The 72,089-nt window shown below is 32.5% G+C and overlaps 3 protein-coding genes and 2 long non-coding RNA genes across 6 annotated transcripts in view; 4 read left to right on the top strand and 1 right to left on the bottom strand.

Moving 5' to 3' along the window:
• LOC114267488 (Heavy metal transport/detoxification superfamily protein) overlaps positions 1-4,389 on the top strand; it is a 4,914-nt gene extending 525 nt beyond the window's left edge. The window contains exons 1-3 of the mRNA XM_028208519.2: positions 1-611; positions 1,581-1,656; positions 3,933-4,389. The exon at positions 1-611 is cut by the window's left edge and continues 525 nt beyond it. Of these exons, the coding sequence (XP_028064320.1) occupies positions 411-611; positions 1,581-1,656; positions 3,933-4,066 (411 nt within the window). The 5' untranslated portion in view covers positions 1-410 and the 3' untranslated portion in view covers positions 4,067-4,389. The remainder of the gene's footprint in view (positions 612-1,580; positions 1,657-3,932) is intronic.
• A 2,939-nt stretch (positions 4,390-7,328) lies between these two features.
• Positions 7,329-11,040, top strand: LOC114267440 (uncharacterized). The gene is made up of 2 exons (XR_014330431.1): positions 7,329-7,766; positions 10,856-11,040. It is a non-coding gene; the product is annotated as an uncharacterized LOC114267440 (long non-coding RNA).
• A 9,084-nt stretch (positions 11,041-20,124) lies between these two features.
• Positions 20,125-22,231, bottom strand: LOC145789091 (uncharacterized). Its single transcript, XR_014330430.1, has 4 exons — positions 21,948-22,231; positions 21,029-21,070; positions 20,630-20,684; positions 20,125-20,314 (listed from the first exon to the last, which is right to left on the bottom strand). It is a non-coding gene; the product is annotated as an uncharacterized LOC145789091 (long non-coding RNA).
• Positions 22,232-52,143: 29,912 nt separating this feature from the next.
• On the top strand, positions 52,144-67,330 carry VRN5 (Fibronectin type III domain-containing protein). Of its 2 annotated transcripts, XM_082870332.1 has the most exons (7): positions 52,293-52,368; positions 57,532-57,591; positions 57,697-57,815; positions 57,950-57,994; positions 60,192-60,815; positions 62,012-62,322; positions 65,706-67,330. In XM_082870332.1, exons 5-7 carry the CDS (start codon positions 60,358-60,360, stop codon positions 66,854-66,856), a joined length of 1,920 nt encoding a protein of 639 aa, XP_082726458.1. In that variant the 5' UTR covers positions 52,293-52,368; positions 57,532-57,591; positions 57,697-57,815; positions 57,950-57,994; positions 60,192-60,357; the 3' UTR covers positions 66,857-67,330. The 2 variants fall into 2 exon arrangements, with proteins under 2 accessions (XP_028064280.2, XP_082726458.1); XM_028208479.2 differs by lacking the exons at positions 57,532-57,591; positions 57,697-57,815; positions 57,950-57,994 and having other exon boundaries at positions 52,144-52,368.
• A 1,872-nt stretch (positions 67,331-69,202) lies between these two features.
• LOC145791839 (uncharacterized) lies at positions 69,203-71,505 on the top strand. Its single transcript, XM_082872286.1, has 4 exons — positions 69,203-69,401; positions 70,063-70,275; positions 70,461-70,693; positions 71,134-71,505. The coding sequence occupies exons 1-4, from the start codon at positions 69,203-69,205 to the stop codon at positions 71,503-71,505; spliced, it is 1,017 nt and encodes a 338-aa protein (XP_082728412.1).
• The last annotated feature ends 584 nt before the right edge of the window (positions 71,506-72,089 follow it).

Raw genomic sequence — 72,089 nt, 5'->3', positions numbered from 1 at the left:
AACAAAATTTTCCTCTCTCCTGCCCTCCTCTAAATCTCACAATCAAGAAAAGGAAAATTACACACAGTGAAATTTGAACTCAAACGTCACGATAAAAGAATACCATTTTGTGTCATTGTTTTCGTTCACCCACCCAACCAACCAAATCTCACACCACTTGATCCCCTCTAGAAAAATGGGTCTTAGATTCTTTCTTCCACAATAGTTTCTTGGGTGTTGTGTTAAAACTTTTGCTTCCCCAATGAAAAATTGACCTTTAACTTGTCATTTCATACTAGGAATTGGTTTCTAGATATGGGTTTTCTTTTTATCAATCATATGGGGAAGAAGTGGCTTTTCATGTGAGGGTTCTAACTCAAATTTTTTATACATAGACTCTGATATTTTGGGTAAGAAGTTTGGGGTGTGATATGGGGAAACTCAGTCTTGGGAGGGTGTTGGATTGCCTTTGTCTTTCTTCTAACTCAAGCTCTTGTTTCTGCATCAATTCTTCGGAAAACAAAGATGAGTTTGAGAGAAAGCCATTGGTTGCAAGTGAAGGTGGCAATTTGGTGAAACTGAAGGATGTTCTTGAAGAGCCCCAGACACTTGCTTTCCAATTGAAGCCCAAGGTGAGTTGCTTCAATGTATACTCACTTTGTTGTTTTTATAATTTTTTTATGTAACAGTATGTTTGGCTATTGAGAAATTTTGTGTCTACTGAAATGGTAAACAAAATTTTGAAACTTACATTCTTGTCACCTATCATTGTAAAAGAAGAAATGAAAGAAAATCTCTCCATATTGAAAGAATCCGAAGCCTAAACAAGATTTCTGAATAGACTTTGGATTATCTATCCCACGAATGCTATGTCCACTTGTTCTAATTTATGTACAATCACTTGATCATATTTAGAGATTCTCACATAATATAATGATTGTGAGTGAATTGAGATTGAAAAGTAAAATTTTTGTAACATGAGTTGTTTTTAAGCCTATTTGGTAATATTTTGATTTTCTATTTTTGGTCCACTAAAAAATAAGATGAGTCGTTTGGGAACAAGTTTTTTTAGTAATTTCTTGACTTTTTGACTAAAATATGATGTAAAAAAAACTTGTATGTTTAAGATGACTTTTTAATTTTTTACGAAAAGATGTGCAAAAGTAGAGAGAAAATGAAATATTTGAATTTTTGTTATAAGTTGTTGGTTTTTTTATTTTTTTAGTGACTTTTAGACTAAAAAGTGATATTGTCAAACGAGGCATAAGACTATTTGGATTTTTATTTTTATTTTTTTCAATTTACAAAAAAACATGAAACTAGGGAAACTTGTTTGGTATTGTTTCCGGATTTTTTTTTTTCAAAAATTACCCACTTTTTAGGAAATATCAAAATGTTATTGTTGAATTAAAAAAAAAAAACTATTTTCAGACAAAAATAAAAAATGAGGGATGTATAAATCTGATTTTTGGAAATCAACCAACTCATAATCAAATAAGCTTTTAAATCTGATTGTTGATTTGGAATGAGTATGTTGATTTCCAACATTAGTGGAATAAAAAAAAACTCATTTAATTTGTGTTTGATGACTAATAATGTAGATGGTGGTGCTAAGGGTGTCAATGCACTGCAATGGTTGTGCAAGAAAAGTTGAGAAACACATCTCAAAGATGGAAGGTATGCTAAATATAAGCATTTCTAGTTTCAGAATATTACCGACTGAGCTCTTAAATTAGCATTCATCACAAAAATGACATATTTTTCTTTGGCTTTGACTTGTCTCCAGTTAAAAGCTAAACTAGATCATACAATTAAGGTCTCTGACCGGAAAGAATCATTAAACGAAAGACTCTTATCGGTAAGATTTTATAAAAATATGGTCCAATTGAATTTTTTCAAAAAGTCTTATCAGTAAGAGTTTTCCGTTTAAAAATTCTTCTCAATTAAAATCTTCTGTTTAATGATTCTATCCAGTCAAAAATTTCAACTGTCTGACCTAGTTAAAATCTCAACTAGAGACAAGTCATTCCATTTTTGTTTCCACGGCTTCATTGTGTATGTGTATGAATTAACTACATAAAACATGCTGTCGATATGAGAATTCTAGGGCTGAGCAAGGAATCCGTGAAATCCGTAATCCGATCCAGTCCAGTCCAATCCGATAGGTTTGGATTGGTTTTTTGAATCCGTAGTTCGGTTCTGGATTGAAAAATTAAAAATCCGTAGTACACGGATTGGTTCCGGATTGAACACCACGGTTCCGGATTGGAACCGATCCGGACCGTATACAAATGGTATATATTTTTATTATACATCCTCCCCCATAGTATCTTTTCTTATTCTATATAAAATCTAAACTCAAACCTAAAACCGTATAATATCTTCTTTTATTACTTTTATTTGTTAATTTTTAGTTTTAATTTGTAATGGTCTAAATACTTATGGTGAAACCAGTTTTCTTATGGTTGTTTAAATTCTAGCACAATATGTCACTATTATAGAAATAGATGTTGCTATTGTGGAACTAATATAGCGCTATGTTTATGAAATTAAAGTGTTATATATATTTTTTTGTTATTTAATTATGTGAATCCGTGGTCCTAAATCGATCCAATCCGTATTTAAACGGATTGGTTCGGATTGGTTCCATGATTTAAACGGATTGGATTGGTTCCAATTTTTCAGGAACCGTAGATAACGGATTGGTCTTGGTTTTATCCCAATCCGGTCCAATCCGAACCATGCTCACCCCTTGAGAATTCATGGCAAAAGAAAAATAATTGAATGTCAAAGTTCAATCTATTGAGTTGATTCTATTAATCCAGTGGATTTTGTTTCTTGTGGATGTGAATGCACATAATTTTTTTTTTTGTTTTTCTTCTTTTATTTCAACATTTACATATATACGTTATTAAATCATGCAAAATATTCATAATGCTCGCGCATTATTAAACCATACATTATTAAACCATTGTAAAAAGTCACATGGACACCCATTTGAGTAGTCAAAGTAATTTTTTATAAATTTATTCGTATTTATATTTTCTTATTCACTTTTAACACTATAAATTTGTATCCTACCCTAACTTAACCTAAAGGAAATACGAAGAAAATTTAAATACAATTACTTGAGCCAAGTTAGACTTCGTTTGGAAAGTCCAACTTGGGGCTTTTATGGTTATTTTAGTCACAAAAAATAAAATAGACTTTTTAATCCAATAAAACAAAATATCACATCCAACTCATAATCATTACATTTTTTCTCTCACAAAAAGTTAAAAAAGCCAAAACACATTCCCAAACCAGACTTTTTAGCCTCATACTAAAATAGTCAAAAAAAACCAAAGAGTCAAAAAGCCAACCCACTTCCCAAACGAACCCTTAATATATTTTAAGTTTCTCTTCTCTTCAGTTGACAGAATAATTCAATCTAAAATATGTAAAGACATAATAATAATAATAATAATCTAAACTTATTAGGTTATGTGGGCGAACTTAAAGTTTAAATTTCTTTTAGGGCTAAACTTGAAATGATTATATTAGACCCAATGTCAAATCTGGTTAAGCTTAAGGTGATAGATATTAGATATGTTGTTACTAGTATGCAAGTTTGAATGGTTGTTTGTTCATCCTAAAATAAACCATCGAAGGACTCTATGTCCACTGAAAAAATTGACATTTTGACAACATAAATTTACCAAAAATATCTTTGGAAATGCTATTATAATCACAACCATTGAATTTCCCCTGATAACATTATTCTTTAGGCTCAACTCTCTAATTAATTAAAGAAATATCCAACTCCAATTTCAATATAGAAATTGTATTGACCCAAAAAAAATTGTCCCAAATTTTTACGTTTGTGTGATAAAAATTGAATTTTATAATATATGATCAAGTATAGAACGAATCTGAGATTATTTTTATGACTAATATTTGTGTGTGTATCACAGGGGTGACATCGTACGAGATAGACCTGGAAACCAAAATGGTAGTAGTAATAGGAGACATTGTTCCATACGAAGTGTTGGAGAGTGTTTCTAAAATCAAGACTGCAGAGCTCTGGACACCTCCCTCCTCCCAATGAGAATTGACAAGCAAAGCAACCAATCCAATCCCAACAAAAATGTCCCAAAAAGAAATATAAAATACACTTACATTTCATATTTTCTCACCATCACCATAGTCTATTATAACCAGTATTGTGTACATCAAAAAGGAGAATTACATCCCTATCCAAGTTTTCTGGTGTTTACAGATCAAATTGTCATTTTATGACTAGCCTTCTTGGTAATGGCTCCTACTTTTATATGAGTTGTGTATATATGTTTTGAAAAGTTGGTAAAAAGTTAATTTTTAACTTTTTACTAAGTTTTTTAGCTTTTGGAAAGTGATTTGGAAAGTTAAAAAGCTGATTTTTTGCTTTTTAGTTTAACATTTATTTATGGTGTCAAATTAAATTAAAATGATCAAAATACCCTTACCCAAAATAAGAATTTTATTTTTTTATTTTTTTCATAGGCCCTAGTTTGTAATTTTACACCTGCGTTTTTAGCACTCGCCAAACCAATTTTCGCATTTTTGGCACTTGCGTTTTTGGACATTTTATCTAAAAACATGACTTTTTGCTATGTTCCCAAAATGACACATACACTATAATCTAAGCATCAAGTACTGTGTTGTCGAAATTAATATCTTAGACCCAGTAATAATAATATGATAGTCGTCATGGAGTGGATGTCGGATTTCGAATTCCATTTGACTATCAAAGCAATATGTGTGTTGTCCTCAGTTTGTGCCCAGAAAACAATATGCAGTTTTGTACTTTTCTCCTAGGAAAAGTTACAATTTTTTGTGATATAGGTTATGAATTTTTTTTGTAATAAAAGTTATGAATCATAAAATTATAATATGCGCTTAAAAATTATTTGTTGTTAAAGTTATACTTTTTGTGAGAAGCAAAAAATTATATTCTTTGTCAAGATACTTTTTGTGACAAAAGGTAGCTCGTTTGGGAATTAATTACTTTAGTTAATTTTTTAATTTTTTACGAAAAGATATACAAAAAAGTAATAAAAGCAATGTGATAACATGGTTTGGCCTTTTGACTATTTTAACCAACAAGCCATATGCCAAATACACTTTGTTGTGATAAAGACTTTTTGTATAAGGTGCATACCAATGCACACACTAGCATTTCTCACATATAATTGTATTTGAATTATGAATTTGAATGTGAATTTAGAAAAAACAATGGAGAAAAAAATTACTTATAGTGGAAAGAATCTCAGAACATATAAATATCGGGATATAATCCAATTATTAAAAATTATTGAGATACAATGATAAAAAAATTACCAAAAAAAATAAAAATAGAAGATTTTATGTGCTTTTACACTTCCACCATAACATAGGATTTGATCGTTGCATCCCATTAGAATTTACGTTGTTGCAATTGAAGACTCCATTTTGTTTGTTAGATTAAATTAGATGAGATTATTAGTAAAACAGAATTGAAAATGTAAGATAAATTATATTTGTTTGTGTATACTATGGTGATATTAATTGATTATGTGAATTTATGTAAAATTCTTCAATATATAAAATGATAGTTTTATTATTTTTGTAAAGTGAGAGTGTAATGGTTACTTTGGTGGGATGACATTAGTTGATTTAGATTAAATTTATGAATTTATATAAAAACCCTTAACATGTAAAATATAAATTTATATTTTTGTAAAGTGTAATGGTGACGTTGTATTACTTATAAATTAATGAAGTTTTCTTGATATATTTTTGTTGATGAACTTACCATGTTTGGTGTATTTTATGAAGCTATTTAGTTTTTTATATTAAAAATATGTATTAGAGTATTTGGTATTATTTATAATTTATGAGATATAGTAATAATTTAAATAAATTTTTAGAAAATAATCATTAAAAAATAGTGAATTTTAGATTGTAATCTTTTATCTAGTACCAAAATGAAATTTTGTTGAGCAGATCAACATGTTTGGCTAACAAGTTAGTTACAAGGCTAACTAACTACCACATACTATACTGTTCACCAATCTCCTTCACCTACCCCCAATTAGAGAAGTTATTAGTTGGTTTTGAGACTTCGCTATATGATGTTCCAATGATATTATGATTTGTGAAGAAAGTAGAGCTTACAAATTTATATTGGGTAATTGAATAATATGAAAATATATGATAAATTGTGACCAGTGAGAAGTTTGGTCACGTGATACCCTTAAACAAATCGATAATTTTCTATAACACAATCAATTCGTAATCAAATCTTTTTCTCTCTCTCTCTCAAAGTCAACTTCATCATGCACAAAAATGAGAAAATATCATGTTATCTCTCAAATTATTATGTGAAAATTAATAAGGCACTTAGGGTGTGTTTGGTTTGTGTTTGTGGAGTAGTTTTTTAAATAAAATGTACGAAAACTTGTTTGGTTTACTTTTTTTTAGAAATAGTTTTGGAAAATTATTTTAGGAGAGAGAGTTTTAAAAAAAATGATTGATTTAATATGTATTTTACTCTGTCTCATTTTAATTTGATACTTCAAATTTTTAAAATTTGATGAATTTACCCTCTTCATCTAATTTCGTCTACAATCAAATAAAATGTGTTAATGTGGTACCAAATTTTATTTGGAACTTTATTTTACCTTCCAAATTATACTTTAAAAATCAATTAACCCTTCAAATATTAAAAAATAATTTAAATATTTAATTAATAATTTTTATCTGGAAAAAAAAGAAGAAGAAAAGAGTATTAATCATGTTGAGTATTCTTTAAACAACAATTGCTAATTTTTGTGTTAAATTGTCATTCAATTGATGATACGACCGAATACGTAATCTCAATTTTTTAGTCAAATTTCGACATATTCATTTTTATCGTTCAATATAAATTTGTAAATTTGTTTCATAATAAATGCGGTCTAAATTTTTACCCACTCTATTTTGAAATTACTATTAATCAATTAATTATATTAAAATTAATTTAAAAAATAAACTAATTATAATCACACACAAGTAGCCATAAATTTTTTAGCTCAATTAGTTTTTTTGAGATTTAAAGAGACAAATCTAAATAGGAATTTTTATATTTTTTTCAATTATTTTTTGCAAAGTATATTATTTAAATTTTAATTTTTTATAATTGACATAAAAAATATTTATTAAAATTTAATTTTTTTATAATTAACATAAAAAATATTTATTAAATATTTAAATTTAAATTTTTATATATTTAAAGACTAATTAATTTTTAAAATATAATTGGAAGAGTAAAGTAAAATTTTAAATAAAATTTAGTGTGACACAACCAAATTAGGCACAGAAAGTAAATTAATAAAATTTCAAAAAATTTAGTTCACCAACAATGGCAAACCCTCTCTTCATCATCCTCGTCTCTACCCCTTTCCTCTCCAAACCATAACCCTAACCCTAAACCCTAACGCATCATCATCAGCACCACCGCTCACCGCCCGCAGAGAGCTCACCAACTATGGCTTCCCCACCACCGTCCTCACCTACTCCCTCAACCACTCCTCCGGCCACTTCTCCCTCCCGGCAACTACCTCGCTACCTACTCCAAGCTAATCACAGGCAAAATCGTGTTAGGGCTTTCTTCAAATGTTGGTCCATCACCGGAATCAAATCCGACGGTGAGGATTTGGTGTTTGAGGTCGGTTTGGTCACTGTTAAATATCCTTCCAACAACTTCGACGGCAGTCCCGAGTGCGAGGGCAAGCGATTGGCTTCTTAAGGTACGAATGTGTTCGCAAGGTTCGATTTTTCTGATCCAATTTATATATATGATGTACATTTCTATATTGATGAATGTTTATCTGTATAAGTAGTGTTTTACTTTGATGTGTTAATTTATCCGATAGTTGGGCCATGTTCTTCTAGTTGTTAGTTCTTGTGAATTTCAGAAGAGACAATTAGTGAGGGAAATGAAATTTCCAGCCAAGTTATTGTTGCTTTTAGTGAGATTTTGTTGGCATTGACCATCAAGTGCTTTAACTGGGTTTAGAAATAAATGTCAAGCCTTTGTGTATTTACTTGAGATTTTCTTGGATTATAACTTGAGTGGTGTTGTACAATGAGTAAATTCTATAGAATTATTATATAGATATAACACTTGTCACTATGGGTCATAATTGTAAGAAGAGCGATTACATAATGATGTTGCTCGAATATGGATTTCACTTTCTAATGAAACACCCATGAAGACGTCTTTAATTTACAAGAAAAAGAAAGAACATCCTCACGTCACGTCATTACTGTTTTATTTTATTTTATTTTTATTATGAATTTTCTATAAGAATAGAGTTTCCTTTGTTATAATGACTCTGACACATTGTTCTAGAATAGCACTGCCACATAATTTTAGAAGAAGATTTTGAATAAAATATCTGGTTATCGTCTGTCTGTACTCGTTCATTTATATGAATATATGATATGTCGTAAAACTGTTCTCTTTAACTGAATTTAAATCAATATGCTTCTACCCTCTACATTGCTGAGATCATGAAGTTTGTTTCCTTTGCTTTTCTTGTTTTCTTTTAGGGTTTGTTTTTGGGTTGCAATTTGAATATATATATATATATATATATGTATGGAGATGTTGGACATCACATTCTAGAGGATATGGACTACAGACAATTTTCATTGTTTTCTGTTACTAAACTTTCAATAAAACCAAGGATTTTTTTATAATGGACGGATTGGTTTAATTGGATACACGTGATGTTGCCACTTGCAATGTGGGGGTATACTAAATTATGGCTGAAAGGTTTTTTTCTTTCTTTTCTTTAATAGTTCCAGTGCATTGTAGGAATTCTCTTTGTCTTTAAGCATTAACTTAGGATGGTGCTTGTTTTATTATTGGTGGTAGGAATTGTATTTGGGCCTTTCACTTTATGTGGTTCTTGTTTTCTAATTTTTGTCTGTATGTAATTGCTATGTTCATTCTTGTCAAAGCATATGATAAATAACCAAAAGGTGTAAATTTAATTATAATGGGTTTGTTTCTTTTGTTTGGATGGAATATGTTCTCCTCTGAAGTATATTTTTTTTCTTCTATTCAATTATGGATTTGTTTGTAGTTTTGATTATATCTATGTAATTGATATCCTGCTATACTTTTTAATACTGTTTGGCTTTGTTCTCTCTCTCTCTCTCTCGATTAATTGGCTTTGTTCTAATTAATGGAGTATTACCTTTTTCCTCAAAAGGATTTAGAATCTTAAGGGACCAGGTGCTTATCAAGCCATTGTTAGTCTGTAATCTCATCAAAAAACTGAAATGATCCCATGAAGCTGTTAGACTGTGTAAAACTTATTGGTGACTAAAGAATTGAGGCAACTAGTGTGATGATTTCTAATTTTGCTTTAGTTGATCTTTTGAGTAATTGCAAAAAATTTTAATGGCAAATTACACTTACACTGTGTTTGGTTGAGGGATTTGGGGAGTGATTTGGAAAACGAAAGAAAAAATGTGTGTGAAACTAGGTGAAATGTAAGTATATATTTTTCATATTCCACCTACCTTTTCTCTTTCTATTTCCAAATCTCTCTTCAAATCCCCTAACCAAACACAGTATCAACACTCCTTGAGGTTTATGACAATTATAGATTTTTTAAGAGATTGAGATTAGTCAAAATGGAGTCTGACTTCATATATATATATATATATATGTAGAAGCACACACAAAAAGTGGGTAAGGGTAAAAATGTAAAACAACATGCTCTGTTAATAACCACCCCTGGATAACTCTGATAGGAAAAGTGTTTGCTTAAGGGGTGTCTTTGTAATTTGTTAATCTCTTAATGAGGGGAGTGTTTGCATGTTCTAAGGAATTTTGATAATTAAAATGTATTGTATTTGTATGTATGCTTTGTGAATCTATCATCTTAATAAATCCATTAACTAGTAGGATGGCTCTAATCATCACAATTATGTCTGGGAAAAATTATCTTCTCATGTTATTAAAACTTAGTTGATTCTTTAGCATCAATTTTGTCATGACTTGTATAACCTTTACTCTTTAGGATTGCACGACCACAATCCTATATCTTTCAGAATGTGTGAAGGGCTTTGTTGTCATAGTTGTCTTGTTGAGCTTGATGCTTGAAGTTTCCATATTTAACTGGTTTCTGAAAATGAAGGTATTGATAGACTTATGAATGCTATAGCATCAAAGCAATTGAACCATGTGGGTGATCTAGTTAGTCATCCAGTGTTCCTGGTTGCAAACTGTAAGCCAAGTTTAAGTTTACCCTTACACAACGTGACAGTCAAGCTCAATGGATTCCGCATAATGATTTGTCATTTGATGTTGTAGCAAACACAAAGCTATACGTCTTAGACTGAGTATTTTAGTGAGCTTCTTGATTATGTGCATTCTACTTTTACAAGTTCTCATTATGCTTCAACTAAGAGACTGGAATACTAAGATTATAATGGTATGATTTTTTTATGCAATTTACTTGAAAAGAAAATGATCAAGATGTATCTGTATCTCCTATTTATCAACCGGAAAAAAAAATAAAAATAAAAATAAAAAAATAAAAATAAATGATCAAGATGATAAAAATGATCAAGATGTATCTGTATCTGTATCTTCTATGACTATTATTATTATTATTATTATTTTCTATGAAATTAATATTCTTTGTTGCACTTGTAAGGCTTTCTTATATTTCATTGTGGTCAGAATGATGAAGAGTTATACCATTGCACGGGTTTGCTTTTCTCCACTTAGGTGTGAAATTATTATGCTCTGAACTCATATAGATGAAATGCCGCAAATTAAATTTTTGTTTTTTTATCCCTTTTCCTTCTCTTGCAGATCTCTTTCATCGGCTGCTTCCATGGATTAGATTATGGATTAATTTTGTTGGTAAGTTTAGGCAATGAAGCACTCAGCAAATTTTAATACATGAGTTTATGCTTTTCGAACATTAAGAACAAAATGCCTCTGTAAGAATGTTTCTCATTTTTTGTGTATTGTATATAAGCTCTGTGGTTTCTCCATTGGTGTTACTTTATCTTGGTATATAAAGCTCCGTTGCTTGGAATTCGCTTGAATTATTTTAAAGTTTAAAGTGCAAAATTAGTGGGAATTGCTTAAGAAGTTGTAGATGATCTGGCATCATCATTGTCTCTCTTTTTCAAAGTTCTACTTTTTTGAATTTTTGTGCAAAGGCTAATTTCTTCTTCTGTTGTTGTTGTTGTTGGTTTTTTTTTTTTTTTTTGACCCAAATGATTATTTAAAATATTTTGCGGAAATATTATTTTGCCTTCTAAATTTTTACACATTTTTGAATTTGACCTTCATATTTTGATTAATATTAATTTTACATCAAAACTTTTGAAATTGTGATCAATTTGGCTCATGTTATCACATTTCATCTATAATTGGACAGAATGTGCTGGTGTAGTATCAAAGTTCATTTGGAATTGCATTTTTGCCCTTAAACTATATCTTAAAAATCAATTTGCCTCCCAAATAAAAAAAATTAAATTTAAATATTTAATAAATAATTTTTTATCCTATAATGAAAAAATTAAATTTTAAATAATATGTACTTTGCAAAAAAAAAAAAAATCTTCATTTAGAATTATCTTGAGACTATGAGATAATTCGATAGACGTGTCGTACTTATATTACGTACTTACCTAAGTATCATATTTCTGTATATGTATCGGATACACAAAACACGTATTCAAATTTTTTTTTCTTAATTTTTGGCATACCCAGACGTATCTAGTATATACTCAAATCATGTCATACCTTAGTCGAAACAATATTTTCTTCTATTACAAAGATAAAATATATTTTTCTTGACTTTTTTTTCATTTTTAGTTTTGTGCTTAGCATGGTTTTAAAATTAAGGGATGTTTTGTAAATTATTTAATATAATGATATTTTATTTTAATTTATCTTATATCTGTACATTTGGCATTAAATGTCTCAATTGTATGTTAGATTTAACAAATTAAACTATTTAATCAATTTTTGTATTATTCTAAATTAAAAATAAATATTTTTTTACAAACGTATTAAATTGTACCCGTACCCTACTTTTTTTTTAATTTTACCGTATTGACATACCCGCATCGTATCAATACTAGTATTTATACCTATACCTGTGTTTCATAGGTCTCCAATTATCTTGAGTCGATTTTGGAGAAACTTATTGAGTCAAAAATTTCTTAGCTACACTATATGTGTATGCATGTGCAATTGTAACTAGTTTATTACTCAAATTAATTTCAATAGAATTAATTGACTAATAGTAATTTTAAAATTGAGTGAGAAAAAAAATTCAAAATTCGATAAGTACCCGATACAGGTACGACATGTTTGTCGTAGTACGCATGTTTCATAGTCTCAAGATAATTTTAAATAAGAATTTTTATATTTTTTGTTGCAAAGTATATATTATTTAAAATTTAATTTTTTCATTATTAAGATAAAAAATTATTTATTAAATATTTAAATTTATTTTTTTATATTTGGGGGGTAAATTGATTTTTAAGATATAGTTTGGGAAGTAAAATGAAATTTCAAATAAACTTTGGTGTCACGTTAGTACATTCCGTCCACTTGTAGACAGAATGTGATGGCAGGGGCTAAATTGATTAAAATTTTTGAAGTTTAAATATAAAATTGATATTAATTGAAATCTGAAGATCAAATTAAAAAATACATGAAAATTTGATAAACAAAATGATATTTCCTCAAAATTTTCTCACCATTAGTTCATAGCTTTTTTCTTTCTTTCTTTCTTTCTTTCTTTTTTTTAGGGAAAATTGTAGAAAAATGAAGAGTAATTGAAACAAATGCAAAAATGTGAGAAAATTAAAAATAGATGTAGCAGAGATGGAACTTAAAGTTATTTACAAAAACATGGTGAAAATTACATTTTGCCTTCCAATTTTTTGCCCTCAGCTTCTCTGCAGCGGTTCAAAAGAGTGAGAGTGGTGTCTGGCAGAAAAATGGGAGGGACCATATTTTTGTTGTTAATTTTTAAGTTATTGTCTCTTGTTAAAGTTGTAAATGAGTTAAGTCAAATTTTAAGTCAAGTTTGGCGTGTGCTTAAAAAGTTAAAAAAATAAAAAATTATTTAAAAAGTTAAAAAATTATCACTATTCACCAAAAGTCAAAAAGTACGGCTGCACAACTCTCAATCCTAATTTTCCCCTACACACTAATTTCTACAATTTTTTAATACACATTTTTTCATAAAAAGTCAAAAAGTTAACCCAAACAACTATTTTTTTTTCTCAACTTTTTAGTCTAAAAAGTCAAAAAGTACACTTATTTAGGACATCCCAAACAATCCCTTATTGAGCTCGAATTTGGCTCTTTGACTTATCGAACTCATTTATTGAGTTCAAACTCAGCTCGATAAATAATTTGATTCGAGCTCGGCTCGGCTTATTAATATTAATGAAACTCAAGTTCGGTTTGACTCGATTCAGTTTGAATTGATACGATTTTTTTAATATTATTTATATAAAATATTTAAATAAAAATAAATTAATCAAACTTTTTTGAATTCGAACTTGATTTGTTTATTAAATAAGTCCAACATTCGAGTTTGAACTCAAACTCAACTCGTTTGGGCTAAACCTTAACGAGTCAAATCCAACTTGTATGTAAATGGCTTGATTTACTTACAGTCCTATCTCTCAGGAAAGTTTTTTTTATTCTTCTTATTTTTACAATTATTCCTACAAATCATTATTTTGCAATTTTTTAATTATTTTTTTGTTTTTTAAATTCTGTTTCCAAACAGTGTTTTTGTCACACTTGGCTCGCCTTCAACTTATGAGGCTATTGTCAGTTGTCAGGCAATCAATGTAGGAAATTATTTGAAATCATTAATATATATTCCTTCCAACCTGTTGGTAGAAAGCACGTATAAATGTGTGGGCGACACTTAGCCAAGATTTTGGAGTTTAGTTCTAAAGTCTCAAGTATCACTTTCTTTGAGGGAAGTTATAAAATGAATTTTTTAAATTTGGATAAATCATACCCAGTGTTAGGATATGGGTTCGAATTCTCAATTATGTATAAGTCCGTGACTTATCACTACATAATTGAATGGTCTTGTTATGTAACAATCACCTTAGAGTGATCTCTGGGGTCTCGGCTCTTTTTCTAAATACATCCTATTACAAAATGTATAATTTTATTATTTAAAATTTCTTAATATTAATAACAAAATACGTAATCTAGTTATAAATTGATGTAACAAAAAAATCATAATCAAGTCACAAATTTTTATACTATCAACTATAAAATTTTAGATATTTTATTATGTTAATTTGTGATAAAATTATATATTTTATAATTAATATTATAAAATTTTATAATAAAATTACGTATTTTGTGATACGTTCGTTTGATTTAAAGTCAGTAATATCACGCCACGTTTTGAAAAAAAAAACATGCCTTTGGTAAATAAGTTAAAAATAGCAACGAGTTTAGGAAATTTATTACAACAATACGAGGGTTTGGTAAAAAACTCTATCAACCATGCTGGGGACCAGCACCCCACCTCCACATGAGGGGCTGTGAAACCAAGAGTAAGAAAAAAAAAATAAAAAATTAAACCAATCAAAAAATAGTAGGGGTGATGGGGTCACCCCACTGGGTCTGGGCCATTTTCCAAAACTTTATATAGTTTCCTATTCTCAATCCAACAGTGTATATGGGGATGGGTATCAAGATAGAATAGCAACAGCTGCTCTTTTCTTTTCTTTTGTAATCTTTCTCTTTTGAGGAAATATCATTTTACCTCCTAATTTTTACATATTTTTTAATTTGATCTTTAGATTCGATTAATATCAATTTTATATTTAAATTTTAAAAATTTTAATTAATTTGGCCCCTACCGTCACATTCTGTCTACAATTTAACGGAATGTGCTAACGTGATACCAAAGTTTATTTGAAATTTCATTTTATCCCTTAAACTATACTTTAAAAATCAATTTGCCCCCCACATAAAAAAAATTAAATTTAAATATTTAATAAATAAATTTTTTTATCTCAATAATGAAAAAATTAAATTTAAAATAATATATATTTTGCAAAAATATATAAAAATCTCATTTAGAATTATTTTGAAACTATAAAACATGGATACTTCAACAAACATGTCGTACCCATATCGGATACTTACTGAATTTTGAGATTTTTTTCCCACTCAATTTTTAAATTACTATTAGTCGATCAATTCTATTGAGACTCTGTTTGGCAAGTGAGGTTGGAGGCTTTTTTGGCTATTTTAGCCACAAAAAACAAAATAGGCTATTTTAGCCATAACAAACAAAACATCACATCCAACCCATAATCATTACATTCTTCTCTCACAAAAAAACTCAAAAAAGCCAAAAAGCCAAAAAGCCCTTCCCAAACCAAGCTTTTAAGCCCAGGCTAAAATAGCCAAAAAAGCCAAAAAGCCAAAAAGCCAACCCACTTCCCAAACCAAGCCTGAAATTAATTTGGGTTATAAACTAGTTACAATTGCACACGCATACACACATAGAGTAGCTAAGAAATTTTTGGCAATAAGTTTCTCCAAAATTAACTCGAGATAATTTGAGACCTATGAAGCACAAGTACGGGTATGAGTACTGGTATTGGTATGATACGGGTACATCGACAAAGTAAAATTAAAAAAAGAGTAGGGTATGGGTCTGGGTACGGGTACGACTTAATACGTTTGTAAAAAAATATTTATTTTTAATTTGAAATAATACAAAAATTTATTAAATAGTTTAATATGTTAAATTCAACATACAATTGACATTTAATGCCAAAAGTACAAGTATAAGATAAACCAAAATTAAATATCATATATTAAATAACTTACAAAACATACCTTAATTTTAAAACCATTCTAAGTATAAAACTAAAAATGAAAAAAAAAATCTAGTAAAAGAAATTTTTTCTCTATAGTAGAAGAAAATATTGTTTCCACTGAGGTACAACACGGCTTGGGTATATACTAAATATGTTTGGGTATGTCAAAAATTAAAAAAAAAAAGATTTGAGTATGTGTTTTGTGTACCTGATACATAGGCAGAAATATCATATGTCAGTAAGTACTCGGTATGGGTATGACATGTGTATTGAATTGTCTCATAGTCTCAAGATAATTCTAAATGAGAATTTATATATTTTTTTGCAAAGTATATATTATTTAAAATTTAATTTTTTCATTATTGAGATAAAAAAATTATTTATTAAATATTTAAATTTATTTTTTTTATATTTGGGAGTAAATTAATTTTTAAGGTATAGTGTGGGGGCAAAAATGAAATTCGAAATGAACTTTGGTGCTACGTCAGCATATTCCGTCCAATTATAGACAAAATGCGACAACATGAGCCAAATTGATCAAAATTTCAAAAGTTTAGGTGTAAAATTGATATTAATCAAAGCATAGGGGTCAAATTGAAAAACACGTGAAAATTTGAGAGATAAAATGATATTTCCTCTTCTTCTTTTTTCAAAGGTAAAAAGCATGAAAGTTTGTTTGGTGAATTATTTTTAAAATTGGGTATTGTTATATAAGTCTAAAAATTAGATTGAATTTTTCAACCCAATGATGTGGCAATCAATTAAAATAGTTAAGTTAACATTCTCTCTCATATCTTCTTAATCATCAACCAATCATATCATTTATATATCATTGGATTTAAAAAATGAGTTTAGAAAGTAGGCTTGTATATTATTTTTTTAAAGAAATTATTTTAAAAGAGAACCCACTTTGAGGGAATATCAAAATATTATTTTAGCACAAAAATGAGATTGGTGTTTTTATACTTTTCATTATTATTTTCCAAAAAATGAGAACAGAGAAATGATAATATAACGACAAGTTTTATTGCTTTTAACAGATACAGGAAATTTGTAAAAAACCAAACAGTTTATGAATACTTGGGCCATACATTAAAGGCTCATTACAAGTGAAGATTTTAGTTAAAAAGTCAATTCATTTTTTTATTTTTTATACGATTTTTTGTAAAAATTTAAAAAGTTAATTTTTAAATGAGTCATAAAGTTCATGTCTGTAACAAAAAGATATGGCACCTAGTGAATTACTAGGAGTATTTACAATATGAAAAGAATTATAATCAGATAATAATAATCCAACATCGATAAACTCAACAATCGATCATTCCATTTAGCAAAAATTGACCCTCTAACCTTCCATACAGAATTGTATAGGGATGATCAATTGATGTAACTCCCTTGTTTCTAAAACAACTTGCATGTTTGTATTTTCAAAAGCAGTCTTAAAATGCTTCAATTAAACAATATGAATGGATACACAATAAATTCAAATGAGTAAGAACAATGAATATGAAAATTTTGGCTGAGGTGTGGAACTGAATTCACTGTCCTTGGAAGTGATTTTGCCCCCACTAGAAAGTTTATTTGGCATAAAGAGACTTTTGGATTGCCTTCAAAGATTCAGCAGCAGGAATGGTTGTTACTATGGATGCCCAGTGATAAAAAATAAAAATAAATAAATAACTAAATAATTTTAAAAAAATGAATAAAAAAAAAAGGAGAAGAAGAAGAAGAAACATTGGGTTGTATATTGTTTGTATATTTGACCAAAAATATATAGAAGGTAGGGAAGAGTTGAAAATAACATGTAGATAATTATTTCACAAAATATGTGATTGGAGTCTTTCAAAGGAGAGAAGGGTTTCTAGATTTGAAATTTGAGTTTGAAATAAGTGGTCAAAATTTTTATTTCAAAATGTAATTAAAACCAAAATTTTGGAGATAAAAAACATGTTCTCATGTTACTCATACATGCATGCCTCACCAAGTCAAATCTAAGTCCAACACATGTCATTAGAATATATAAAAGTTTTCGAGACCAAATATTTTGATCTCTAAAAGTGAAAATTTTGTTACAAAAGACATTAGGGACCAATTTTTATCGTCATAAGAATAATCGTTAAAAGGTCATCCCGAAAAGTCAAAAACAAGACTTTTAGCGACAAAATTTGAAAATGTCACTAATAAATATACTTTTATGGACAAAATAATTTTTTCTCAAAATGTTTTATTTTTTAAGACAAAAAATTTGGTCCCAAAAGGATAATAATTCATCACTAATGTCTAATTTTTATTAGTAAAAATATAATGATATTTTTCGCAACAAAATTATTTGATTCCTATAAAATAATTTTATCTCTAAATTTTGTATTCTAAAATCTTAATTTTTTGTAGTGCGTATACATATAACATATGGTCCATGGACTTTCTAGACTTTATTTAAGTATGCATAATTAGGCATATGGAAGCCCAATCTAAAACAAGGAGACATAAATTTTAACGACATATGAGTCATGTAGTTGATGTGTGACAAGGTAAAAATCAATATATGTAAAATTCAAATATTGACTTAACACATTGATACGGTGTTTTCAAACTAATAAAAGCACTCCTATTTGTAAATAAATAAACTAACAAAGTCACTAATCATGTGATGAGTTAAGTCAATTTAACCCACTTTAATCGATTAAATGAGAAATAAGATCAATTTCATCTATTACTTTAAGACTCCAATATTATTATAATATAGTCCTGATGGTTGAGTTTTATACTAAGGTTCTAGTGAATAAATTTTTATCTCAAATTTTAGATATCATCTGATATGTTACAAATACGTTGGTTTAATGAAATTTACCTTTTCATGTCTATATTAATGTATGCATTGGCCACAGACGTTAAAAACGTATTAACTAAGTTTGATCACTATATCATTAGTGTAAATTTATTATTATTATTATTAATATAGGTCAGTAAGTTAGTTCGTATAATTATACATTTGATGTTTTTTTTTTATGTACATATCCAAAACCTTCATCTAAAATCTTAGAAATACAACCACTTAGAGTTATGGTCAAGCTGATTATTATAAGTTTTAATAATTTTAATTTTATTGCAAAATAATACATATTGTACGGGGTGAAATATCCGTCACCTTTCGTATGCTTTGCTACCAAGCTCATCTCGCTTAGAAAGAACTTTGACTCACTACGATCAAAACAAATGTGAGCTACTCGGCGGATGGTTGCCGAAAAATTCCTCCGACGGTCAAATTAGCTTTCTTAGAGGAGAAGAAAAAAGAAGGCAGAGCGCACGAGAGAGGATTGGTAAAGTTTGCTTACCCTTTCCAGAATTTGCGCGCCCTTCTTATCTAGGTTGGCCATGTAGTTCCAGATTGTGCATGCACTATCTCTGTTGTCCTTTCCTGAATGCGTGGTTGTACTACTCTCTCTTTTTCCTACACTTGTACACGTCAACACTGCCAAACAGCATTGGCAAACTGCTAAACGGTATTGACACATACTCAAAGCCACTACTACAAAAATAGATAAAGATCACACTTTTTTTGTGTGATATTTGTTATTTAATCACACCTTTTAAGTTTTATTAAAGTGTGATCTTTGGGAGTGTGATTAAAAAGGGTCATTTTTAATCACACTTTTTAAGTGTGATTAAAAACATTTAGATCACACATTTTAAGTGTGATTAATAATATTTAGATCACACCTTTTAAGTGTGATTAAAAACTAATAAAACATGTGATAATAAACTTTAGATCACACCTTTTAAGTGTGATTAAAAACTAATAAAACCTGTGATAATAAACTTTAGATCACACATTTAAAGTGTGATTAATAACATTTAGATCATACATTTTAAGTGTGATTAAAAACATTTAGATCACATTTTTTAAGTGTGATTAAAAACTAATAAAACATGTGATAATAAACTTTAGATCACACCTTTTAAGTGTGATTAATAACATTTAGATCACATCTTTTAAGTGTGATTAAAAATATTTAGATCACATCTTTTAAGTGTGATTAAAAACTAATAAAACCTGTGATAATAAACTTTAGATCACATCTTTTAAGTGTGATTAATAACATTTAGATCACATCTTTTAAGTGTGATTAATTACTAAAAAGATTCGACATATTTGAAGAATAATCAATATTATTTTTGTACGCGCATTTCAAGAATATAATACACACTATATACTATACTTTAAATCATAACCACATATTCAATGAAATAACATCATATATTTCATAAATGAAAGTTAAATATGTTCAAAAGTATATACAAAGGAATTAAATAAAAAAATTTAAACTGTGCTTACATATATTAAAAAATAAAAATGAAAAAAAAACTTGAAAAATTAAGTCCTTGAATTCTTTGACCATATTTTGCATCTCTCCAAGAAATTTCTAACCTGAAAAATAAAAACACAAATTAATTCAGACACCACTAGAAACATATGAATAAACTAATTATTTGTAGAGATTGTTCTAGCCTTACAAAAGATAAAGTCCGACTAATCACATTTGTGTGGATTTTGGGTGGATTTCTGTGCTGTCACATTTGTGCATTTAAATTTACAAGTAGTTCTAACTTATTTTTATTAGCTTGATTTGAAGATCACCTTAAATTCAACATACAAATGTAGTAGATGGGCTAAATTTCATATGGTTTATCAATAACGCAATGTACAAACTACTAAGCATTATAGTGAGAACAAGGTTGATACCATCTTTAGAGCTGTCAGGTAACTCCTTGCAAGATTGCTTCCCCAAACGACATTTCTGCAAAAATGAGACACCAAATACTATGCCTGTGAATACATTAAAGATTGTTATCTATAGAGTCAGCAAATGAGCAAAGCTAGTTACAAATCAACAGAATGAAACTGAAAAAGAATGGTTCAAATTGGTATTCAAATGTTCAACCCCTTCCAGCACGAAATCTCAAGGAGTCTTTTCTTTTTCTCATATTTTCCTTTGTGCTTGTGAATAGGTAGGGTCATGGGAAAGAGGTTTGACAATTGAGCATGTCAAACAAACAAAACTAGAGAACAATATCAAATTATATGCATACAAAAAAATTGGAAACAACAAAAGATGTGATTTCAAGTGATAAAGGGCAAGACCTTTTACCCCCATTGTTCTCATAATTGTCTTAGGTGTTGCTTCTGCAATTCACATTAAAATAAAATTCAAAATTAGCTCACTACACCAATATATAATTTCGGAAAGAATTAATCATGGGAGATGTAACCTTGCAGTGTACAATAGTCAGCCATAGTAAAATGATCTGTTAAACAAGGCATAAATATGTTGCAGGATCCAAAAACAAAATGTACTTGGGTTTGATCCCAACAATACAGGGGTTGGCTGGAAAGTGAAAGCATCAGTTCAACCAAACGTTTAAAAGAAAATCTGTTAACAGAAGGCTTTGAAGCGCAATAAATCACTTTCTTTAAAACAATATTTGCTCCCACTCAATCAAAGTTTACTAATAGGTTCACTTTCTATCAGAGTTTACCAAGTCCAGGTCTCATCCATCAGGCCAAATCCTTGGCGTTAACAGACACCTTTAATTAACAATTACGTGTTGATCAGACATGCCTATTATAATTTACATTTAAAATTTAAAACGAAAAGTCAAGTGTTTCACACACACTGAGTAATCTGTGTACCACCATGCCAGGTTAAGGATTAAGGCATGAGGGTCAAAATTAGCTTTAATTTATTATTAGAGTGCTGTGTTGACAACACCTGCTCCAGAACCATCAACTTTGAGAATGCACATCTCTTAATCTACTTACTCAGAGATCATGAAATTTGGTCGAAGTGTTCCTTATTAAGTCTATTTTCAAATGCCGCTAGTCGCAACAAGTCAGATTGTGTGTAAATGGAGTTATGATCTAAACAATGCATGGAACTCATTTTTGACAAAAAGACAGAACAAATGGGTGAACTGCAAAAATCATTATCTCTTAGACATACTAGAATAAGAAATTGTATACTGTCATAGACATACAAGAATAAGAAAGAGTAAAAAGGTACCTTTATCCTCAGCATCTCCATTCCATTTACCAGAAGTAAAGTTCCACTTCCCAGCCAAGTTTTCATCTTTCTTCCAGTCAGATTTAACCCACCGATTCTCCCAGCCACCATCTTAAAAAAGTACAACAACAAAAACACATAATGAGGATGAATGTGAACCCAGAAAGTCCCAGATGCTTTTATTAAAAAAAAAAAAAACAAAACTGCTTATTAAGCAATTCACTTCCTAAAACAACGGACAACAAAAAGTCAAAAGCACAACTATATATATCTTTGTTTCTAACTTCTCTTCACCAATAGCATCTTGTTGATGTTAAATGTAAGCGCAATAGAGGTAATGCATTCATACGTAATGTGTATTGGGGGATTTATATATAGGGAACACATACAAAATGTTTAAGCTACACAGTTGTTGATTTTTTACTAATTAAAATTGCAAATTAAAGCTTGTGCATAGGTAATTTACTCTTCTTTCATTTGAAACAATCAATATTCACAAAATCAAACTATAGGAAGCAAACACAAATCCAAAAAACAATACAGATAAGGCAACACAAATCAATTCCTCAACACATCCACTAAACAGTCCTAGTTCCAAATGAATTCTGAAGTAAAAAAACAAACTAAAGCACTAGACATCAAGTTTTTTGGGAGAAACAACATCAGAGAATTTGGAGCTAATTTCTCGTACAAATGCCAATCACCAACCAAAGCTAAACCAAAACCAGATAAGATAAAACCAAAGAATTTGGTGAGTTCGTCATTTTAATCCATTATATCTACTACCATGTCATTGAACTTGGTTTCTAAATTTGATCACCTCTCTAAGGCTTACTATAAGGCTTAGTTGAGGTAGAGCTTTTTCAGTAATTGTTCACTTTGGTTGTTATGCTTCTAGAAGGTATTTAAGGATTTGGAAGCTGGAGTTATTTATGCTCTGATTTTTTAATAATTATCACTAAATAAGATATATCATATGATGATTCATATAAATAGTAATATAAAAAGATAATGAAAAATTAATAACATATAACATTGCTACAAAAAAAAAAAAAAAAAAAACAAATAAAATACTTTGATGTTTTTTCAAAAAATAGCATACTTCACTGACAAAAAATAAAACAATGTCATCGTGTCCAATTTTTTGCCATACATTCTACATCGTAAACATGGCCATTCTCTTGATGTTAATCACTGAATTTCTATTGATCAACTAATGCAGAGGAAAACTAAAATTACCCAATCTCATAAATTACCTAAATTCGTACATAGCTATAAATTATAAGCACTTGATTCATGTTATGAGTAGTGATCATGGCTGTGATCTTATGGGTACATAAATGACATCTTCCATGCAATTAATCCAATAGGTGACACCTTAGCCAGAGGAAGAAAGGATGGTCCAGATTTGAGAACTTCAGTTGAAAGCCATAGACTCCCTGGCACAGTTCTTTTACCATTTTGAATATTGATTGTCCATATGACCAAGGGACACTACCCATCTTGACTATGTCCTATCATGATGTTGCCACATGCCATCCAAAGGGAAATTCCAGCACATTAGTACCTCTCTTGCTCTCTTTCCCTCTGTCTCTAGAAGTGCTTATAAGAGGGAAGGGGACAAACATACCAACAGCACCCAGAAAAAGAATATATACATATAATAATAAGGCTTTGTTGGATTAGACTACAATAAATAGTCAGGATTTTATGTGAGAAACTATGTAAGTGGTTTGAAATCCTAAACAATTCAAGAAAAAAGGGAATTAGATGCGAGAGTTTAAAAATTAGACTGCAAGCTTCCTTGGCCAAATGACTTGATAGTCACCAATGCCACATAGTCCTAATAATTCAATTAATAATAAGATAATTAGATTTTGTTTGTGTTAAGTATAACATTACTGTAACTAGATGTTGCCTTGACCATATTTTGTTGCATATCCAACAACAATTTATTATGGCTTACAAGAAGAGACTGTTGTATATGATAGAATAAGAAGAGACAAAAAGACATTCCCCTGCTACTTGAATCACTCCAAAAGACCAAAACAATCAAAATTGGCATCCCTTATGGAGTCCATAAGAACTACACATTCATGAGATCACGGGTTTTCAGAAAAGAAATTCAGAACCTTCATGGCTTTAATCCAAGCCAACTCACAACAACTGCAAAGTTCCCACAACACAACAAATTAGGCTTATGGACCATCTTTTTTTTTCCTTTTTTTTCGAGTCTCTACATCATTAAATTCTCTACAATACTACGTACACAAAATTTTTACTAAAAAATTTCAATGTATGGTTCGGATTCATTGCTTCAACATACAAAAGTTAAATTTGAACCGTACATTAATAATTTTGGGAATAAAATTCTGAGCATAAATTCTTGGTGTTTGGCTTTTCTGTTAAATTATGTGGGTGGGAGGTAATGCAGAACACAGCAGCGCATGAGGATGGATTAGCAAGAGGGTAAGCAGTGGTGCTAAGGACATCAGGGACTAAGGCTGCATTTTATAACTGCAGTTTTTATGGTGATCAAGACACCCTTTATGATCACAAGGGCCTTCACTATTTCAATAATTGCTTCATCCAAGACTCTGTTGATTTCATTTTTGGCTATGGCCAGTCCCTTTATGAGGTCAATTAGACTTATTCTACTACTCTTTTTTCCATAGGAAACTTGATATGCCTTACCCAAACTTACCTAAAATCACACATGAAATTGTATCCTAATTGATCATTAAAACAAGTTGAAAATGAAAAATCAAATATTTCTTGCAAATTTGATTTACAAATGGCTTCCACAACTTTTTTATGTTGAAAATGATACACAACAACCTCATTTGGAATGCTATTTCAAATGTATTTCTCAATAGACACAACCATGCTATCATAAATTCTTTGGTCACCCATTCAATTCACAAAAAAAATAGCAGAAAATGCCTCTTCTACTATGGTAGTCCTCCTGATAAGTAACAAAGATGGGCACTTCTAAATTACCACTACTTAAACTGTCTAATTGCTCTCAATTACAATATTCAAACTGAAAATTTATGCAAAATACAAGATGCCCATAAAGAACCAATAACATGGCAAGCACATGGAAACTAAGATGAACATAACCTTTGAATACAAAATATAGTCCGAAGAAATCACATATGGGACACTGCGTGTCTCATTAGTTTCAAAAAATTAGGGAAAATATTAATTCTAAAAATTAGGGAAAACAAAGATAGAAAAATAGAGAAATTGAGTGAGAGAGAGGACCATACCTGAAAATAGAAAAATAGAGGAATCGAATAAACAAAGTGCACCTTCTTGCTCATGCAATATGGAAAGCAATGTGTTTCTTAAGCAAACCAAGTACAAAAGCAAACAAAAAGATCATTAAACATGATAACAACTTCATCAACCATAAAAGATATGGGAACAAATATCATCACTTTCTCCTTCAATAAAGTTAATTAATCCAATGAAAAGTTACTAATAACTACGCTCTAATAATTTTCTCTCATGAAATAAGCAAAGAATAAAACATCGTAAATCTTCCAAAAAGAAATTAATCAAAATTTATTTATAATGAAAACAAAATCATGAAACCCCTGAATCAAAAGGGCAAGAGGAAAAAAAAAACTAGTTCCACAGATATTGGGACAAAAATTTCACAGGAATTAATTGCAATTTTTTTATAATGAAATGATGAAACCCCTAAATCAAAAACATAAAATCACAAATCACCACAAATTGACAAATATATATATATGTGTGTGTGTATACACAAACAATAACAATGAATTCAATCAAGTTTAGTGAATGTAATAAAAGATAAAGAAGAGATGTAGAACAAAAATGAAGGTGAAAAGAAAAAATTAATGGAGTAAATTACACAAACACATATATAAACCATGAAACAAAGTAGAGATCTTTTACTTGAGGGAGTCGAATTGGGAGATTAAGAGCGAATTTGGAGATCACAGAGGGTCGTCGATCTAGAGCATCAGATTCAAGCATTGAAGATCAAAAATAAAAATAAATAAATAAAGTGAGAGAGAGAGAGAGAGAAGAGAATAATCCATGATCCCTTTCCCTATCCAAAGGTTGAGGGGAACCCTGAATTCACAAAGACACTTCAAGTATCAAAAGAGAACAAAATATACATAAAGGAATAAGTAAATATGATTAAAACTCTGAAATCCCAACCCAAAGAGTACCATTAATTAAAACCAAATTCGCATGCCAAAAATATATATATATTAAACAAAGTTCAAACATTCAGATACTTGTAAACATCAACAAATAGAAATTATGTACAGATTTGCATATGTTAACGAACCTGGATCACCAATTCTCGGGTAGGGCAGATACAGAGCGCCTGAGGAGCAGTGAGTTTGGGATCAACACGGCTCAACATGCCAAGCACGAAACAAGTAGTCTTGCCAGAACCATTGTGTGCCTGAGCGATCAAGTGCTTGTAAGGAGGGTTCAGAATCATAGGCAAACTGATCGTCTGGATCTTACTTGGCCTCTCAAACTTCATCTCCACATATAAACCCTTCAACAAGTCAGCAGACAGATTCAATTCTTCGAACAGGTCTGCTTGGCCTCCGAACAGGTCTACTTGCATACAGGACAATTTCTCTTCTTCCCATTTGAACAGTACTCGAACCATTGTTGAATGCTAGGGTTTTTACAAAGGTAAATAACAGAATTTTCAATCGATTAATGTGAATAAGTGTGTGTATATATATATATATATGAAATATGAATGAGTGATGACTGACCAGAGCTCGTGGAAGACGTGACCGCAAATGGAGATGGATTGAAGGTCTTCGACGATGGGTATGAGATCTTTGTAGCAGATTGAGCATATGGTCTTCGCAAATGTGTTGCCGCATACCATCTCTCCGCCTCTCTCTCTCTCTCCGCTCTCCGTCGTCTGCCGCCGCTCGATCGATCGATAGAGAGGGAGGGATAAGAAGAGATTAGGGTTTTTTGGTTTAGGGCGCGCGGCGGGGAACAGAGCGGGAATGGTAAAAAAAGGGGGGGGGAGGGGAATGGAAAAAGAGGGGGAGGGGGAAGAAAAAATCAAAAAAAAAAAAATTTTTTTTTAAATTTAAATAATAAAATAACGCTGTTTAATTTATTTATTTTTTGTGACAGGGATTGCCGTCGCCAAAAAATTTTATTTTTTGTTAAAATAAATTTTTTTAAAAAAAATTTATTTTATTTTAGTTACTAAACTTGAAAATTTATTTGTTTCATTTTTATTTTAATGAAAAAAAATTTATTATTATTTTTTATTTGGTAGAAGTAGGGGTAATATTTTAATAAAAAATATTGTAATGGTAGTCGTAGTGGTGAAGTGGCGACCGTGGTAGTAGTGGTGGTAGTGAAATGGCATTTGCAGTAGTAATGAAGGTGGTAGAGGAGATGGATGGTGAGAGAGAGAGATAAGTGGGAGACAGATAGAGGAGAGACAGAGACAGAGTGGTGAGCGAGAGAGAGACAAAGTGGTGCTAAAAGTGTATTTTCTTGTAGTGGATCGATAAATCGATAGGGAGTTCAGTAAATATAGAATACGGAAGGGAAATAGTGAGCAACGCGAACACAGTGGGGGAGAGAGAGAGAGAGAGAGAGAGAGACAAATAGACAGACAGGGAGAGAAGAGTGATGAGTGAGAGAGAGAGAAAGAAAAGAAAGAAAGGAAGATAAAAAATAGGTGAAAATACATATATATAGAGAGAGAGAGAGAGCGAAAAGAGATAAACGAGAGAGAGACAGAAAGAGCGAAAAGAGACAAACGAGAGAGAGACAAAAAGAGATGACCGAGAGAGCGAGAGAGAAAAAAAAAAAGAGAGAAAAGAGACAGAGAGAGAAGATAGATGAAAGAGATAGAGAGAAGAGAGATGGACGAGAGACATAGAGAAAAATAGAGAGACAGACAAACAAAGAAAAGTGATGAGTGAGAGAGAGAAAGAGAAGAGAGACAGAGACACAAAGAGAATGAGAGAGACGGACAGACAGAGAAGAGTGATGAGTGAGAAAGAGAGAGCAGAAAGACAAAGACACATAGAGAAAGGGAGAGACAGTCAGAGGAGATGGAGTGGCAGTGGTGGAGGAGAGATAATGATAGTAGTAGTGGTAGTAGTGGTAGTGGTGGTAGTGGAGTGGTAGTGATGATGGTAGTAATGGTAATCGTAGAGGTGGAGTGGCAATAGTGGTAGTAGTGGTGGTAGTGAAATGACATTTGCAGTAGTGGTAAATGTGGTAGAGGAGATGGGTGGTGAGAGGGAGAGATGAGTGAGACATAGATAGAGAAGAGAGATAGAGAGACAGAGACAAAGTGATGAGCGAGAAAGAGACAAAGTGGTTGCTAAAAGTGCATTTTCTTGTAGTGGATCGATAAGGAAAATGCCCTAGATTCCTAGTGGGATTGACCCCCACCACCCTTACTGTTTTCCGATTGGTTCAAAAAAATTTATTTATTTATTTATTTTCACTCTTGCTCTCACAGCCCCCCACGTGGAAGTAGGGGTGCTGAGGGTCACCGCCCACTGAGGGTTCCCAACATGGTTGGATCGATAAATCGAGAGGGAGCTCAATAAATAGAGAAGAGATGAGGGAGAGAGTGAGTAAGGCGAACACAGTGAGAGAGAGAGAGATAGACAGACAAACAGACAGGTAGACATAGAAAGAGAAGAGTGATGAGTGATAGACAGAGACAAAGACAGCGAGAGAAAGAGATAAAGATAGACAAAGAGAGAAAAAGATAGAGAAAGAGTGGGACAGAAAAAGAGAGCGAAACAAGAGATGAGCAAGAGATAAACAAAAAAAGGGAGAAAGAAAGCGAAAAGAGATTAACGAGAGAGAGACATAGAAAAAGAGAGAGAGAGAGAGAAGAGAGATGAACGAGAGAGACAGAGAGATAGAGAGAGAGAGACAAAAAAAAAGAGAGAAACAAAAGATGTTCGAGAGATAGACAAAGAGAGAGGGAGAGAGAGAGAGAGAAAGAGATAGAGAGAGAGAAAAAAAATAGCGAAAAGAGATAAACGAGAGAGAGACAGAAAGAGAAGAGAGTTGAGCGAGAGACACAGAGAGAAATAGAGGCAGACAGACAGAGAAGAGTGATGAGTGAGAGAGAGACAGAGAGATAGAGAGACAGAGACATAAAGCAAAAGAGACAGACAGACAGACAGACAGAGAAGAGTGATGCGTGAGAGAGAGAAAGAGAAGAGAGACAGAGACACAGAGAGAAAGAGAGAGAGACAGACAGATAGACAGACAGAGAAGAGTGATGAGTGAGAGAGAGAAAGAGAAGAGAGACAGAGATAGAGACAGAGAGACAGGAAAATGAAAAAATTGATGAAAAGAGAAATGTTATATCAAAAGAGTAAGACGGCGCCGTTTTTTTTTTCTTTTTTTTTTATGATAGAAAAATACCATTCAGTGTGTTTGGTTTGAGTTTTCTGAATTAAGTTTTTTGAAAACTGACTTTTTTGGTTTTCGTATTTTTTTGTTTTTAGTGAATATTTTTTAAATTTAAACATTTTTTTTACTTTTTTAGATGCACCTTACTTAGATGTATCTAAAAAGTAAAAAATTTGTGAAAAAATATTTTAAAATTTTAATAAATGCATAAAAATACAAAAAATGTACTATTTTTTTTTTTTTGTATTTTTGGCATTTAGTGAATTTTTAAAATTTTTTTTTTTTACAAATTTTTTACTTTTTAGGTGTATTTATGTTAAGTGTGTCTAAAAAGTAAAAAAAATGTTTAAAATATTAAAAAAAAATTAGTAAAAACAAAAAAAATACGGAAAATAAGAAAATGTATTTGGTTGTGATTTCAAATCACAATTCCACACCTTAATTCAAGCATGGTGTTTGGTTGTGATTCTCAAATGATGTTTTGAGAACTCTACATAGAACACCTGCGTTGTTCTGTTTTTGACAGACACGTTTTTCCTTTTGTTGGGGAAAATCTTGCTTGGCGGGACGTCCGGCCGGTCGTCCGGCCGGCTGTCCGGAACAGTAATTTTTTTTTTTTTTTTGCAATTGATTTATATAATCGAAAAAAATATTTTCTGAAATTTTTAAAATTTTTTATGTGCTTTAAAATAATTTTGAGTTGTATGTTTAGTTATGAGTTGTAAATTTCTATATCACATATCAAATGTCACATCAACAATTCCCCACTCAAATTAAAACTCTTTTCAAAACTCTTTACCAAACAAATTTTTTACACTCAAATCATAATTCAACAACATACAAACTCAAAATACAACTCATACTCTCAAATTACATTTACAAAACACAACCAAACGTAGGCTAAAATTTTCAGAAAAGTGTTTTTTGAAAAATGGAAACAAGCAAGGTGATTGCATTTATTTAAACCATTTTGTAACTATATATATGCAGACTCAAAAAGTCACATTTTTTTGCGACGGCAAGTTGTGCCGTCTCAAAAAGGCACATTTTTCGCGACGGCAAGTTGTACCGTCTCAAAAAGTCACATTTTTTTTTGCGAGACGACAAGTTGTGTCGTCTCAAAAAGTCATTTTTTTTACGACGGGAAATTATGCCGTCTCAAAAGGTCAAATTTTTTGCGACGGCAAGTTGTGCCGTCTCAAAAAGTCACATTTTTTTTACGACGACAACCTATGCTGTCTCAAAAAGGCACATTTTTTGCGACAGCAAGTTGTGCCGTCTCAAAAGGTCACATTTTTTGCGACGACAAATTGTGCCGTCTCAAAAGGTCACATTTTTTGCGACGGCAAGTTGTGCCGTCACAAAAAATGACTTTTTGCGACGACAAATGTGCCATCACAAAAAGTTCCGTCTCATAAGCCCACTTTTCTTGTAGTGTTACTTAAAAAGTGTGATTAAAAAGTAGAAGTGTATATGAAATCACACTTTAATTAAAAAGATGTGATTAAAAAATATATAAATAATCACACTTTAATTAGAATGTGTGATTAAAAAATATATATATAATCACACTTACTTAAAAAGTGTGATTAAAAAGTAGTAGTGTATATACAATCACACTTTAGTTAAAAAGGTGTGATTAAAAAATATATAAATAATCACACTTTAATTAGAATGTGTGATTAAAAAATATATATATAATCACACTTGTTTAAAAAGTGTGATTAAAAAGTAGTAGTGTATATATAATCACACTTTAATTAAAAGGTGTGACTAAAAAATATATAAACAATCACACTTTAATTAGAATGTGTGATTAAAAAATATATATATAATCACACTTGTTTAAAAAGTGTGATTAAAAAGTAGTAATGTATATATAATCACACTTTTAATTAGAAGGTGTGATTAAAAAATATATATATAATCACACTTAATTGAAAAGTGACATAAAAAATAAATATTATCACACTCAATCAAATTAAGTGTGATTAAAATATCAATCTAATTTTTTTATCACACTTCCAATAAAAGTGAGATCTTTTTTCTTGTCAAAGTGTGATCTTTAACTATTTTTGTAGTAGTGAGCGAATTCCTTTCCTCATGCCATTGGACCATGTGGAGAGTCTCAACCAAGCAGTCGCTTGTGGCGTCCCCAGAATGCTAGTTTAGATCGATCTTGCGTTGAGCCAAGTCAGGTTGGCTCCCCGACTGGCTACGTTCTTGGCCAATGTCGCAAGTGTTGGATTTATTTTTCTAGTGTGGCCCAATAGCCTACATATTTTCCACATGTTTTAATTTATTTGGACTCCACAAATAGATAAAGCCAATATTTGAGATCAAGTTCAGTAAATAGAATTTTAATATAATCACTCTTCTAAGATAAGAAGGAAACCTTGATGGATTAGGAATTCTTCTGATAGAGTTTATCTGGCCCTCTTCTCTCCTCTATATAAGGATGGGTGACTCCCCTTTCATATCATGAGTATTTTTCCATCACTTTAAGTTTTATAGTCATCCTAATTAAGAGAGACAGAGAGAAGAAGGTGAGCCAAAATTAAAGGTTCAACTCTAAGGGGTATTTTCTCAACTTCTCTAATTCAATGGCTGACAAAGGTATATTCGTTTTATTCTTGAGTTGTATTGAATTCAAGATCCTGTAAAGTTTAATTCCGCATTATTATTATGGTTACATGTATTATTAAATCTTACATGTGATATCAGAGCTTTAGTTTGTGAATCAATACACCTTGAAATAATAATATATTTATAAATATTGTTATTATATTATAATTATAATTATTCATAACAACATATTTTTTGTTCATAAGGTTTGAACTCTCGGCATGTGTTGGTTATCTTGAATATACGCTGTATGTTCAATCTTGTAAGCTGCATGCCATATTTATTAGGCAGTGTCTGAATGGTACATCTAATCTCTTTCATATTCATTATGCATCAAAGAAACTCTTTTTGTGTTATTAAAAGTCAAAGGTTGTGTGAAAGAAGATTTCATTCCTGATTTCTAAATCGTAACTAAGTATGCATATCATGGACTCCCTCACTCACTTTGTTTTGTGATATGTTAGGTGCAAACTTTTATGTAATTCTATATACTGTTCATATGCATGTTTTGATTTATTATCAATTTTAGTGATAATAATTTTTATAATCATTATAATATGTTATTGAATTGAGTGTATTGCTTGCCGTTATAATAAAGTGCATAGATTAAAAGCAATTTTAGAATTTTGCTGAATCGTTCGGACTATTAAATAAATATATTTATTTGATTGTATCACATTAGAGGATTATGTTTTTGCTTTGTTTAAATTATGCACACTTATTGTCTATTATTGTTAAATATTTATATATTTTCATGATTTAAAATTGATATCATGATATAATTTTATGACATTGAATATTAAATATTAAAGTGGTTAATTCATATTAGGTGTAATTCTTATTAACCATTATTTTAGATATTCATGATTGTTATAATACATATATAAATATTCCTGTTCATCCAGAATTATTATTATTATATTGGTAATAGCAATCACATAAAAGAAATTTTAGAAATCATAAAAATAGTGATCTCATTAAAATTGTGATTGAATTAATGATAATTAAATAACTCAAAGTTAATGAATAGAGAATATTGTTGGTTAGTTCCGTATTCATAGGGTTTACTAATTTAGTAGCTGCCAAAGTGGCCTAGATTTGTAAAACTTATGAATATAGAATTACATAAAAGAATTGTTAAAAGGGGTAACATTAAGGTCTATAATATTCTCAATTGCAGTTATAATTAGGAGATTGAGACTAGCCCAAAGGAGAGTCACTTTCAAATAATTATAAACTGGGTAGGATAATATAACTTATGTAATTTGACAGATTAGAATTGAATACCCAAAGGTAACATGACTAGTTGAAAAATTGTATAAATTACTTTAGACCTACATAAGTGATTCTTGACGAGTGGACAATAGATATACCTAAGTTTTTCCCAAAGGAAAAACTTATGTGATATCAATAGTTCATCGTAATTCTCAAAGCTTTAATATGTATATTGTTTATGCCTTTTTCCATGTTACTTATGAGATCTTGTGTTAATACCTCTTAAGATCTGTCAAAAAGATAGCTTGCTATCTAAGGTGGTTGGACTTAGAAGGGAGGCTATATTGACTCCTCCGACCTTCCTGGGATCTTACTTGGTTATTGACCAAAGGACTCTTTAGTGACGTTATCCTAACGCTTAAAGTAAAATTTGGTTAAAGGCTGTTGAAGATCGACAAGCCACTTGCTGGCACTATTATGGCTGAATTAACAACAATGAAATATAATGGCCACCGAGGAGTTTAGGATCACATCCTCAATATGGCGACAAAGTTGCAAAACTTAAAACTTTAGGGATGCAGGTTGATGAAACCTTCCTCGTGCAGTTTATTCTTAACTCACTTCCATCATAGTTCGGTGCATTCAAAATTCACTATAACACCAATAAAGATAAGTGGAGTTTGAATGAACTGACTAATATGTGTGTTCAGGAGGAAGTGAGGTTGAGGGAGGAAAGACGTCAAACTGCATTGGCTGTAACTCATGGAGCTGTAAAGAAAAAGATGGGTAAGTTTGTAAAATCTAAGAAAAATCCACTAAAGAAAAAGAATGAATCTGGGGAAGAAAATCAGGCTCAGAATGGTTTCACTGTCAAGTGCTACTTTTGTGGCAAGAAGGGACATGTGAAGAAAGACTGCAGCAAGCGAAAGGCTTGGTTCGAAAAGAAATGTAAGAAATTTTCTTTTGTTTGTTATGAATCAAATCTTGCTGAAGTATCTTCTAATACTTGGTGGATTGACTCTGAGGCAACGATCCACATTACAAATGACATGCAGTGATATCTCTTAACCAGGAAACTGAAGGAAAGTGAAAGATTTGTCTATATGGGGAACCGTCTCAAAGCTGAAGTCATAGCTGTAGGAACCTATCGACTAATCTTAGAGGCGGGTCATCAGATGGATCTAGAAGACACTTTTTATGTTCCTTCAAATTCTAGGAATTTAGTTTCATTATCCAAATTAGATCGTGTTAGATATTCAGTTTTATTTAATTGTGGAAAACTCAATTTAATGTTTAATTCAAAAGTGATTGGTTCCGGTAATTTATGTAATGGTTTATATAAAATTACCTTAAATCATGAGTTTGCACAATCATTAGTAACTCTGCATTCAAATATTGGTTTAAGACGTGATCTAATTAATGAAAAATCCTCAATCTTGTGGCATAGACGGTTGGGGCATATCTCTAGAAATAGAATTGAAAAATTGGTGAAGAATGGGATTTTGGAAAACCTAGACTTCACTGATTTTCAGATATGTGTGGATTGCATTAAAGGAAAGCAAACCAAACACACCAAGAAAGGTGCCACAAGAAATAATGAGCTTCTTGAGATAATTCATACAGATATTTGCGGGCCACTCAACATCCCATGTCTTAGTGATGAAAAATATTTTATCACATTTATAGATGACTTCTCACATTATGGATATGTGTATCTAATTCATGAAAAGTCTCAGGCTGTTGACATCCTTGAGGTGTACATAACTGAAGTCGAGAGACAATTAGATAGAAAGTTTAAAATAGTGAGATTAGACAGGGGTGGTGAATATTATGGTAAATATGATGAGTCAGGCCAAAATCCTGGCCCATTTGCCAAATTCTTAGAAAAGAAAGGCATTTGTGCTCAATATACAATGCCTGGTACGCCACAGCAGAATGGAGTTGCTGAAAGGCGTAATCGTACACTTAAAGATATGGTTAGAAGTATGTTAAGTTACTCAATTGTACCTATGTAGGGTGAAGCTTTAAAAAATTGCAACGTATATCTTAAATAGGGTTCCTAGTAAGGCGATCCCAACAACTCCTTTTGAGTTGTGGACTGGTAGGAAACCTAGTTTGAGACACTTACATATTTGGGGTTGTCCAGCAGAGGTAAGAATCTTCAACCCACAAGAGAAAAAGTTGGACTCAAGAACAATATCTGGATATTTCATTGGTTATCCAGACAAGTCTAAAGGGTACAAATTTTATTGTCCTAATCACAGTACGAGGATAGTGGAGACTAGTAATGCTAGATTCCTAGAGAATGGTGAAATCGGTGGGAGTGAGAAAACACGAGTGGTGAATTTCGAGGAAATTAGGGTAGATGTACCAACATTTGACCCTTATCGAAAAGTTGTTGTTCCTCAGACTATTCCAAAAATCCTTCACCACCTCATGTTTCACCACTTCATGAAGATACCACCATTGAAAATATTGTAGAACCACCACAACTGGCAGTTCTGAGAAGATCTCAGAGGGAAAGAAAGTCTGCCATTCCAGATGATTACATGGTGTATCTACAGGAATCTGATTTTGATATTGGGATTAACAAATATCCAGTCTCATTTTCACAAGCCATGAATAGTGATGATTCTTCTAAATGGGTCAATGCTATAAATGAAGAGTTAAAATCCATGGAACAGAATAGTGTTTGGGATCTCGTCGAATTGCCTAATAACTACAAAAAGGTCGGGTGTAAATGGGTCTTTAAGACCAAGCGTGACGCAAAAGGCAATATCGAACGATTTAAAGCCAGACTTGTTGCCAAAGGTTTTACTCAAAAAGAAGGCATAGACTATACAGAGACCTTCTCTCCAGTATCTAAGAAGGACTCGCTTAGAATCATCCTAGCATTGGTAGCTCATTATGACTTAGAGTTGCATCAAATGGATGTGAAAATTGTTTTTTTAAATGGGAATTTGGATGAAGAAATTTATATGGAGCAGCCAGAAGGATTTGCAAAGAAAGGTAAAGAACATTTAGCTTGCAAATTAAAGAAATCCATATACGGCCTTAAACAAGCTTCCAGGCAATGGTATTTAAGGTTTAATGATACCATTATCTCTTTCGGATTAAAGGAAAATACAGTTGATCAGTGTATATATCTGAAGGTTAGTGGGAGCAAGTTCATTATTTTGGTGCTATATGTGAATGATATTTTGTTAACTAGTAATGACCTTGACTTATTACATGAAACCAAGGAATATCTCTACAAAAAAAAAAAAACTTTAAAATGGTCGATATGGGTGAGGCAAACTATGTTTTTGGCATAGAGATCTTTAGGGATCGATCTCGAGGATTGCTAGGACTATCACAGAAAGGATATATTGATCGTGTTTTGGAGAGATTCAATATACAGTTTTGTTTAGCCGGTGATGCACCCATGATGAAGGGTGATAAATTAAGTGAAAAACAGTGTCCAAGGAATGACTTAAAAAGAAAACAAATGAAGGACATTCCATATGCTTTGAGGCTACAAATCATGCTTTATGGTTGCGAAATTTCATCTCAGGACTTGGTGTTGTTGACTCAATTGCCAGGCCGCTGAAGATATATTGTGACAATACCGCAACAGTTTTCTTTTCTAAGTATGGAAAGTACTCCAGTGGTTCTAAACACATGGAAGTAAAGTACTTAGTTGTTAGAGAAAGAGTCCAGAAACAACAAGTGTTAAACTTAAGCACATCTCTTATGATTGTTGATCCATTCACAAAGGGATTGCCACTAAAGACATACAAAGAGCATGTTATTAGGATGGGTCTTTTAAGCAACCCTTGATGTGTATGGTTAATCGTGAGTGCTTATTTTCATTTGACACTATTTGCGCAATAATAATTTTGTTTCTGTTTTTCTTGTTCTAAAAGTGTGTGTACACATTAAATTGAATATTGATAAACAGGGAATGTCTTAACAAGACAAATTACAGGGGCCTTTCAGGAAAATAATTATATATCCTGATAATGGACTGGGTTGTGAAGGTTATCAATGGTGTGGTGCATAGAAGGAAATATGACATAAATGTTATATAACCGCTATGACTCACATTGGTGATCTGAAGTAATCACAGTATTATAGTTTCTAATATATCTAAACTTATTGGCTATTTTTTAAAATTCGTGATCACATGTCAAAGTTTTTAGTGTGGAATCCAATGAGTCAAAATTTTTTAAGTTGCATATTTTTGAAAAAACTCATAATTGCATCATAATCGGCTTAATGGGCCAAGTGGGAGAATGTTGGATTTATTTTCCTAGTGTGGGCCAATAGCCTATATATTTTCCACATGTTTTAATTTATTTGGACTCCACAAATAGATAAAGTCAATATTTGAGATCAAGTTCAGTAAATAGAATTTTAATATAATCACTCTTCCAAGATAAGAAGGAAACCTTGATGGATTAGGAATTCTTCTGATAGAGTTTATCTAGCCCTCTTCTCTCCTCTATATAAGGATGGGTGACTCCCCTTTCATATCATGAGTATTTTTCCATCATTTTAAGTTTTATAGTCATCCTAATTAAGAGAGACAGAGAGAAGAAGGTGAGCCAAAATTAAAGGTTCAACTCTAAGGGGTATTTTCTCAACTTCTCTAATTCAATGGCTGACAAAGGTATATTCGTTTTATTCTTGAGTTGTATTGAATTCAAGATCCTGTAAAGTTTAATACCACATTATTATTATGGTTACATATATTATTAAATCTTACAGCGAGGTCACAATACTCTTGGACCAGTCAGTCTGTCAATTGCCCGCTCAGCCAAAAACCACGGCCCATCATTATTCCACTCGATCCTCGCTTGTGGTTCAAACCAAGCCTTGCTCAGACCACTAGTGTAGTTCAAGCAAGGTATATTTCGACACTAAGCCAAAGACCGCAAAGGTTTAGCTCGGTCCAACGCCGCATCCTACTTTGGGTTAGTTTGGCCTAACACCATATGCAACGTTGATTCAGTTCGGGCCAACACCATAGTTGAACCCGTTGCCCCTCTCACATATAATATGAATTCAATTATACTTTATGACAAAATTTTAAATAAAAAAAAATTTAAAAAAAATATATAAAAAAGGAAATGTCCAAGTGGGAGTGAACATTTTGGACGGCGAAGACTTGTCTTTTGGTAGTTGGGAGTAGTCGTGTAACCATTTGCAATGGGCATAAATTCCTCCACCACCACCCACTCTTTGAATCCTTGACTTCTTGTACAAATGTCCATTTCACCGTCCAACCCCAGCCAATGAGCCCATAACTAGTCTACCAATTACCAAAATATAATAATAAGGAAAATGTTAATAAATAAAAAAAAGAGAAAACTATAGTTCAGAGCACTTGACCAAAAATAATTAGAGAAAATTGCAAAAAAAATCTCCATAGTTTGAGTTTTTAAAATAAAAATAAAATTAAATCATGAGTTTTTAATTTTATCAATTTAAATCCTAATCGTTTATTTATTTTTAATTTAAACTATTTACTTACTTTTGTTAAGTAAAATTGAAGAAAAAAGAGTATTTTAGTCATTATACTCAATTATGTGTATTCAAAAATGTCTAAAATAACATTTTTAATACTATTTTTCTATTAATTTTACTTAATGAAAATAGACAAATAGTTTAAATTAAAAACAAATCAAAAGATTAAAATTTAAATTGATAAAATAAAAAATTCAAAGTCTATTATGTTAAAAGGCTCAAAGTTCGAGTTTTTTTTAAAAAAGAAAAAATTCCAAATAATTATAAGTATATGGGAGTTTAAGTTATTTCTTTATAGGAAAACATAGTAAAAATGGCACCCTACAAAGATTTCCTCCTTTAGGTATTTTTTATTTTTATTTTTTTGATAAAATAAATATAGATATATTACATCATAATAACAATTTTTTACAGATTTAACCAGCTCATAAGCTGAGATTAATTATAGAGCGATCAACTTTCCAAATAGCTAAAGAATTTAAAAAATTAGTATTATACTTATGGAGGAGGATTCTCCCATCTCAAAATTTGAACTAGAGTGGGTTGTTTGGGTTCGTAGAGTTTTTCATGTGTCTCGTTTCGATAATTCGAAACATTTATTTTGTTAGGTATTTTGTGTATTTTATCTAAAAAAATTAAGTCGATTCGAAGATTATAACTAATTCAATTTACGGTATTTTTCACTAAAAAATGGATGCTAATTGTGTTTTTAAAAAATAAACTATATATTTTTTTATGACAAAAATAATAAATTAAATAAATTACAATTACTAGATTAATCTAATTTTTTTAATATGAAATATACAAAATACTCAACAAAATAAACAATTTAAATTATCGAATTAAAACCTATAATCAACCCCACCCAAACAATCCTCTCCGATTATTTTAATATCCGATATAATAACTTGCCGCATCCCAATCTGCTACGGATATACCCTTCAAAATGTTGTAATTAAATTTTTTTCGTTAAAAAACTTAAAAAGGTTGTATATTTTATATGTAAATTTTTTTTAGATATGGCATAGGTAAGTTAGTATAATAAAAAATATACAACTTTTAAGTATTTTTAACATATACTTTTAAGATACACATTAATAAGACCCTTATTTAAAAATTAATTTAATTGTAATCACAATTATTATGATGTCCCGTACTTAGCATCACTTTAAAGAAATAGTAATAGATTTTGTGTCTATTACTTTACACAAAGAGTTCATTGAGATGTCTTTAATTTCCAATAATATTGTCATATCATTCTACACAAAATTTTTAGTAGAATAATATTTTTCACTTTAAAATATGATCAAATATTATAATGAGACATAACTATTTTTAATTTGACAATTTATGATCCCATCACCATATTAACTTATAATTAAATATTATAATGAGTTATAACAAACTCTAATCTAAATCATAACTTATATATGATAATACAAAAATATTAGAGATCTATAATGAGTTAATTGTTTAAAAGTTTTATTCACAAATATTATAGTAACTTAGGTCTTATTTAAGATTTTCTGAATCAATAAGTCCTATTTAATAAAATTGAAAATATTATTAGTTTTTCTCAATTTTTAAAACTAAGAACATTTTCAATTTTGCATAGTAATGTTCCAGATAATTGTTATTAGAACAATCTTCTGTGTACAATAAATAAATTGAAACCAAATTAAACGAATAAAATAAATAATTTACTTAATTTATTTTATCGAAACAAATGAATAATAAAAAGATCAAGTCGAGTGTGTGACATTCTGTCCTTAAGATAGATTCGCCCCGCTACGGTGCTTATGGTTAAGTGGCGTCTATTTCTAGGATACAATGATCTTCATAAATTGTAATAGCACTCCAAACAACTTGTTCGACGAACAAAAAACCTGTGTTCTTACTCTCTGAATTTTTTCTAAAATTAATATGAAGAATATATGCAAAGAAAGAGCAAAACCGAGAAGGGGACTGTTTTTTTCTGGATGTTTCTGATCAACCAAAATCTGCTGGAACAAGCCTCGACTTATATAGACCCGAACAGGTCTATTTTTTGAATGGAAAAGGTGCAAAACAGTTTGAACAGATGCAAAACTCAAACTGTCAAACAATTTTAATCTGTCCGGCGTTGGAATTCAAATTCAAATTACACTGGCGCAAAATTTAAATTAATTTTTCCCGTAAGAAATTTGGAAAAAATTCAAATAAATTAATACAAGAATCGACTCGACCCACACCCACGTATGGCACGGACGAACGATGGCGCGCGTGGTGGTTTGGGCTAAGATTCACTTTTTCTATAACTCCTCCTTTCTACAAACTTGGGATGCCCTTTGAGACCCAACCCAAATGTTTCCATCGAGAATTTATATATACACATAAGTTCTCTAAAATTTCTAATGTTGGATAATCATTTCAAGGAAGCCCACATTCTACTTCTTTTAAATGTCCATTCCACGAACCCGAAAATGACGTGAAGTTCTCATTCACTCATTAATGGTTTTGACTAACCGTCTTCACCGTATGACTTGCCACGCAACAAGGAAGACGTACCTCTTCGGACCCATCCCAAAAAATGTGTGGACCCCACTCCATTTTGGGCTCAAAGATGGCCCATAAAACCAATTATCCAACAATTGTTGCACTAATTGATGAAAAAAAACAAAACATGAGATTAAACGTTTTTACCCTTCTACTTATTAGTTTGATTCAACTATCTAATAAAATCAAAAACATTAACAGTTTTTTTCAGTTTTAAAACTAAGAATATAATCAATTTTTTTCATTTTTAAAGTTTTGTTTTTTCAATTTACACATCAATATTCCATCATCATACTCCTTTAGACACAAAATTTACTGTTTTGCACAAAAAAATAAATTATAATATTTGTGGAAAAAATCTTTAAAAAATTCATTATATATCAAAAATACAAAAAACATATGAAAATTCAGTACATTTTTTTTGTATTTTTGTGTATTTATTAATTTTTAAAAATAATTTTTTACAAATATTTTACTATTTCTATATATCTAAATAAGGTGCATTTAACAAAGTAACAAAATTGGTTGAAATTTTAAAAATATTCACTAAAAACAAAAATAAAAAACATGAAAAATAGAAAACTCAATTTCCAAAAAATTGAATTCGAAAAATTAAAACCAAACACACAGATTAGTTTTTGTTTTTTTGCACATAATTTTTTTTTATAGTTTTTTCAATTTGAAAGTTGATATTTTAAAGTTTTGAAAATCAAAATAAATGTCAAGTTATTATGTTCCTTTATAAATAATCATAAATGATGAACAATCATTGTTTGAAGGGTAATTCTAACTATTAAAAATTTAATGGTGAAAAATATAAAAACCCAAGATATTGATTTGTAATTATATTTCAATTTTAAATAACAAAGTACAATCTCAATCAAACAGTCAAAGACAAATCGATACAACGATTTAAACGTAAAAAAATTGCAATTGGAGTGCCTCCAATTATGATAAAAAAAAAAACACGGGTCAAAGTCACAAAACAATCCACTAAGAAGTAAAAAAAAATTAGACAAGTTTACTCTCAATTACTTAGTGAATCCACGCCCGAATTGAACTAACCCCAATGTGCCTTTTTCAATACTGTCTTCATCTCAGAATTATCTTGTCCAATATTGAATCCATGACGATGAGTCACTCCAAAATCCACCAAAGTTTCAGGCTTAAGTTTTCCAGAATCCATTGAAGAGCAACTCTCTCTTTTGTGAATAAAGGAAAACAAAAAAAAGTTTGATGATATTGATATGAAGTTCACGGATCCATTAATCACTCTTAAATCATTAAGGGAACACTCATAAAGCACCCTCCAATATAAAACACTTTGTATCTTGTTCATTTATGAAAATTTGGACGACATAAACACTAGAAACAACGAACATTGAACTTTATAAAAAATAGGATCGCGCAGACCGCTCGAGTGGTGTGACTAAAGGCTATGCATAACATATAGGCTGATTGCTCGAGCGCAACTTTCACCGCTCGAGCGGTAAAACTTTCTTCCCAGAAGTTTAGACACTCTGCAAAAATACTAGATGATTTGTTTCTTCACTCGAGCTCACAAATAATCACTCGAGCGGACAAACAATTTCGACTGCATTTTTGCTTTTTGCTTTAAGGGTGTTTCCCCTCAACCCCCCTTGGGCGTTGCCTCCTAGACCTCCACAAGCTAATTGGGCAGCTCAATCCCCGTACTTTGTCAGCAAAGTGACAAATATAAAAAGATTAAAATCACAAACTCCTCTGCATAGGCACAATTCGGGTTGAATTCACATCTAAATACTCATAGCTTTACTAAAATAAAAGATCGAATAAAATTACAATTGAAAGGAGTTTTGTCAAATGGGATTGTCAATTATAAAAACCTAACAAATGAGATTTGAAGGTCTAAAAAATCTTAGTTAAGACTTAATGGAATATAAGTACATAAATTAAAACTTGTGTGTAAATGCCTCATTTAAAATGTATTTATAAAATGTGATAAAAGAGTTAAATATTATACAATTAAATATATGAAAAATTAAAAATTAACACATAATATACTAGGGCAAATTAAAAACTCTGAAACAGCATTTTCTATGACAGACTTGATGATGTGTAAATTGTGAGAAAAGTGCATGCTAAATATTTTAAAGTGAATTTTTTTATTAAATCATACATTCTATATATAAATTAGGGGTGGGTGCGGGTTGATTACGGTCGCGGAATATTTAATTCGTCATCCATCCGTTAGATTAGCAGATTGGAGAAAATCAATTCGCATCCGTCCGTCAATCCGGCGGATGTAAATTGAGCGGATTGGCGGTTTAAAATTTTATAAATTTTTAACATAATTTAACTTGTACACTTCCTAAAAAAAAAAAAATAATATTAGAGTCAATGACTTAAAAAAATATTACAATCACCGCATGCCTTATTTAAGCAAGAAAGTTTGAAACTTTAGAATATCACAATCACTGCATGCCTCATCCATATACTACAATCACAGCATACCTCATCCACATAAAGTATTACAATCTGTGGTTCTTAAAATATAAAAATAATTCAAACCACCAAAGCTATGAACAGAGCAGTAGTAGAGATTGTATGTCTCTATATTGTTACATCTATATCTGTTTTTGAAAATAAAAACCAACCGGCATATATCATATTTTCTATTTATTATTTTTAAATATAGATTTAAAAACCAAAAAATATAGATAAATAATACGTTTATTTTTTTCAATTCAAAAAAGATATTCAAGTTGAATTTTTTTTTTTAATAGAATATTTAAACTTTTTTTTAATTGAAAACACAAACAGAATATTTAAACAAACTGAAAACATAAAGTCTTATAAATTACTAAGGGCGTTCGCGATTTGGCGGTTCAGTTGCGGTCAAAGGAATCTCAAATCCGCCATCTGTCCGTCAGATTGGCGGATTGAAAAAAATCAATCTGTAACTGTCCGCTCGTCATCACGCATCTGTCCAAAATGCGACAGATCAATTCGATTCGATCAATTTTAACGAATCGATATGTCTACTGCTTATCCCTAAATTTCACGGTTATATATTATTTTCAAATACGTGTGTTTGGAGAAAACAATGACAGCTTAATTGACGCATTCTTTGCAAGAAAATTTCCCAGTCTTTATACGGAGTCAAGCCAACGAACGTGTGTTGAGTTAAGGCGTATTCTCCGCGTGATTCCACGGCAATGGAATCTTCATTACTTATTATTAAGGAATTAATTAATCTCTACATCAATCAATTTGTCAATTATCTATAATTTAGCCCAAAGACTCTCCTCCAATCATGTAGACAAATTATTGGTTACCGTGTTCAACTGTTCACTACGTCAGTTTTTATACTAATCAACAATTGAGATATCATGTATCATGTGTGGCAACGTTATATATGATAACAAATAACTTTTGTATCATATGACAAAATTATATAAGATCGTATAATACAAGTTAAATCATCTCAACACTCTTTTATTACATTATTTTCATATTAATTTAAGATATATGATAATTTTATGACGCACACCGTATACGTTTAAAAGGTACTAGCGGCCGCGCATACGCGATGCGCGTGCAATTTAAATAAATAGAAATAAAAGAAAATAAAAATGAAATTAATATTATAATGTGTACTTAAATAAATAGGAATAAAAGAAAATAATAATGAAATTAATATTATAATGTGTACTTAGCTTAAGTGGTATGAGTCCTCATACTTAAACCCATGGTCATGGGTTCAAACCTTCCCATCTCTTTGTTTAACTTTTTTTAAAAAAATAAAAAATACTGCCACATGGCATGAGGAGAGTAAAGCTTAAGAGGTGTTCACTTTATAATAGTATAGATAGATAGTGTTGACACATTTTCAATTCACATCACTTAAAATATATATATGATATTGATCATGAATGTTGATTATGATTTAAAGTAATCTTATAATTATGTAGTCATGTCTTTGTTAAGATGGTAAGTGGTGTTGATTTATAAATAAAATAGTTTTGGCTAAGTAGTGTTAGAGCATTTCTATCAAAATGGTGTGTTAGTGTGTAAAAAAATGATAAAAGTAGGATTTAATTTTGTATATTAAGGTTTACTAAATTTAGTGAATGTTAGGAAACTCCAATAAAAACGATAATGTTAAACAAAAATATTTTAATATATTTTGAAAAAACTAATCACAGAAGAAGAAGAAAACCTAAATTAAACTAAACTGAATTAGTCCCTCTTTCCATTTTCGCCTTCTCTCTCTCTATCATCTTTTTTTTTTTTTTTTGAAGAACTCATTAGTCCTGTTTGGTAGGGCTTATTTCTCGCTTATTGCAATTTTTAACTTAATTTAAGTTATTTTGATGTGTTTAGTTCAACTTAATAATACAACTTACAACTTTTTATAAGTTAAAAATCAACTTATTCTTTGAGTGAGGAAGGAGAAACTTAATTTATAAGTCAAAAATCAATTTATATTCATAGTTATAAATTATAAGCTGTTAGGTTATAAGTTATAATTACTTTTTCACAACTTTATCAAACGAGACCATTATAGTTAACAATAAAGTCAACAACTGACAATTTATATGGCACCAATTTTAGAGCTTAACAGCTTTAATAGAGCATGAAAAAGGAGAAAAAAAATTTAGCTACCAACATTTTGACACTAAGTTTTTGTAGGAGTATCCACTATGGATGCTATTAGAGCATCTCTAACAAGATAGTCATTTGGAGTATTTTAGGCATTTTGTCTAATCCCATCACAATACAAAATTTTAATAAATAGTCAATGTGATATGTAATTTGCCTAATTTTTTATTGATTAGCTACATTTAGAGGGTCAGGAGAATAGACAAATTAATTTCAAAAGTACTGAGTTTTGTTGAACTACACGCTATTTAAAGTAATTGGATAAAATAGCCATTAACGTTAGATTAGAGTTACTCTTCAACCAAAGTTAAGTGTACACTTTGTTTATATTTAAAAATTGATTAAAATATCTATAAAAAATACCAAAAATAACAAAAAATTGAAAATTAAAAAGAAAAATATGTTTGAAAATTCAAAATCAAACATAATGATAATTTTGATTACACAAGAAAATGATACTGTATGCAATTTTTTTCCCATCTCACTACTCCCTCTTATTTGTCAATTATAATTGGCCCTTCATCAACCATTCAAAATTGGTTTTTTAGATTTAACAATTAAAAATTTCAAAATCAAAATGTCTATGTGCGCCAGTGCGTGCACGCAAAAAAAAAAAACACTAAAAGTGTGTAACGTTTACGTTTTCAGTTTATATTTATAAAAATTTTATAAACTGATTTTTGTTTAATTTTTGTTTATTTTTAGAAAAACATAAACTACAAACGCGTTTGGTAATAATTGTAAAATGTTTAAAAAAATTTAAAAATATAAAAAAGAATGAGAAATGACAAGTGACGGCGGAAGACGGTGGTAAAAAGTGGTGACAGTGAGTGGTGGATAGCTGGTGGCGGGTGGGTGGGTGGGTGGGTGATGGTGGCGGTTGGTGGGTGGTAGCGAGTGGGTAGTGGTGGTAGTGGTGGCGAGTGGTGGGTGGTGATGGCAGGTGGGTGACGGATGGCGAGTGGTAGTGGCGGGTAAGTGGCGGGTGGTGGTGGTGGGTGGGTGGGTGACGGTGGCAGGTGGTGGGCAGTAGCGAGTGGGTGGTGGTGGTGATGGTGGTGGTGGCAGGTAGGTGGCAGATGGCCGGTGGTAGTGGGTGGTGATGGTGGGTCGGTGGGTGACGGTGGCGGGTGGTGAGTGGTAGCGAGTGGGTGGTGGCGGCGGCGGATGATGGGTAATGGGTGGTGGTGGTTGGCGGGTGGTGGTGGGTGGTGGCGAGTAGGTGGCGGGTGGGGGTGGTGGTGGTGGTGGTGGTGGTGGTAGGTAGGTGGGTGACGGTGGTGGGTGGTAGGTGGTAGGTGGTAGCGAGTGGGTGGTGGTGGGCGGTGGGTAGTGGGTGATGGTAGTGGTGGTGGTGATGGGTGGTGGGTGGTGGGTGGCTGGTGGTGAATGGTGGTGACAGGTGAGTGGTGAGTGGTGGTGGCAAGTAGGTGGCGGGGATGGTAGTGGCGGTTGGTCAGTGGTAGTGGGTGGTGGTGGTGGCGACGGCGAGGGGTGGGTGGTAGCCGCGGGTGGTGGGTGGTGGTGGCAGGTTGGTGGTGAGTGGTGGTGGCAGGTGGTGGTTGGGGGTAGCTGGTGGTGGCGGAAGACGGTGGTGGAAAACGGTGGCGGGTGGTGGCTAGTGTTGGGTAGTAAAAAAAAAAAAAAACTCAAAACTCAAAATAGAAACACATTTTTTGTGTTTTCATTTTTTGGCGCAATTTATAAACTGAGACTACTGATTTATAAATCAAAAATTTTATCAAACAAGTTTTTATTTGAGGTTTTTAAATTTTTGTAAATATAAACAGAAAACTGAAAACGTAAGGTAGCATTTGGTAACGTTTACGTTTTTGTTTATGTTTACAAAAATTTTATAAACTGAATTTTGTTTATTTTTAAAAAAACATAAATTATAAACGCGCTTGGTTTGAACAAAATGTTTAAAAAAATTTAAAAACATAAACTAAAAAATATGTTTGTTTAGGCCTAAAATATTTATATTTATTTTTATTATTTATGATAATGGGATCACACACATTATAATTGAAAAAAATAATTAATTAAAAAAATTTTGAAAAAAAATTAATTAAAAAAAGAATTGAAAAAAATTTAATTGGGAAAAAAAATTAATTGGAAAAAAATTATATGAAAAAAATAATTGGGAAAAAAAATTAATTGAAAAAAAAAATTAATTGAAAAAAATTAATTGGAAAAAAATTAATTGGAAAAAAATTAATTGAAAAAAAAAATTGAAAATTGAAAACGTAAACTCATTTTTTGAGTTTACATTTTTTTCTCAAATTTATAAACTGAGGCCTCGTTTGGGAACATGTTAATTTAGTAACTTTTTGGCTATTTGGCTAAAAAGGTAGGTAAAAAAAACTTGTATGTTTGGGATGAATTTTTGGCTCATTACGAAAAGATGTGCAAAAAGTAGAGAGAAAAGAGAATCTTTGACTTTTTGGTATGGATTGTTGGCTTTTTGGCTAATTCGGCCTCGTTTGGGAACAGGCTAATTTAGTAACTTTTTGGCTATTTGGCTAAAAAGGTAGGTAAAAAAAACTTGTATGTTTGGGATGACTTTTTGACTAATTACGAAAAGATGTGCAAAAAGTAGAGAGAAAAGAGAATCTTTGACTTTTTGGTATGGGTTGTTGACTTTTTGGCTAATTTAGTAACTTTTTGACTAATTGGCTAAAATAGCCTCTTGCCAAACGAGGCCTGAGACAACCATTTATAACTAAAAAAATTATCAAACAAGTTTTTATGACAGTTTTTAAAATTTTTGTAAATATAAACTGAAAACTGAAAACGGAATGATTACCAAACAGACCCTAAGTGTTACCAAACGACACCTAAGCAAATGCACAAATATAAGACAAATGTTTACAATTACAAATATAAAATATTTTTTTATCTCATATTTATTTATTATGTCTTATTTCTTCTATAAACATAGAATATAATAACGGGTGTAAACTTCAAGAACAATCTGTACATATTGGTGTTGTTTAGTACAGCTTATTATAAGTTAAAAATTGATAATCAAAAAGCAAAAATCAAAAGCACTCATTCCTCAACTTCTAAATAATCATCTTTTCTCAGTTTATTTAAGTTATTTTTACTTAAGAAGCCGTAAGCAGAAATTGCACCAAACAATTTGACACAGATTTTCAAATTAAAATAAGCTATAATCATCCCTGTAATCCACACCAAACACCCCCATGACTTTAACTTCAGGAAAAATTATCAGATGTTTCAAGGGTACCACGTGATTATATTTTTAATTAATCACAAATTTTCATATTTTGTAATATTTTTCAATCACCTAACATAAAATCATAAATTTCACCTCCTCTAATCATAACACGCCTGGCATACCGTATGACTGAATTTTAAGACAACGAATAACTTCTCCAACTCCAGGCATGGAATGATTTGGAAATTTGGTTTAAAATTAATTTTTTGATTTTTTTTAACCTTTTTATCTTTTTATGGGTGTAAAAAATATAAGAAGTGATATGACTTAAAATAAATTACAAAAATGATTTATAGCTCGAGAAATTGTTGGCTCGAATGGTTTGACTGCCCAAAACGACGTCGTTATGGGCAGTTGTTTTTTTTTTTCCTGTTAGATCTCTGAAAACAGAGGAAGAGAAAGAGAGAGGAAGAGAAGAAAGAAAGAGAGACCAGAGGAACTTCTTCAGGATTTGAAATCAATCGATTTCATCAAAATCAATATCGATGGATATGGATTTCACAAAATCGATGGATGTTGATGATGACGATGTTGATGAAGATGTTGCGATGATGACGTTGATGAAGAAAGACGGCTAGATCTTCAGTTTTTAATGTGGGTTTTCAGCTTTTAATTTAGATTTTTGTATTTTCAATTTTATGTTTGTTTATTATATGTGTCACTGGATCTTCTTGGATTGTTTGATTCAATCTTGTTAGTTCTGTTTGATAATAGGAATACGAGTAATAATAATGTTGTTGATGAAGATGTTGATGAAAATGTTGTTGTTGTTGATGATGATGATGATGATGATGATGATGATGATGTTCATGAAGATGTTTTTGTTGATGAAGATGAACACCCATCTTGATGAAGATAAACACCCAGCTTTCTCTTCTCTCTCTCTCTGTGTTCTTCATCTTCAAAGAGGAAAGAGGGGAAAAAAAAAATTACAAAGAAATGATGTTGGTTTTGTATTGTAAAGGATGACCTGTGTACAAAGAAAATGGTGGGTGTACAAAGAAATTCGAGCCTTTCAACCCACAACATTTCGAGCTACAAAATGGAGTTGAATAAATTAAAAGTTAAAAATTAACTTTTTACTCAATTCTCAAATTGGCCCATAATCTCATACATTACTCTCTTCAAAAAACTACAATTAGGTCAAGTTTGGCAAGTTGAAAAAAAAGTCAAAAAGTTAAAAAATTAAAATGTTATCATTATTCACAAAAAGTTAAAAAGTACGGCTGCACAACTCCCAATCCTAATTTTTCCCTACACACTGATTTATATAATTTTTTAATACACATTTTTCATAAAAAGTCAAAAAGTTAATCCAAACATCCATATTTTTTCCCTCAACTTTTTAGTCCAAAAGGACAAAAAGTGCACTTATTTAGGACACACCCAAATAACATTTTTTTAGAGTGCTGCTATTAGCACCTACCAAAATTCTTTGGACCCCTCATTTGTTTGGACCCCAATCCTAAACCCGAAATTTTAATAATATTTTTTTGGACACCCCACTTATTACCAAATCTATCCATATTCATAATATTTTCACAATGAAATTCACACCCACTTAATTTTTCATCCCTCTCATTCCCTGACTCTAAATCTTCAGAGTTTGGAGCTTTGGTCCAGTATAGAATTCTTAGACGCCAATCCTTCATCACTTTCGTCGCTGTCTCAGCCGTCAACGGAGCATTCCGACGACTCTCATCTTCTCTAAACTCTCTCCGTATCACCGAATCAGTAACCTCTCTCATCCTCTCATCGTCATCTTCTTTGTTACTTTTTGTATCTTCATCATCGTTGAGATCGATCAAAGATACTCTAATTTCTACGGGATTTGCATAACCGTTTGCAAGATGAGAAAAAACAGAATCATCGTCTGAATCGCCATCAGAATTCTGAATGTAGCCCAAAACAATTTGTTCACCACTGTGTAGCCGAAAAAATGTATTTTGTTCAGAATTGTTTTGTCGAACAATAATGATCCTGTCAGCACTATATATCCGAACAAAATTTGTTCATCACTGTGTAACTTGAATCCATTTCAATTCACAACTTAAAATAGCATGAATTAAATCCATTCAAAATACATAACTTAAATCCATTCAAATTCACTATTTTCCATTCTAAGTTAGTTTAACAAAGAAAATTACATAACTGACTATCTGTATTAATATTCGGAACCTATATATTGAACGAAAGGATTATGTTCAGTACTGTATTACCGAACATAATTCTAATAGTCAGTAAACCAATACCGAACAACTCGAACGAAACAAACGACTGAGAATGTTAATACAAGATAGATAAACGACCGAGAATGTTGTCCTCGTCCTCCATTGCTCTACATAGTGAAATAAGTGATGGAGTATACGTTATGTTTGAAGCAAAACTTTCAAGTTCAATAGCGTTAATGATGGTGATGAAGATGACACATTCAGGATTTAAGATGATTATGAAAAATAATAAATTTATGGTTTATGCTAGTTAGTTATGAAAAGTAATAGGTTTATGTTTTACAAATATGGAATACGTATAGTTGGAGTTGGGGTTAGGGTTGGGGTTGGGGTTGGGGGTGGGGGTAGGTGTCCAATATTATAGAGTATTAGTTCTTATTGATAAGTGGATGTTCTATTTAATAATGTGTAATTTTACTTTAGAGTATAAATAATTGTAATTAAAAAAAAATATAAAATAGAGAGTTCAAAAAATTTTGATAACTGCTAATAGCAACACTCTTTTTTTAAACAATTATTTACTTAATTAATAAAGTTGTTTAAAAAATTAAATACTGAAGCAAACAGACCATACATAGAAACTATAATGTCACATCCCCATAAAGGGAGTGTAGAACACGGACCAATCAGAATCCGATAAAGTGGTTTCTGTACTTGGTGCCCAGCATCAACTACTCTCTCTTTTTAACCGAAACGGTTACACCCACGTGCTTAAAATCGCGCGTGACTCTGCATTTCTTTTTTATAATCATTCAGCTAAAAAGCGTGCGTGAACGCAACTCCGAGAGAGAAAGAGAAAGAGAAGAGAAGAGAGAGAGAGAGAGAGAGAGAGAGCAAATTCCCAACCAACTAACAACGAAGTTTCTTTCAGAGAGATTCATTACCCTCCAAACCCTTCTTCTTCGTTCCCTCCATCAAAACCCTAGATTATTCTTCTTCTCCTCCTTCTCTCTCTACCTCTCTCTCTCTTTCTCTCTCCACACATTCTTCACAGGTACTATTCTCAGATTCCTTTTTGTTATTATTATTATTATTAATTTTTTTGTATCTACATATTTGTGTATATATATGTATATGTATGAGGATATATATGTTTGCTATTGATTATTTAGGTGCTCAGATCCGTAGTTGTTTGTGTGTAATGTATTACCTGTTGATACCGTTGACTATTTTTGACAATTTGTTGTTTTGTGAATTTTGATGTACATCTATGGTATATGAGTTGCCCCAAATTGAATGGCTATATTGTTATTTTTGTTGGTTGTGATGATTGTGGTGAGTCTGGAAAGCTTTATAGATTGAATTTGATCAATGTATGTAGAGTAATATGGGAATGAGTGTTGAAAATGCTAAATGCACATCTTTTGTGTTTGTTTCCATTTTTTAGATGTTTGTTATGTTTAGAGAAAGTATGTATTTTGGGAAGTGAATGTTTGTTTGCATTGAGATTGGGATGAATTGTGTTTTGGAAATAGGTGAAGTTGATTTTATTTATTTTTTTGAAATTTTGAGAAGAGTGAAAGAAAATTCTCGTGTTCTTCCCTGTTTTGGTCTTTCTCTTGTATGTTTTGAGGTACTTGTAAGCCTCTATGATTCATTGACTGAATTACAACTTCATGAATATGTTGTACAAGTATTTTTTTTATTTTTTTTTTGGAGGTGAGAAAGGGTGAGGGCGATGGTAATTTTTTTTTATTAATTCAAAATTTTGATCTTTTAAAATTCCATATTAATTAAAATTAATTGGTTTATCTTCCTTCATTTGGATGTTAGGGGTTCGTTTGGGATGTGGGTTGGTTTTCTAGCATTTTGGTTTTTTTTGCTATTTTAGCCTAGGGCTAAAAATCCTCGTTTAGGATAGGCTTTTTTGTTTTTTTGACTTTTGTGAGAGAAAAAATGAAATGATTATGGTTTGGATGTGACATTTTATCTTATTGACTTTTAGCTTATTTTGTCCTTTTGTGGCTATTTTAACAAAAAAGCCTAAAAAGCCAATATGCCAAACGAAGGCTAAATTATTCATGTTCTTTTGCTCCACATTGGATAGGAACTAGAGGGGAGCTTATATTTCCACATACCAAAAACTCTTAATACACATCATCTCTCAATGCACACACTAAGTGATTTTGAAACTTGATATTTTGATCCATACACAATCCATCATGTTAAAAATACCCCCACCTTCTTCATCCTAATCCTAATCCTAACCCTAACCTAGCCTCTACCCACCACCACCTCGAAACCCTAGCACGTGACCCGTGCTATGCACAGGATAAAATAATATATTATTTATAAAAAATATGATAATTATATTTAATTTTTTTGTATATTATCTCTCAACTCAAGTTCATGTTAATAGAGTGGTGTCGAGTTAGATTTAGATTGCTACAATAAGTCGACACCACTCTATTAATTTTTTCGTATTTTGTCTCTTAGGTTCATGTTAATAGAGTGGTGTTGAGTCAGATTTAGTTTGATTTTAAGATAAATTTGGAATAAAAAATCGAGTAAGTGTGTGAATTGAGGGAGAAGGGTGAGTGAAAATAGACGCTCCCGAACTAGAGGCAATTGTACATATTAGAGCCCTTCGAGGACTTTGCGAATGAGGACCAATCAACATATGGATTCATGCATGGAGGAAGGCTTAGAACATGTTGCGCTAACAAACATGAACAAGCAGCACACTAAGTGAAGTGAGGCATTGTGTGACTATGATTTGTTTGTTCTAGACTTCTAGTATTGTAATTCCTCATATGCTTAACTTTGATGTGAGTTGTTCTTTACAACTACGAGGAACATTAGTTAGTAAGATTTTGTGAGGATTTTGGTTGGGCCTATTTAGAGATGATTGTCCAAAAAAGTATGTAAAGAAAATCAAAATCTCTTTCTTCTTTTCTACCTTTTTGCTATTCATATAACCATTCAAGTTTCTTTGTCTATTTATTTTTTCTTTTGAAGCATTTGGTTGTTGGATCCTGGACTTGGAGTGTTTATAATCTGTTCCTCGAGTGTTTATTACTTATTTATCGGGATACATTCTTGTTTCAATGCTATGCCATCCTTATGCTGAATCCATTTTAGTGCATGCCTCAACTTATAGGTTGTACCTTTTTGTTGGGAAGATTAAACCAGCAGTCTCTGCACTTCATCTCCTTGTGTCAATTTGGTCCATTAAATTTCAATTCACTTGAGTTTGACCATGAATTTTTGATTTCGTCTCAATTTGTTCCAATCGAAATCGATAACACCTGTTAGAGGTTTTATTTTTTATTTATTTATTTTTATAGAAAATGGTTATGTGTGTTTTGTGTGACCATTTTCCAAGAGGAATACGGACATTTCACTCCTCTCTCCCTTCCACCTCCTTCCCCATACTCTGCAACATGCATCAGCCACCCACCATCATGCACCTCTTCCACTTGCCACCCCACACCACCACCACCACCACCACCACCATTTCCTCTATTTACCATACCTCAACCTCCACCCCAACCACCATACACTGCCTCTACCAGCCACATCACACACCACCAAACACCTCTTCACCCTCCGCTCGCCACCCCACCCCACCATCACTCCTCCCTTTCCTTATCCCCTCGACATCTCCATCTCTATCTCCACCCCTAGACCCCTTGTTGCCCCATCCCTCTTCTTCCCCCAGCCCCATGATGCCTCCCTTCCTCAGCCCCTTGCATCACTCCCTATACCCTAGTCTTGCCACGGCGTTCTTGGTTTCACCCAGCATCTCGTTGCTTTTCTCCTCCTCCTTCAATATCTCTCTCATTATTTATATAACTAGTGTTATCGATTAGGCCAAATTGAGATGAAATAAAAAATTCAAGGTTAAAATTGAGTGAATTATTTTGTGTTGGAAAGAATTTTTTCCGTGTTTTATGAACTGAATATTTCAATGATGTCATTCTTTTAGGTCAAAGTATTAATCTGAAAATTTCCAATGTGATGCTGAATTAGATATCGTCATTAATTTCACATTTTAGGTTACATGTTATTCCCATCTTCTTTGAAGAATATAATCATTTCATAAGTTATTTTCTCTGCCAAGACTTGTTTTTCTTTTCTTACAGTGTTTCTACTTTTTGACAATGTGTACTGGTATTAAATTTAAAGTGCATAATCATTATACAAAATTGGATTTTTGAACACCTTGCTTCTATTTGTGTTAAATTTTAGTTGCTTAGCTTATCAGTCTTTCTTTAATTGAAGGTAGTCCAGAATCCAGAACTCAGTTTCATTAAACTTTTTAGTTGTAGTTTGTAGAAAACATGTTCCCTTGACATGTCCATTGCATGAATATTCTATATTTTCATATGTACTGTAGTCTTTGTATTCAAATTATTGAACCAGCATGAAATTTCTCTTCCACAAAACAATGGACCACTGTAATACTTCTTTCACTGCAAATGCTGGCTCCAATTGAGTTGAATGCATGATTACACTGAGGTTTCCATGCTAATTGCTTCTCACAGGGAGGGTGTCTTGGAAAAACAAAAAACATTTTGTAATGCTTATCTCTGTTTTCATGCTGCTTCTCTACTGCATAATTTGCTTGCATTACGATAGTGAAAAGTACTTAATTTGGTAGTCTATAAAGTGATGTAGGTCTTAATGAAGCACTGAAATGCGTAGTTAATACCTCTTGCGTGAGAATTCATCACATTACCATGTAAGATTAAGGTTTTATTAATGAATAAATTATGTGCTAGGAAGAGGTATTTCATTAATAAAACCTACATATTGGATACTCAATCTAATGAATACCAAAGAAATACTCATTAGATATTGGTTTTATTAATGAGAATTCGTTAGAGAGACTTTAGCCAATATATGACAACTGCCATGAGTCGTAGAGACATAAAGCAAAGATGAGAAAGACGTTGCTCTTAAAGACAGGATTCATGAAATGTATTTTGGAGTTAAATGAAAATTCTAAAATTGTTGAATAATTATATCTATATAGACAACATTGCAGCATAAAACGTGTGGAACCGACATGGAAAGTTATAGAGAAGGTGTTAATGATGTCTATGAGCAATATAATCAAATCTTTAGGGATAATGATTTCAAATCCTTTTTTAGACTCATGTGAAACCAGTCATGGGTGTGGTGTCGAATTTTTCTCCTATTGTCTACTGCCATTTTATATCATTAGAGTGGCGTTTAAGTTTTCTACTGAGTTTCCTGGATATATCTGCAACTATGGCTACTATAATGACTTTGAAGAACCTTTACAAAATTTAACGAATCATGTAAACAAATTACATGCATTTTTTTTTTATAGTATTGTGTTTCAATAAGAAATTTTGCAATGCTTTTCCATTGAAACAAATTTTGCAATGCTTTTCCCCTTCCCCTACCCCCAAAACCCAAAAAAAAAAATTAATAATAAAAATTATTAATATTTGCTCATGATTGTTCATGTTAGCTGTACAAACAAAAAGGCTTCCTTACTAAGCGTAGATGAAAAATTGTTCAATCTTGTCTCTTCTATGACATTCTTCAAACATATCAATGGTTCTTCCACCGTTTTACAAAATCTTCTTAGATTTGGGAAAATTGAAGGCATGGATGGCCTAAGAAGCACGGACATGATATGGATGCGACACGGACACGCCAACATGAAAATTTTTAAAAAATGCACGGCACGGCACGACACGACACTTAATATATAATTTTATATATTTATTATATGTCATATATATGAATAAATCATTCCAAGACAATAAATAAACGTAATATAACACTAATTTCTATAAATTGACGTTGTTTTTCTTTTATCATTATATTCTAAATTATTTTGTTCAAATTTATAATTAGTTTCATGTGTGTCTAATCAATGGATTTAAGCAATGGATACATGTATCCTCAAAGTGTCTGAATCTAATTTTTATTTATTTTTTAAATAAGGCACGTTTGGATGAGTGTCAGATACATATCTAGAGGTGTCAGACAAGTGTCGGTGTCCGACACGGACACAACACGGACACAACACGGACACACCACCTTTTTAGAAGTGTCTGTGCTTCTTAGTAGGTGGCAGTTGGTGCCTTAAAGGGATTGAAGTCGTTTTGTCCTTGTAAAAGGCATGTTTATGGATTGGATTTTGATCAAATCTGATACAACTGCCAGCTTTTTTCAGTGGGTTTCACGCTGGAGACTTGTCAAGATTCTATTTCTAGCTGACCCATCAACAATTCGGGTATGGGGTGATCCAATCCATTAATAACTTTAGCCAATCATTCTTACTGTGTGAGTAATTTTTTACTGGGCAGAAGTGTAATTTTCTTACCCTTTTGATACCTAGTGTTCTGAAGTATAAAGGTCATACAAGATAGAGAAAGAGGTTCTATAGGGTTCTTTCCAAACCCTAGCACGCCGACTTCATTGTCCTCAGATACTCCTCATCAGTCAGTAGTCCACTCAGTTAATCCTCTATCCTTTTTTTTGTTAATTTCATTAGGAGTAAGTTTGTGTTATCAATTTGACATTCCTTGTCAAAATTTATATTTTTAACCTTTCCTTTTCATTTCGGTCCATTTGTTTATGTTTTGTTGCAGAAGTTGTTCGCATAATATGGTTTGTGTAAACCACCTTTTTTTATGGTAAGAAGATATGATCTCTCTCTCTCTCTTTGGGAAATCTCTTCTTTATATGGGAATCCAATCAATCTTTGCCTCCCAATAAGATCACATTTCTTCTGTTATGTTATCAATTTAGGTGATATTTATGTATATATATATATTTTGGTATAGTTCTTGATTGGTTCAATGTTGCAAAATTATTGCTGTAATTGGATGATGTGTGTTTTGTGTCAAGGGTTATCAAAACCCTTATCCAGATCTTCCGATCCTACAATCTTACAATCCATTTGGGCAAAATTGATCTGGATTCTGGATCATGTAAAAATCCCTTGTAAGTATTTCGATCCTAATTGTTGGATCGTAAAGGATCGTGGAATCCTGGTCCATTTAGATCCTATCCGATCTAGTTTGTAAGCATTGTTTTGTATTGTATGAGATATTTTATTATAAATTTTATGTTTGTTTATGTAGTCCAAATGGATAAAAACAAGTCATATTAAATTAAAATGGACTACGAAAAACAAACTAGGAAAATAGACATTCAAATATTGCGTAGTAGAATATTAAGCTATTATTTTTCTTTTTCTCTATTTAATAAAATAGCATAGCATGGACATTTCTAAAAAGGTGGCGTGTCTGTGTCATGTTCGTGTCGGACACCAACACTCATCGGATACTTCTCAACACGTGTCCAACGCTCATCCAAACATGTCTTATTTTTTTTAAGAATGTATATAAACCATACCAAATAAACCCCCAATTTTATCTTCACTAAGCCTCCTCGTATAACAATGAACTAATGATGGATTTTATTTGGTACGGTTTTTATTTGCAATTTAGGGTGCCCATGGCCTGCATTCTGGCTAGTAGGCTGGACAATCGCATTGTGAACCAGTTCTGGTTGACAATGAAATTATCTCTTATTGATTATAGAAAGTAATTTTGGATTATTAGTGGGTTCTGTGTCATGATATAATGGAGGTGTTCCAATCACTCATTTCAATGGGAGCCTGGAAGGGTGGCGAGGGGCTTACTTTCAACTCTAAAATGGTTTAGTGGACAGGAGATCATGGGCTTGAGTCTCACCGGCAGTATCTAGGGGGATGCGTGGCTCATGCCTATTAATCCTGGACCATTGACTCCTTTCTACAACACCCGTAGTGGGGCTAGGGGTTAGGCTATGGCTCAGCTCATCCCGAGGGACCGTTTGTGGATCCCCACATTTGCAGGCCTATCTAGGCCTCTCCTATTAGGTTTGGGTCCCCAACAGGTTTTGGGTCCCCAACAGGTAAGGGCTCATATGGTCATGCCTGGGGAGGATTCCCACACACTAGTCTCCACCTCCTCCTACCCTTTTTTATCAAGCAGGCGAATGCTTGATAAACTATTTGTGTGAGCATAGTGTAATTGAACTATGAATCTTCAAATGGACTAGTAAGATGGTTGATCATTTGTACTGGATCTTACCCATGGGTGTATCCATTAATCTCTCTCTCTCTCTCTCTCTCTCTATACAGGTGGGTGTTTGTCTGTATTTGGTTCCACTTGGTTCCTTGTCTTGTCTTTTCTCATTCTTTCCATTCCAGCTATCCTGACTTATAGATTTTCACAGTTGAACTTACCTTGATATAATTCTCAAATGTCCCCAAAAGAGAGATTGTATGTAAGTTTTGAATGAATAAAACTAGCGCTAGTCTTCCAAGGGTTTCACATCACAAAAGGATTCCCATAAAACTAGGTGGAAATTATTACAAGTGTAAGACAATCTAGATCAGATGGAGCAGGATGTTGGTGAACAAGAGATGACATGCTCATAAGATAGCTGTTGTTGGGGGGATAATGAAAATTTAGGTGAGCTCGGAGGATGATGGATTAAGTTTCCAATCTGACAACCACTAGATACCTAGTAACCATATAGGATATCTAATGGCTGAATGACTGACATTTTAAAGATGTCAGCACCTCAGAAGAGGTCACTTGGTGATAATCGAGGGTGTTAATGTTGAGTTGTGAAGAAGAGATATGATGTTGCATGCATTTTGGACATGCAAAGTTTACTTCCGAAGTTGGACAAGCTTTCATTTTTGTTTTCATAATATCAATTTATTCCTGTGATGCCAAATTTTATAAATTTGATTTCTTTACTTTCATTTCGTGTTTGTTTATCTGTCACGCTCTATATTTTCTCACTTTTCTGTTGGTATGCTTTTGCTATCAGTTCTAGCATTTAAAGTCTGTCTCCCAGTGTGCGAAGCACCCCTGAGAAAAATTGACACTCAGATAATGCTTCAAGAAGTCCAAAACTTCTCCAAGAGAGTCTGAAATACCTTTTCCAAACTTGCTTTGATAAGGAACAGAAATTCACGGCATCATCTAAATGCAAAATGACAGAACAACCTCCAAAGACGAGTAAGAAAATTTTGAAAAATCATGAGCCAAGAAAAGTGTCTTCAAGTCCGAAGGATCAGCCTCCTAGGAAAAGTCAGAGAAAAGGGGAAAACCCTGTTCGAATACCACCTGCTACAGAGCAGTCTCCGGATTTTGTATATTCAAATTCATGGATCTGTAAAAATGCTGCATGTAGAGCCGTTCTGTCTATAGAAGACACATTCTGCAAGAGATGCTCTTGTTGCATCTGTCACTTATTTGATGACAATAAGGATCCCAGTCTTTGGTTGGTATGCACATCTGAATCTGGTAATGGAGACTCCTGTGGTTTATCGTGTCATATTGAGTGTGCACTCCAACGTGAAAAGGTGGGGGTTGTTGATCTTGGGCAATTGATGCAGCTCGATGGTAGTTATTGCTGTGCATCTTGCGGTAAAGTTTCAGGGATACTTGGGTAAGTTGTTTGTTTCCATTTTATGACTTACGAAATCTATAATATTTCATAAAGTACACAACTTACTTGGTATGAACAATTCTATCACACAACTTTGATTCCCAAAAAAACTTATGACAATACTATATTTTCTCCTAATATCTATGTTGCCTAGCAGTCACTAAAAGGACCAAAAAAGACCAAAAAAAAAAAACAAAAACTGCTATCCACACGTGACTCTCTGTACACCCACCCGCAATTTCCTGTACAAGTTAGTATGCTTACACTTCTAGTATAATGCATAGTATGACAAGAGAACCCTCCACCCTTCTCTACAAAAATGAAAAAGTGAAGAATTTTTATTTATTTATTCATTTTTTGAGGGGAGGGGGGGGGGGGGGGGAGAGTAAAGAAAAAAAAAGCATCAAAAGGATACCTGCTTCAGTTTGTTAACTCAGTATTGGCCAGCTCAAATCAATGTAATGTTTCAGCTTACTCTTTTCCAATTTCTTTGAAAAAAATGTTATTGCTTCCGTCATTTCTATATTTTATGAATTTGGGTAAATTTTGTTTTATCCCTTTGTAGTTTGGTCCATCTGAGGATTACCCCTTATCATTTGGAAATAACCACATAATCCCCTTGTGATTTGTTGATTGAAGTGCTTGGTTGGGCATTCTATCCGCGTTAATAGCAAGTGTGAAACACATGCTAAGACATAAGCGGTTATTTGCTCATTTCCAAGTGTCAGTAAAGCACAAGGGGTTAAAAGTGAATTTTGCCTGCCAAAAAAAATTACGAAAATGTCGGTAGTTTGCACAATGAGGTTATTCATGTACAAGGGTATTTTAATCTCTTCGCTTAAGTCATTAATGGGCCTAACGGTGCACCTTGGTGCACTTGGGCCAAACCACAAGGGTAAAGTGAAATTTGCCCTATGAATTTTGTTCCACTGGTTCTGTTTAATGTCAAAAGAACTTGCCATCACTTAAAAGTAATAATATTCTAGTGTTTTTGTTTGCTGGAAAATGATTTTTAAGACAGCATCTGCTGTCTTTATGAATCAAAATGGTTGGAAAATAAGTACAGTTTCTCTTGGACTGTACCCGGAAATAATAAGATAGAAGCAGACAGCAGTGAACTGCAAGCAATTTTGATTTCCCTTTAGTAGGCTTTGAGCCTGACTGGTGTAACTATGTTAAATTATTCATGCTGACAGATGTTGGAAGAAGCAACTGAGTATAGCTAAGGATGCTCGACGTGTTGATGCCCTCTGTTATAGGATATTCTTGAGTTACAGACTCCTCGATGGGACTTCCAGGTTTCAAGAACTGCATGAAATTGTTAGAGATGCCAAGGCCAGATTAGAAACGGAGGTGGGTCCAGTGAATGGAGTCTCAGCCAAGATGGCACGGGGCATTGTCAGCAGACTTTCTATTGCTGGTGAAATCCAGAAACTCTGCTGTCTTGCAATCGAGAAAGCAGATGAATGGTTGGCCACTGTTTCCAACACAAATCCAAATCACAGAGGTGACTACCCTCGACAACTTTTCCATCTTTCCTTACAATTTTGTTTGGTAAAATTAACTATATATATATATATCTATTGTTAGAATTTCCCATCTTTACCTTCACCTACTCCACTACACACTCCACTTCACCTACCTCCACTTCACCACACACTCCACTTCACCTAACCCACTATCACCTCCACTACACCTACTACCACATTTTCTTCTATATATAGATTGTATAGGAATTGTAATTAATCAATCTTGTAATCTATCAATCAAAATATCAATCAATAATAATACATACAATTTATTCTCTCTCTTTCTCTATACATTATTTCTTACATGGTATCAGAGCTGGTTTAAAACCTAGTATTTTCGCTTCCCCGGCGGGCGGCAACCTCACCTTAGCCGCCCGCCGGACCTCAACCTATTCCGCTGATAAAATCAACAAAGATTTGTGCAACTGTAGTCATGTGTGAGGCTGATGGAGAAGAATTCTTCACCTCATATGACGAGACAGTCTGGAACTGGAAACACTGCAACATTCTGCTCTGGAATTCTGCAGCAGCTAGATTATAGCTTGGTTGAGTGCCAAGCTTTGGTTCTTCCACCCACTCTTGAACTTGCCCAGCAAAGTGTGAAGGTTCATGCTTGTGTTGGAGGGACTAGTGTGCGCGAAGATCAGCGCATTCTCTCCAGTGGGGTTCATGTTGTTGTTGGTACTCCTGGTCGTGTGTTTGACATGTTGCGGAGACAATCACTTCGCCCTGTTTACATCAAAATGTTTGTCTTGGATGAAGCTGATGAAATGCTGTCACGAGGTTTTTAAAAATCAGATCTATGATATTTTCCAGTTGCTGCCACCCAAAATCCAGGTTGGGGTGTTCTCAGTTGCTGCCACCCAAAATCCAGGTTGGGGTGTTCTCTGCCACAATGCCACCAGAGGCTCTTGAAATCACCAGGAAATTCATGAATAAGCCTGGAAAGAGAAAAAGCTCATACTAGGATTTGCGAAGTCATTCGCTGCAGGAATTTTGGCTTTGGATGAAAACCTTTTGCACCCCACTCACCGACTCTCTCTCCACTTTATCACATGGGTTTGTCCCTCTCTTTCCTCCATTTGATTTCAAAAATCACTTATTTTTATTTATTTTTTCCAAGTCACTTTTCCTCTTTTTTAAATACCCCACTTTATTTTGAAACAATCACACTGATGTTTTTCATATAATCCATCTATAAATATTTTTTATCTATTTTCTTTCTCCCTTGTTTTCTTTCATTTTATTTTTATTTTTTCAACAAAACACTCCCAAAACAAAAACAAAAAAAAAAAAAAAAAAAAAAAACAACATTTTACAAACTTGTCATTTCTTCATGCCGGGGATCAACCCCGATCAGCATTTTACACCATAAAAATAAAAAAAAAAATAAAAAAAATAAAAATAAACAAACACAAAACAAAACAAAACACAACCAACACAAATCGGAACAGTGGGATTTTTCTTCTCGCCTATTCCGCCGGTCTTTTCTTCTTGCCACCGTCTTGGGCGGCCCTTGCCGATGTTGCCTCCGTGCTTCCTAGACCACCAAGCAAGTTTCCTACTCCCTGCTCCTCCACTGCAGCATATGGCGGCCCTCCAAATCGGAACATCACGGTGGCCTTCCGCTTCAGTTCCTTATTTTCTGCCTTTAGCACACTGATCTCTGCTCGCGCATCCTTATACATGCGTTGGAGCAGAGCCAGCTGGGAATTTAAATGCTGCACCTCATTTGTCCTACTCTGCAGCCGGTTCGACAAATTTGTGACCGCCGTCATGGTTTCCACGCATGACTTCAGAGTATACTGATTAGCCTCAATATCAGTTTGCACCGCCATTTTTTGCTCCACCGACCGCATCGGAAAGTTCAATGGAGCAAAACCAGAGGTGTTTGGTTGAGGTTCACTGGCCACCGCACCAGTTATTTCTCTTGTGGGCTCGTTCAGTTCTGGAAAGAGCGTGAGCAGGTTCTGGGTAGCTGGACGGGAAGAAGAGGCCATGTTTTTGGGTTGCTAAGTGTTTTTGGGTTGCTAAGTGTTTCAGCGAAATAGCAATTTCAGACTGGTAATGTTCGGAAGGGTTGGTGACAGAATGGCAACAAAGTGTTCCACAGTTTCTCTCTCCGCAGAGGCAGAGTTTTTTCAGCGAAGGGTTGGTTTCAGAGGTTTCAGAATGGTATGCCTCAGCCTCAGCCTTCGTCTTGGTTAAATAGCCGAGGCAGCCACGCGTATCGCGCGCCTCTTGCCGCCCGACAAACTGGCACGCCTTTTCATGGCACATCTTTTGACAAAGTGGACACGCCTTTTGATGGCACGCCTTTTGACAAAATTGGGCACACCTTTTGAGGGTGCAACTTTTTAAGGGTCCGACAAGACTCTGTAAACTGTCCCGACATTGATTCCGGTTAGCTCCTTTATGGGTCCGACAAGACTCTGTAAACTGTCCCGACATTGATTCCGGTTAGCTCCTTTATGGGTCCGACAAGACTCTGTAAACTGTCCCGACATTGATTCCGGTTAGTTTCTACAAGGGTCCAGCAAGACCCCATAAACTGTCTTCTACAATGGTCCGACATGACCCCATAAACTGTCTTCTACAACGGTCCGACATGACCCCATAAACTGTCTTCTACATCGGTCTGACACCACCATACAGTGTCCTCTACAACGTTATGACACCCCATACAGTGTCTTCACCAACGGTCTGACACGACCATACAGTGTCTCCTATCCTTTTTTTATTTTTATGTATTTTCTTGTTTTGTTACTCTCTCCAAACTCAAGTTGGTTAGTTTCTCTCCTCCTTGAGTTTGCGGGGGGCTGTTAGAATTTCCCATCTTTACCTTCACCTACTCCACTACACACTCCACTTCACCTACCTCCACTTCACCACACACTCCACTTCACCTAACCCACTATCACCTCCACTACACCTACTACCACATTTTCTTCTATATATAGATTGTATAGGAATTGTAATTAATCAATCTTGTAATCTATCAATCAAAATATCAATCAATAATAATACATACAATTTATTCTCTCTCTTTCTCTATACATTATTTCTTACATCTATTCTATTATATAAAGTGTACACTTGAGTTGGTGTGAACGCTGTCATGTTTTTTTCCCTTTCTAAGAATGCCCTTCCTATCCAGTAACTGTCAAATCCAAATAACTATTGAATGCTTTTTCTCATTCAGCAAACCACTCAACTGCTTATCAGTTTTTCTCAATCATCAAACTATCCAAAAATTTAAATGTAAAATTGTATATGTGTCGTGTCTACACCCACCGCTAATATGCTTTATATGTTCACTTGAATGACTCGGTACTTTTTTCTCTCTTTTTCCCCTTTGCAGAGGGCTCTCTTCCTGCTGCTTGCAGATTCCACTTCGAAGAAGTGACGTCTTCTTCAGTTGTAATTGTTTTGATAGAACTGCAGCCGGCATCAAATGACGATATTAAGGGATACAAGCTCTGGTATTGTAAGAGTAGAGATGAGACACATCCAAAAGAGCCCATTTGTGTTTTTCCCAGAGCTCAAAGAAGGATTTTGATATCCAATCTGCAACCCTGCACAGAGTATTCCTTTCGGATAATTTCTTACACAGAAGCTGGTGATTTGGGACATTCCGAGGCAAAGTGTTTTACCAAGAGTGTGGAGATAATTCACAAAGATCCCAACTCAGCTCCCATGAACTGCAAGAACGAGAATCTGCAGATCGAAGGAAGTTCCAATGCCCAGAGGGAGCCTAAGACGACAACAGCCGTCGAATCTTCATCTGGGTTCAAGGTCCGAGACCTTGGGAAGATCCTACGACTGGCGTGGGCTCAAGAACAAGGCTGTTTCGAGGGCTTTTCTGGCATAGATATAGAAGAATGTTGTCAAGTCAACAATCCGGCTAAGCCTCTTGAAACTCCCAAAGATCAATTGCCGCCTGTTTCACGTGGGCTCGACTTAAACGTTGCTTCCGTGCCCGATCTAAACGAAGAGCTAACCCCTCCTTTTGAATCCTCTCGGGATGAAGATAATGACGATGCTGTTTCTCATGATATCGAGAAGAATCGATCTCATGGTAGCGGCGACTCCCAGAATTGGACCCACAGGGCCAATGGGGAAGTGCCAGATGTTGACTCCGAGGGGAAACTGTGCAGGAAAAGGGCAGCGAGCACAAACGAAGAGACACACGACTGTGACAGCACTCTAATAAACGGATCACCATTCAGAATTGGCAATGAGTCAGGGTGCTTGGATGAGAATTTCGAATACTGTGTGAAGATCATTCGGTGGCTTGAATGCGAAGGTCACATCAAACTGGAATTCAGGCTCAAATTGTTGACGTGGTTTAGCTTGAGATCGACAGAACAGGAACGAAGAGTTGTCAACACCTTCATTCAAACGATGATTGACGATCCAAGTAGCTTAGCGGCACAATTGGTTGACTCATTTTCCGATATCATATCTAGCAAGAGGCCACGAAATGGCTTCTGTAGTAAACTGTGGCATTGACTACCGACCAGGGGGCAATCTGCAAAGACAGGATTGCTCGTTAACTTTAAGTATTTATCTTAAATTGAGACAAATTACTGCTGATTGTTTTGCCAGTTCTTTGTACAGGCATTTCTTGATCATCATCACCATTGTTGGAAGTGATTCATTTGTATTACGGAAAGATTTCGATTGGCGTTTGCGGAGACAAATCCTGATTTTCGCGGTGATTCAGTTGCAGATTTCGGATTGTAGAAGGCATTCATCATTTCTGAAAGTTTCCTATTGAATTTGAAGCAGTGATATTATTGATTTTCACCATGGATAATTAGTCATGGATATTAAAAAAGGCTGTATTGCCTTTTTAATTATTTGGAGAAAGTTGGATGATTAATGTTCTGCATAGTTTCATTTTTCTTCTGCTATTGTCATCAAATTTTAGATCAGCGTGGACTTGTTGAATTCAATAGGCTATCTATCTACAGTTTTTATTTATATTTATTTATTTATTTAAATATATATTTTCCCCTTTTGGGATGCTGTCAGTCACCCATTTCAGCCCCTCTGTTTATGTTCAAAAGCAGATATATCATTTGATGTCACAATGTGGTGTTTTGAGAAGTTACTAAAAAGTTGATTTTTTTAACTTTTTTAATTAAAAAAGTTAGTTTTTTTTTTTTGCTTTTTTAAATTTATTTATTTATTTATTTATTTATTATTATTTTTTTTTTGTGTAAAAAAGTTAAAAAGCTAAAAAAAATTAACTTTTTTTAGCTTCTTTTCAAAAGACCAAACATTTATTTTTGTCACTTTCTTTGAGAAAAATCATATTTAGTTACAAGTAGGATTCATCAAAATAAATCAAATATTTGTGTCCAACACTCAAATAAAGGTGTGGGATGTGTTTTATATTTGGATCTGACACTTTTTATATATTTACATTTAACATTATCATTATATGTATGTATTATTTTATATGTACTATCAAATGAATAAATATTAATTTTACATTATATATAACATATAATATTATTTTATCTCACATAATAATTTTTTTTTTATTTAAAAAAACACCTTTAAATTAGTATTGGATGATTTTGATTTCTAAATATCTATATAATAAGACAGAATAATTTTTGAAAATCTATCAAAATGTCTTAAGAGATACATTTTGTTTTAATGGTTGAGATGAATCCTAAATTTATATCAATGATTCAAATCAATAGATGATTCCCATCCAAACACTTCTCTTCCTAAGTATCGTTGTTTGCCTTCTCACCTACCTACGTCTCCTCTCCACCTTCCCTCTTTATCTCTCTCTCTCTCTCCCTCTCAGTTCTTCTTCTTGAACATAACGAAAAACACCTGTCTCCCCACCTTCCCTCTCTCTCTCTCTCTCTGTTCTTCTTCTTCAACAGAACGAAAAACACCTCCTCTTCATCGACACCCACTCTCCTTTTTCGCTACTGACACTGCTCCTCCTTCTCTTACAACCCTTCAAACATGCACTCGCAACCTTCCCTCTTCGCTCCCTTTGAACTCACATTCACACTCGCACTCAAGGGTAGAGGGATATGGGGGCCAGGGGGGTCACGTCCCCCCTGACTTTTGAATTTTTTTTTTTTTTTTTAAGGTTCTTTGTGCCTATATACACAACAACCCACTTTGACCGAAAAAAACTGACACATGCTCGCATACGCACACAATTTCCAAACACACTAACACTAACACACACCCAAACATACTGGCACAACTCTAAGCCAATGACTTTTTTTTTTTTTTTTTTTATTCCTGGAAAATGGTAGCAAGGGTTTTTTTTTTTTTTTTTCTTTATCTCTCTTTGTTGCTTTGTAATTTACCAACTCATGATTCACCAGATTAGAATCACACAACACAGATTTGGAATCACACTATAACCTTGGTATCTTCTCTTCATTTTTTACAGGTAACTTTATTTATGATTTTTTATTTTTAAATAAAAATTATGAGTATCAATTTATAATTATTTGTTAAGTTTTGATTTGTAAAATTTTTTGATTTGTTATTATTTATGTTAAAATAAGAGATTTTGATATGCTAAAATTATGAATCTTAATTGGTGGTGAATTATATTAAAAGTAGGAATTTTGGTTTATTGTTGTTTGTGCTGAAATTAGAGATTTGATTTGTGCTACAATTAAAAATATTAATTTGTAGTATTTGTTATTTAAATTAGGGACTTTCATTTGTTATAATATAGGTATATTAGAAATTTTATTTGTTGTGATTTGTGCTAAATTTAAATTTTTTGATTTGTATTAAAATTGGAGATTTTGATTTGTGGGGGTTTGTGATTTTGATTGTGAATTTTTATCTTTTAAAACAGTCATGGAGAAATACTTCAAAAGAGAATCAAAATTGGAATCATCTCTTCCTCAAGAAGAAGATTATAATTATTCTTCCGCAAAACAAAGTTGCATAGAAATAAACTTTGTAGACTTTCCTGCAAATCCAGGACTATGGCCACGGATTATGGACTACAATGCTAATGGTCGAGACCAAATTCGTAGGGCATATCTACAAAAAGGTCCTTGTTAACCTCGTGATCATAATTTTCCACAAAAATAATTCAGACAAAAACTTCGGCGATTTAATCAGGCTTGGTTTAGTGAATTTCCTAATTGGTTGGAGTATAACATAGCAAAAGAAGCAACATTTTGTTTATGTTGTTATCTTTTCAAACCAGATATTGAAGATCAAGCTAGTGGTGATTCTTTTGTTGGTAAGGGTTTCTCAAATTAGAAGAAAAAAGAAAAAATTCATATTCATGTTGGAGGTCCCAATAGTGCTTATAATCAAGCTTCGAGTAAATGTCAAGACTTGTTAAACCAAAATCAACATATTCAAATGATTTTTTTCAAACAATCTGATCAAGCTCGAATTGAGTATTGACCCTATTTGAATGCATCAGTTGATTGTGTCAAATTTCTTTTAAGATAAAGACTTGCGTTTTGTGGGCATGATGAATCTGAAAATTCAAGTAACTAAGGAAATTTTCTTGAACTTCTCAATTTTCTTGCTGATCATAATGAAGATGTCAAAGTGGTTGCATTGAGCAATGCTCCACAAAATCTCAAGTTGACATCTCCTGATATTCAAAAAGATATTGCAAATGTGGCCGCATTTGAAACTATAATGTGATTGTTAGAGATCTTGGTGATCCCTTTTTTCTATTTTGATTGATGAAGCCTGTGACATATCAATCAAGGAGCAAATGGCAGTTGTAATACGATATGTGGACAAAAAAGGCCAAGTGATTGAGCGCTTTTTGGGTATTGAACATGTTGCTAATACGAATGCTCTCTCACTCAAACAAGCTACAGAAAATTTATTCTCCAGACTTGGATTGAGTATTTCCAAATTGCGGGGTCAAGGATATGATGGGGCTAGTAACATGCAAGGTGAGTTCAATGGTCTTAAAACACTTATACTGAAAGAGAATCCTTGTGCATATTATGTTCATTGTTTTGTTCATAAATTGCAATTGGCACTTGTAACCGTGCAAAGAATCATGATCAAATTGCTTTACTTTTCACTTTGGTTTCTAATGTGGTGAATGTTGTTGGAGCATCATGCAAACGTTGAGATATTGTTAGGGAGAAGCAAGCTGCAAAAGTTGCTGAGGCACTTAATACTGGAGAGCTATCTAGTGGGCAAGGCTTAAACCAAGAAACTAATCTTAAACGTGTTGGTGATACACGTTGGGGTTCACACTATGGTACTTTAATCAGCTTGGCTGGTATGTTTTCAACAGTGATTGATGTGCTTGAAATGATTTCGGAGGATGGTTCAAATTCAAAACAACGACCAGAAATAAATGTATTATTGGACTCAATTCAATCATTTGAGTTTGTATTAAACCTTTATTTGATGAAAACGATATTGGCTATTACAAGTGAGTTATCGTAAGCACTACAAAGGAAAGATCAAGATATTGTTAATGCAATGAATTTAGTTCAAATTTTTAAAGTATGGCTCCAAAAGACAAGGGAGAGTGGGTGGATATATTTACTTGATGATATTTTGTCTTTTTGTGAAAAGCATGAAATTGATGTTCCCCAAATGGATGATATGTTTGTAGCTCGAGGGAGAAAAATGCGCAATGCTTAAGAAATTACAAACTTACATCACTATCGCGCTAAGTTATTCTACACTATTTTGGATATGTAAATTCAAGAACTAAATGCTCGTTTCATTGAGTCGATCACTGAGTTGTTACTTTGTGTGGCATGTTTGAATCTATCTAACTCTTTCTCTAGTTTCGACAAGAAAAAGTTAATTCATCTTGCCGAATTTTATCCCAAAACATGCTATCCAGTAGTGAATTATCAAGGTTGAATGGAATTGTCGATCTTGCTAAGAAAATGGTGGAGACTGGAAGAGACAAAATATATCCATTGGTGTATTTGCTCTTGACTTTAGAATTAATCTTGCATGTTGCAACTGCTACTGTTGAGAGGGTATTTTCAACTATAAATATTGTGAAGAATCGGTTGCAAAACCGAATGGGTGATGAATGGATGAATGATAGCTTGGTTGTCTACATTGAGAGAGAGATTTTTGATAGCACTAACAATGATACTATCATGAAAAAAATTCAAAAGATGAAAACTCGTCGGGGTCAATTGTAAAAGTTTAAAATTAAAAACATTTTGTAATGAATATTAATTTTAATGTTTAATATTAGCTTGAAAAATTATTATTATGTTATTGTTATTGATTGGGGAAGAAAAATTTTGAGATTATAATTAATAGGTGTCCTTCTTACATTAAATTATTGGCTCTGCTACTACTCCCACTCGCCCTTCCTCTTCACTATCGACGCTGCTCCTCATTCCCTTTCAAACTCATACTCGCACTTGCACTCGCAAGGTAAGATTGAGAATTGTTTCAGTATTTTTTTTCGATTGCTATTGTGTTTTTTTCTAGTATTTCTATCGACGCTGCTTCTCCTCCCCTTACAACCCTTCAAACTCGGCTCCCTTCGAACTCGCACTCGCAAGGTAAGATTGAGAATTGTTTTAGTATTTTTTTTTTCGGCTGAGAATTGTTTCAGTGTTTTGTTTTCGGTCACTATTGTTGATTATGTTGTATTTCACTCGATTTCTACTTCCCTTAAAACCCTTTGAACTCGGTTGTTCATTATAGTATTATGTTGTTTTTGCTTTTGCCTCTCCCCTTCTCTCTCTGTTTTTGTTTTTGGCTGATGGCTGTG

This window comes from Camellia sinensis, chromosome 5, assembly GCF_055761805.1.
Source record: "Camellia sinensis isolate YWXY chromosome 5, ASM5576180v1, whole genome shotgun sequence".
NCBI classification, from domain to species: Eukaryota; Viridiplantae; Streptophyta; class Magnoliopsida; order Ericales; family Theaceae; genus Camellia; species Camellia sinensis.
This window is presented reverse-complemented; position numbering and strand designations above follow the sequence as displayed.

What these genes read in the sequence shown, in the direction of transcription:
- VRN5 (XM_028208479.2), top strand. Translation starts at nt 60,358, where the DNA reads ATGACAGAACAACCTCCAAAGACGAGTAAGAAAATTTTGAAAAATCAT. An exon ending in AAAGTTTCAGGGATACTTGG is followed by an intron (nt 60,816 to 62,011) that starts GTAAGTTGTTTG and finishes TCATGCTGACAG; the next exon opens with ATGTTGGAAGAAGCAACTGA. An exon ending in CACAAATCCAAATCACAGAG is followed by an intron (nt 62,323 to 65,705) that starts GTGACTACCCTC and finishes TCCCCTTTGCAG; the next exon opens with AGGGCTCTCTTCCTGCTGCT.
- LOC145791839 (XM_082872286.1), top strand. Translation starts at nt 69,203, where the DNA reads ATGGAGAAATACTTCAAAAGAGAATCAAAATTGGAATCATCTCTTCCT. An exon ending in TGGGGCTAGTAACATGCAAG is followed by an intron (nt 70,276 to 70,460) that starts GTGAGTTCAATG and finishes GCAAACGTTGAG; the next exon opens with ATATTGTTAGGGAGAAGCAA. An exon ending in AACAACGACCAGAAATAAAT is followed by an intron (nt 70,694 to 71,133) that starts GTATTATTGGAC and finishes CTCTTTCTCTAG; the next exon opens with TTTCGACAAGAAAAAGTTAA.